Genomic DNA, 72,089 nt, shown 5'->3' with positions numbered 1-72,089 from the left:
AATAAAATTAAATGGCCCTGACCTAACTGTGAATCTGTTTGAATTGTGGAAGCTGAGGAGACTGATATTGTTGTTCTTTAATTAAACTTTGCAAAGGAACAAAAACAGGATGCGTTTAAACAATAAATACAAAAGGCAAAAGTGTACGCAAAAGACAAAAGTAAAGATACACATTTATGGGTGAGCGAATAAAAAAATGTCCAACTGAGCCCCTCGTTATGAGTTGACCAGTAATTTGTGCAAAATATATCACACATGAAAAAAATCAGACTCCACTGGGTTGGAATTTATTGACCCTGATAATTACCTCCCAACTATGGGCCTGGTTTTGAGTTTGGCGATACAGGAGCCGACTGCCATGCCGGCGGCCCACCCTCGCACCGCCAAAACCAGGGTCAGGCAACTCGCCAGATTAGGAGCTTCCTCCTGTCTGGCGGGCTGTTTTTTGCCGTTTCCACGGCAGACCCTTAAAATGGGCACCTCAATGAGACTGCCAAAACCATTTACTGCATGGCATGGACTGTAAAGTCCATGCTGTGCAGGAACTGGGGAGCATGCATAGAGGGGGCACATGTTGTGCCCCCCTGCAGGCATCCACATGGTGTGAGGCACAAAGGGGCCCTGTAGGGCCCGATGTGTTTCCGCTCCACCACGGTTTTCATGGGGTGGAACTGCCAACTGGAGAGAAAACTCGTAATATGCTTTGCAGGATAGCGGTAGTTCTCCCTAACATATTGCGGCCTTAAGACTGCCATGCCGCCACCAGGCAACTCATAATGGGGCAATTAGATGGCTGGTGCAGTGGTGGCTGGACCGCCACGCCACCACGAGTCTGGCAGTCCTCAGACCGCCAGACTTTAGGGCGTAATTAGGGCCTTTGAGTTTTTCCCAGACAGTAAGGAATAACATGCACATTTTGGTCCTTACTACGCCCAAATTCTCTTGTCCCAGTATTTACTGGGCCATATTCCCCTGATAAATATGGACAGTTTATCCTTTGGATGTGATGGTTATCACCCTAATTGTAATTACCAATACGTGTGGTCACAGGAGGTTCTGCAGATATTGCAATGTACCTCCAAATGAGGGCCTAAGACGAAAGGGTAATAGCTCCCTCAACCTCCCCATGAGAGTTTGAATCTGTTCCTTTAATCGTTCCATTGAAAGAGAAGTTATTACATTCTAAAAAGAACTCCTTAAACATTATGGGAGAAACTGTATCTCCCTACCCCATTGTGTCCACTCCACTAATGATATTCAAGTAGCTGAAACTCGGCAGCTCATCATTGGGGGTATGTTGTCACAAACTCTTGACGGTTGTTGGCCCATGCCTTAGGCCAAATAAATCTAGTGATAAAGATAAATGTCTGAAAGCAGAACCCTTCAGATCGTGATTCGATTGAAAGAATTATTTTTGGTCTGTATCGGGTTGAAATACTCTGGTGCAGCAAATCTGTGCTGCCCTGCTCCTAATTTCACCATTTCTGGCTGATTCTGCATGTTTTCCAGCACAAGAGACTTTGCCATAAGTCCCCCTAGCAAAAGATCAATATGATTTAGACCAATTGCTCACCAGTAGATCACTAGACTCCTCTGCTGGATATTGATCTCCACCACAAAGAAGACGTCCATTCAAAAGGGTGGCTACTATATCACGCCCTGGCCCTTAATGGACTGACGCTTGGTGGTAACTGCTTGATAGCCATATGATTTATAGTGTTTGTTTTACTTGTACCACAGGTTGGACCTACTGGTCCTCCTGGTAAATCCAGGCTGTCTGCCATTACTGTGCTTCCTCATTTCCCCTTGAGAATGTTAGAGGCATGTGTGTGACAGGCTTGTGAGCACATGAAGATTTTCCCCAGGCTGTGGGCCCCATATGTGTAAGTACATTTGTTGACTCTCGCATTAAACAGTTTTAAACTTTCAATAGCGGTCTCCATGTTTACCCTGCACATCGTTGTGCTCCTTTTTCCTCTACAATCTCTTTGCACAGGCTGTTGCTACCTAGGTTGTTCTGGAGCTGGTGAAGATAAAAACACAACTCAAATGGAGCAAGGGATATCGGCCTGTCCACCCCAATAAGTCTGTTCCGGTTTGCACATGTGTGTCTGTGGCATGCAAAATGCAACATCTTGACAAAGACTGTACTAAGAGTGTGGCTGCTCCTATCACCTGAACATAGGATGTGTTGCTTTCCCTTTCCACTAAGCCCTGTGATCTGCTCCAACAAAGGGATCTCACACCCAACAGCTGCTCTTCATTGACTGTTAGAAAGAAAAACAGATTACTGACTAAGGCATAGATGCATCAAGCGACATTTTTGCATTTGGGATGCATACAGGTGACAAGTATGTGGTCATTAAGCCCGAACGAGCAGACGCTGTGAGGATGAGGGAAAAGGGGACTGCCTCCAGAGGTTGCCCTTTCCACCCACACAGAAACAAGTGTGGCTACTGTTGGTGGAAAGACCACCCAATCAATGCTTGCCCCTCACAAGACCGAACATGCTCTCACTGCGGAATTCCTACTCCACCTCTGTCTGCCAAAAGAAAATCCAGAGAGAGGACCCCTGAGGTAACACGCCACTGAGGAAAACAGTATGCCAACTATCAATTACAAACCTCACACACCCAGGTGACTATTTTAAGATTAGTGATACCTCAGCACTCTAAGATTTAAAGTTATGCAGTTTGCCATTCAGTGAATTCACATATACGAGATGGTCAGTGTTAAGTAATTATGTGACAAAAATTAACTCATACATGAAAGAACGTCATGATTGTTATTTCAAGAAAAGAAAAGAGAACATCAAGAGATTGAGCGTTTATCTTGTTCCATTTAATCTTATTTCAGTTCAAAATTCTGTAATACCAGACATCCAGAAACTCTTGGAATTGTACTCCAAGAAATCCAAAAACAGTATATAGGATGTTAACACTGCAAGTGATACACCATTATATGTGGTATTGACATTGGATGTACAATTTACTCAATCTTTAGGCACTACAAAAAGACAGAAAGTGGCGGCCACGTTAGGGGTCCTAGTCGTAGTCCCTCCAGGTCGTGTTGGTCAAACAAAAGCTGAAGACAGCCGAAACGTGTTATTTTACTTTTTATGTAACCTTCTCAAGGCTGCAGACAAAAATACATGATAAAATGTAGTGCACATTGTACACTGATTGCATTAGATATAACACATTTTATTCTGTAATATTCTGTCTAGCAAATTATAGAACAAGAGAGGGATTTACATGCAGTGATGCTCTCTTGTGATATCCAGGAAAGGAAAAGATATCTTGCAAGACCTTAGTTTTCCCGAAAGTCTGACCAGTTGTGAAGTGTTATTAAAAGGAGGAGTGTCTAGAAAAATAAGAAGAGAGAAGGATAAGATATGCCATTTCTTTCATTCATATCGTGAGCAGACATGCAAAAGGGGTGCAGCAGGTGATATATATTAAAAAAGAAATATCTACCTGGCTCTTTATATATTGTTGGAAGTTGATGCAATAGTAGGCCAAAAGGATTTTTTCTAGCTATGTGCTACTTCAGAGAATTCCAATCTGAGAGGTAAGAATAAAAAAAAATCATAAATATATACTCGCACTTCATTAGTGTTGAAACTATATTTTTGTGACTTAAAAAACAAACATATCCAGGCTATTACCTGAAAGTCCGTGAGTGATGGGATCTACCCTGTCAGAATATATTGGGTACCATGGATTGTGTGGCGTGATTTAATAAAAGCCATCATGAAACCTGTAACATGATTTTAATGGAGAAAGTAATAATAGTAAGAAAAACTGGGTGGGTCCCTATTTATGACATCGTCACATTGTATCTCAAGAGTATAACTCCAGAGGGTGCAACAGTAGGGAAAGCGTTGGATAGCGTAGGGGTGAATATTACGATTCCCACTCCAGAGAGTGCAACAGTAGGGAAAGCGTTGGATAGCGTAGGGGTAAGAATTACTTTTCACACTCCAGAGAGTGCAACAGTAGGGAAGGCGTTGGATAGCGGGTGGGTAAAAATGACTATTCCCACTCTAGAGAGTGCAACAGTAGGGAAAGCGTTGGATAGCGTAGGGGTAAAAATTACTATTCCAACTCCAGAGGGTGGCACAGTAGGGAAAGCGTTGGATAGCGTAGGGGTAAAAGTTACTATCCCAACTCCAGTGAGTGCAGCAGTAGGGAAAACGTTGGATAGCTTAGGGGTAAAAATTACTATTTCAACTCCAGAGAGTACAACAGTAGGGAAAGCGTTGGATAGCATAGGGGTAAAAATTACTATTCCAACTCCAGAGGGCGCAACAGTAGGGAAAGCGTACGATGGCGTAGGGGTAAAAATTACTATTCCAACTCCATAGAGTGAAACAGTAGGGAAAACGTTGGAGAGCGTAGGGGTAAAAATGACTGTTTCGACTCCAGAGGGTGCAACAGTAGGGAAAGCATTGGATAGCGGGTGGGTAAAAATTACTATTCCAACTCCAGAGGTGCAACAGTAGGGAAAGCGTTGGATAGCGTAGGGGTAAAAATTACTATTTAAACTCCAGAGAGTGCAATAGTAGGGAAACGTTGGATAGCTTAGGGGTAAAAATTACTATTCCAACTCCAGAGAGTACAACAGTAGGGAAAGCGTTGAATAGCGTAGGGGTAAAAATTACTATTCAAACCCCAGAGAGTGCAACAGTAGGGAAAGCGTTGGATAGCGTAGGGGTAAAAATTACTATGCCCACTCCAGAGAGTGCAACAGTAGGGAAAGCGTTGGATAGCAGGTGGGTAAAAATTACTATTCCAACTCCGTAGAGTGAAACAGTATGGAAAACAATGTATAACGTAGAGGTAAAAATTACTTTTCCCACTCCAGAAAGTGCAACAGTAGGGAAAGCGTTGAATAGCATAGAATTTAAATATAACAAACTTATAAATAATTTGTATTTTTAAAATAATGTATAATTACATTTTAAAATAAATCTACATCACTGACAAACAATTATTAATTATTCAAAGCAATTACATTTGAATAATTAATGAACAATAAATTAACAACAAATACCAATAAATATTCATTAATAAATATTACTCACCAAATAATAAATATTAAACATTAAAATATTTTTCATTACAAAAAAATAATAATTACAATTAATTCACATTCAAAAATTATTAAACAATACAATTAATTTTTATACCAAATAATACTTTTCATAAAACATTGATTACCAATTAATTACAAATATTTTCCAATTAATAAAAATAATTACCGATTAAAAATATTAATTGCCAATTAACAAAATTATTAGCCAATTAAATAATTAATTACCAATTACAAAAATGATTTCCCAATTACAAACATGAATAATCAATTAAAAATATTAAATAACAATAAAAAACTTTAATTACCAATTAAAAAAATTAAATAACAATTAAAAACATTAAGTACCAAAATAAATTATCAACTTAAATAATTAATTTCCAATTAATAATTAATTATAAATAAAATAATTATCCATAACATAAAAATTTATAAATCATTAATTAATTACATTTAAATTACTTCCCACCCAATTCCCCTATAAACCCACAACCGGCTACAGAAATCAAAACAAAAATTTATTAAAATTCATTTATAATTCCTAAAAATTACTAATTAATTTACTATATTTAAATTACTTCCCACCCTATTTCCCCATAAACCCACAACCTGCTCCGGTACTAAAACATAAAATTTACTTAAAAATAACATTATTAATATATACAAATAATACGCATAATTTTAAAAATTCAAATACTTAACAAAACCATATTACACATACATAATTAAATACATAAAAATAATACAAATATCGATATTAGTAACATTGAAATTAGTTACATCGATATATATATGCTATCGATATTACTACCTTCGATATTACTTACATCGATATAAATACATTCGATATTACTTACCTTAGGGTCGATATTCTGTCCAACGATTTTCTTGACATCGAAATTCTGTACCTTTGATATTTCACACTCGATATTTGTGTTGGTCGACAATTAGGAATCGATATTTAGACTGTGTACCAAATTTGTCATTTCTTCAGCGGCCAAGGTATTCCAAAATGCCATACATGAAACCCTAACAGAATTACCGGGCGTCCTAAACATTAGTGATGACATTCCATACATTCGGCCACTCTGAAGCACTTCCAAAACAATTGGACTCTTTGGATTCATATTAAACCAAAATGGGATACAAGTTGACCCTCGGAAGTCCAAGGCAATCAAACAGGCACCACCACCCACAACCATGTCCGAGGCACAACGCTTCCTTGGGATGATCACATATTGTGGCTGATTCATCCCAGACTCTGCCACTATTGTGGAACCATTAGGGCTCTAACCAGGACAGACAACAAGTGGCACTGGGGTCACTATGGAGAAGCAGCATTCCAACAAGCCAAGGATGCACTCCTCAACAACACCACCCTGGTGTATGTTCCACAACAAATGTTATTGTTGACAGACACAAGAACCCTGGCGACACCAGGGTAATACATTGCTTGAGTACATTGGCAATGGTAAAGGTGTCAACTTTTACAATATACATTTGAAATAAAAAACATCAGTGCAAGGATATATATGTTAACCTACAAAATCTCTGATGGTAATATTTGGAACCAGGAATAATTACTATCTGTGTTGGTACCCAGCATTAACTCTTCATAACAGATCTTCATTGTGTGATGTAGAGGGAATAGGTTCATGATAAAGACCCAGATGATCCGCCTACCGCTTCCATATCTCCGGGTGTATCCAGGGGCATCCCCTGCTTAATAATTGGTATTAAATCATTTCTAGCCAGCCGTCGACAAACGATCTGGGCGCCACCTCACTCCGCAGCTATGGCAACCCTGGAAGTGGGGGTCCCTCAGGGGTCTATTCTTAGCCCCCTGCTTTTTAACATCTTTATGGCCCCCCTTGCAGAGGTTGCGGAGTCGTTTGGCGCTCAGATCGTGTCTTACGCTGACGACACCCAGCTCTTGTTTACTTATAACAAGAAAGAGGTGTTCGATGGGATCCGTATCAGAGGCTGCTTAGAGGCAGTCTTTGATTGGTTCAAAAGACACGGCTTGAAATGCAACTCCGATAAATCGGAGATGCTTTTTTTCGGATGTGTCTCTGAACCAAACTGGAAAAGTTGGTGGCCACAAGATCTGTTTCCTCCTGCCAATGCTAGTACCAAGGCTAAAAACCTAGGTATCATTGTTGACAATGAGTTAACCTTTGGGCCTCAAATTGTGTGTCTTTCGGGGAAATGCTTTGGAATCCTGCAGATGCTCAGGAAATTTCTCCCCTTGATTTCGGTGAACCATCGAAGGGTCATAGTCCAAGCACTTGTCGGGTCGCGTTTGGACTATGCAAATGCCCTCTATCTGGGACTCCCAAAATATCTGATAAGGAGACTGCAGGTAGTCCAAAATTCAGCCGCTAGGGCTATTTATGGACTCCCCAGAAGAGCTAGTGCCTCTAACTTGTTGAAGGAACTGCACTGGCTCCCTATAGCCAAGAGGGTTCTCTTCAAAAGCCTGACGCTAACCTATAAGGCTCTTCATGACTCAGGCCCTAGGTATATCAGAAAGCGCCTTGCTTTTTACAAGCCGAGCAGAGCTCTGCGATCCGCCTCCTTGTCTAAAATGGTCGTTCCATCCATCAAGCGAACCAGACAAGGAGGGCGTTCCTTCCACTACCTGGCTCCGCGCGCTTGGAATGAACTTCCTATTGTTCTTAGACAGGCCCCCAGTCTGTTGTCTTTTAGAAAGGCATTAAAAAACCTGGCTTTTTACTAGTTAATTTTGCTGTTCCTTTTTTGCAGTTATGTTCCTTTCCATTAAAGGACTTCTTCGCCAAAGCGCCGGGACACTCCGACTGGAGTAGCCGTTGCGCTATAGAAGAGCCCAATTAACATAACATAACATAACATAACATAACATAACATTTCTAGCCCCATTGAAAAGTCAAGATCCCGTTTCCAGGCTCTTAGCCAGCGTAGAACCAGATGTAGCAGATGATGTTTGTACCTATTGACGCCAATTTCCTCCATAATATGGAGCAAAACTAAGTGCGGCGACCGTGGGATGTCCCACCCCAGCACTTCAGAGAGACTGGTCAATACTCTACGCCAAAATCTCGACAAAGCAGTGCATTTTCACACCATATGAAGGAGAGTACCCTCGGCTGCCATCATCCCGGCTCGTCACAGCCTATAGGGGGTGAAGTAAGGCCGATGGAGGTATTTAAATTGTATAAGGCGAAGGCGCACAGCAATGGTTGCCCCGCGTGAGGACTCAAGAGCCTAAACCCAGTCATTCCCCTCAAGTGGACTTAAATCTTTCTGCCAGGTGTCTCTAGTTTTACTGGGTGTGGTGTGACTATTAGTAACCAATGTACGAAAAATTGCTGTAATTTTTTGCACCCCCATTTCTCCCTTTGACACCTTGGTCTCGATAGGATAAAAACTCTGGAACATCATCTTGCCGTGTTATATAGGGGGAGAAAGCATGGTTGAATTGTAGGTATTCGTAGAATTGCGACCGGGGCATGTGGTATTCAGCCTGTAACTCTTGGAAGGATTTCAGGATACAGTCATTGAGGACGACCCCAACAGTTGAAATACCTATGGCATCCCAGCTCCCAAAGCCCTGCAGTTTGGACAGCCATGGTAGGAGTCTGTTGCACCAGAGAGAAGTCTCCCTAGTCAGCCTTCCCCACCATCCCATCCTGCGCAACGCTGGTCTCCTTATCACAAAGACCATCCTGGTTGCAGGTGGCAGCGATTTGAGTGTTGTGCTAGAATATAGAATTGTGTGTAGTGATTTAGTATCCATTAATCAGTGCTCGAGGGCAAAGGCAGGGTCACGTCTATCCTCACCACCAGTTGTTTAGGATGAGAAGGTGTGAAGCGCATGGTATGCCTGGATGTCTTGTGTCGCAAGCCCACCGCAATAGGTGGATTGGAAGCACTTTCGTAGTGCAACCCGCGCAGAGCCCACACCCCAGAGGAAGTGACTAAGGACGGCATTCATTTTCCTAAACCATGTGTGTAGTATTGGGTAGGGGTAATCCTGGAGTTGTCTGAGGAGACGGGGCAACGAAAATTTTAAAATATGGCCGACATACCAAGGAGTGATAATGGCAAATGTGACCAGGACCGCACCTGCTCCTTGACAAGGCTCAACATAGAGGGCAGATTCTTGTCCCAGGAGATGTATGGGGACTCCAACAAGAACACCCCAATATACTTCAACCCGTCCTGAGCCACCGTAACCTTGCCCGCCCTATCCTTGAGCTGGTCCCCTCCCCATAGGGGCTACAGGAATGATTTGCGGGCATTCATATAGAGGACAGAGATTTTGCCAAAGATTTGCATTATCTGGAGCAGACGTGGGCCGGATCTACGGTGATGTGTTAAGAAAAATAATTCTTCATCTGCGTACAGCCCCTACGGTCTGAGACCTCCAGCGACCATTCACAGTCATAAACTTGGGCATCCATTCTCACCCAAGCCGCGAGTGGCTCCATAGCGAGTGATGAATATATAGTCAAGCGAGAAAACGAGTCATGAATGCTCAAGAAGTGTAGTCATTAACTTTTCCGGTGTATTTCTGCCATGTATCGACTCATCCCACCCCCATGGCCAATGTCTGGAGTTTCGAGTCACGCACATCAACCAGCTGACCTGTACTGCTCCACCTGTCTATCGAGGGGCACATTACATCATTCCAGTCTCCCCCGGCTATCATCAAGCCCTGTGGAATCTCCAGCCAGAGGGACTTTAAGCGTTCCACTAAGGTCCAAGATAGAGGTGGGGGAGCATATACACTAATGAGAGTAAGACGCTCCCCATATTGCGTTCCCGTCACCACTGTATATCTACCCTGGAGGTCTGGCCAAGTCCTGTCATGAACAAAGGGGTAACCTGTGGTGAATTAGTATTGCCACCCCGAGAGCCCCTGGTGAAACCAGAATGGAAGGTCTGGACAAAGCCAAAGCGCGCAAGACATGGCGTCTTATTGCCTAACATGTGAGTTTCCTGAAAAACTAGGATATCTGTTTTGTAGCGCTTGGCCTGATGGAGTACAGCCCCCCTTTTGATCTCGTTCAGCCAGATGTGGACATTCCAGCTAGTAATAATCAATCCCCGCATCTGGGTCTCTGTCATGTCGGGTGTCTGACGTGCATGAAGGCTAGCATGTGGGTAACATAATACGATTGAACTCTATATAGAAGATACATGATTGTGGCACTGAAAATCAACTTAAACTTCACATTAACCCCCCTCTCCCCCCCAATACCTAAACAGTTCTGAAGCATCTGTCGTGGCATGGTGAGCATCCCACCCCCAACGGGGGGTAGGATCCACCACCAGCCAATGGATCCCCAATGAACGTCCTGTGTGCATTGAAGCGTCTTCGGGACCACTAAAATTTACTTGTAGCTGTAGACCAGTTTCAGATCAGCCATCTAATTTGGTGTGTCAGATATACGATTCATCAAGCATGAGTTTGTTGACCCTCCAATACATGTCTCCGAGAGCTGCTGCAAGTCTTGGACCTCCTCTTAGAACTTTGTTGTTTTCTGCTGACCCTGGGATAGTCCAGGTCGGGACCTCCGAATGAAGTGTCAGAGTCTATACCGGGGGGGCCATGAGGCCTCAGTTTCACCGTTTCGTCTGTCCAGCTGAACACTTCTTCTGTTGACTTGAAGAAGTAAGTCTGTGATTGAAAGGAAACCCACAGTCAGGCTGGAAACAATAGGGAATATTGGATTTTTAGGCCCCCCCAGACGGGCCTTAGCTTTGCCAAATGATTGTCGGCGTTGCTGGACCACATTGGTGTAGTCTAGGAAGAGCCTGATGGATTGAGAGATGTAGGTAAGGGCCCCCTTTAGCCTTGCCTGTTGCACAATCACATCTCTGTTCTTATAATTAAGGAATTGGGCAATCATTGGTCGGGTGCGTGCTCTGGGTTGCGGTTTCTGTAGCAGAAGTCGATGTGCATGCTGAATTATAAAGCATGGAGACAGGAAATTAGCTGGAAGCCACACTATCAGCTATTTGGCAGGGAAATCAGCAGTATTATTGTTCTTGTAGCCCTCAGGGAACCCCAAAAATTGGAGATTATTCCTTTGAGCGCGGCCTTCCTTATCTTCGACCCTTGCTGCCTGGCTGCCCGTTAGTGACTCCAAGCTGGACATCCGCTTTAGAAGGGTGTTCACTGTGTCTTCACTGTGGAAATCCGCAATACTGTTACAGTAATCCTCTTCACAGCATTGCATAGGTCTTGCAGAAGGAGCATAATGTCCAAGCCGACTGCACCGATTTTGGCATCTAACGCGTCCCTGGACTGGGTAATAGTGGCCAGCAGCGCTGCATTGTCAGGTATGGTAGCTGCCACATTCTCGGCCCAACTATTTGTCCATCGTGGATTGTTTGGATGTAGCTCCGGGTGGTTTGTCTTTAGCCAATTTTGTCTGGGCTCGCAGGATTACTCCGTAAAGTGTATTTCTTGGCAGATCCACCATCGAGAGGTATCTGAAGCGAGGTTGGCTCCTCCAAGTCTTGCCAACATATGCCCAGGGGTGGCGGACGGGGGATGGTACCACACCTACAAGTCGCACTAGTGCCTAGCCTGGCCACCTCTGCGAATGGGAACCCCCCCCCCACCCCCGCTAATGGGTGTCTCCGGCCCCCGTACTCTTGGTCCCGGCCGGTGATTCGGTCTCAGATCGTGGTATGCTTTGGTGTTCCTCAGGGTCAGGTGGGTACAGGTTATTGGGCACTATGCCCCTGCACCACAGGGCCAGTGGGCCAACCAATTCTATGGATGTACAGCTGCCCAGGTAAGTCTTGGGGTTAAGGGAGGTGCTCTAGTCTCCGCACCTGGAAGCAACAGCAAGGGAAAAATCAGGGGCCCCACGCACTCACCAACTGCTCATGTGTTCTCCGGGTCTTAGTCGGGCCAGTCCGGTTTCACCGGCACCGTCCCCCGAGTCTGGCCTGTTCGTCGCAGGCCAGCCGCACGGCCACGCCTCACCACCTCTCAACAATCGGGCCCCAGTGGGAATCATGGTCCCATGTGGCTGCCAAGCTGCGGGCTGTCCGATGTCCACCAGGCACAAACACACAGCTCCAAGCGGTCTCAAACCCACCAAGTGTTTGCGGATCCTCCTGGGTAGCAGACTGAAGATGGCGGGCCCAGTCAGGGAGCACCAGCGAAGCCCAGGCCCGCCAGGCGGCCTCTATGCCGCGGCCTGAGTAGGGCACGAGATCCAGTACCGGCGTCGGGTACAGGGTTGCGTCTCTGGCCTCACATTTGGCGTGGCCCCCGAAGGCACCCTTTCGGCCATACATCGGGTGGCCCACTGTGTCCCAGGACCATGCGTGATCCCTGAAACCATCCACCGGTCTCTTGGGCAGATCAGTCACGGCCCGGCACCCTGGCCTGTCTCCACCGCTGCTCCAGAGGTCAGACCCCAAAGGGGCGCCGGGGTCCGATATGACCACCGAGTCCCCCAGGCATACGGGACTCCCCAAGTGGGAGCCCACGGATCCAAGTGTCTCTTAGGCCACCGGGTGACTGCGGCCCCACCCGGGCAGTATAATCAGCAGCGCCGTTGTGTGGCCAGGAGTGCCACCAAGGTCAGGGCCTGCTAGATTTCTTCTACGCCGCAGCCCGATTAGCCTGACGAGGCCAGGTCCAGGTATCGGTCACGGGGGGGGGATAAATTACGGCCATACCGCCAGGCATTGCCCCTGGGGATATCACATGCGGGCTGCTGTAGCAGACGGCAACTCACCCAGCCTGAAGGCTGCGCCACGATCCTCCAGCAGTGCGTCCGCTGCCTCAGCATGCCGGACTCATCCAGGCAGGTGCATCGGGCCCCAGTTCGTCCGTGGCTACGGCCACACAGGAGCGTCAATCGGAGCCCGAAAGAGGTTCCCCAGCTGCTTTGAGGTTTCTCCGTGTTCTGCTGAGGGTCAGATGGGCTGCAGATGCGTCAATGTGGCAGGATTAATGTAGGATTATGGTGGGCTACAGGAGCTACGCTAATGCGCATCCGCCATGTTGGACCACCAGGCCATGACCCCCACGCTGGGTAATTTTGACCCGGACAAATGCACTGAACTACTGGTATATGCTAGCCCAGTTGGTCTCGGGCAGTGCTTGCCCAGGAACAGGAGCTCGAGCATTGGGCAGCTCAAGCCTTTTCCAGTAAAGCGTTATTAACCACTGAGATGCAATACGCCCAGATTGATCGAGAAGCCCTAGTTATTAAAAGGCCGTGCAGACATTTTCCCCTTTATGTTAATGGTCAACCTTTCAAGGTCGTTACTTACCATCAACCACTAGTTCCGCTGATCTGAGGATCAGCCCCACATCCATCCCGAACAATCAAGGTGTGGGCCATCCAGCTGCAACAATACACGATGGAGGTTATCTATCCCGCCACCCAGTGCCTTCAGAACCTCAAGTCAACAGCCACAAGTCTGAGGCAGTGGAGGCTGACGTCAACTTGATTTTGTGCACTGCTTGGCCCTGAAACCTAACCTTGGATGGCATCAAGGATGCGGCTGAAACAGACCATGCCCTCACCAAGGTGCGCAATCCATCCAAAGCGACACATGGCAAAACTTTCTACAGGAAACTAATGACTGGTCATGGAAAGATGGAGAATGTCTCACGATAATGTGGAGAGTGAGAATTGAATTCAGCATGGCCCAGGACAGGATCATCCTGCGTGGGTCTCGAATTGTCATCCTGGCGGCCCTGCAGCATCACGTCATACAACTAGAGGACACAGAGGACATCAAGGGCTAACGAAGATGAAGTCTAGGATGAGGGAGAAAATATGGTTCCCTGGGGTTGAAGACCTGGCTGAAGGTGCCCCGCATGTCAACTGATGTTCCCGAAAGGCCAGCACTGATAATCACCGAGGAATCATGCAATACCCCATGGAATAAAGTAAGCATAGATTTTGGGAGCTCCCTGGAAGAGAGAGTCACGCTAGTCAGGATGGATACTTACTCCAAATACCCCATTGTGAAAGTCATCTGCTCAACTGAATCACACATGTGGCTCCATTTTTGGAGAAGTCATTCGCAATGTTTGGCTTCCCCGCCGAGTTCAAAAGTGACAATGGACCACCATATCGAGGTAGGGTATTCAAGTGATTTGCTAAACCATCACGGACTCTGTCATCGCAGCATCACCCCTCAATGGACAATAAGGAATTTAAAAAGATTCATGTAAACCCTAAATTAATCACTCTGGATTGCAGTGACAGAACGGAATGACCTGGAACACCACCTCAAGTCAATCCGTAGGGATTATCGTGGCACGGCCCAAAACACCACCCAATAGGGCTCCTGGACCTTAGTGTTTAATGGGGCTTGGCAGGACATGATCCCCGCATGCCCTGGGTGGACGCCACCCCTCATGATACCCAAGAGACTTGTGCACACAGTGAAAGGCGAAATGTGGCAACCTCAGGCCGGGGAACAAGACCCGGCTGGAAGTTCAGGACACTGTAGGAGCAGGGGGTGTGGACAGTGGTGAGGAGAGACAGAGACGGAACCATGGTCACAGCAGCGAAGGGACAAGAAACAGTGGCCTGGAATGTCATGGTTCAAGAATATAGAGTTGCTCTGCAAGACCTAACTCGAAAGAGAGGAGGAAGAGGCCTGGCCCCAGTATGCAAGAAACCAGCCAGCAGTCAATGACAACAGAAAAAAGTCTGCCACGCAGTGCATCACCTGGGCATCACACCAGGGGCCGCCTTGTTATTATCAGCATCCCCGGTACTGCCTTTCGGCCCCACCCTCAACCCAGCCTGCAGCTCAAAGACCCTGCATGTTGCCTGGAAGAACTTGTCTAATGCTCTACAAGGACTTAGTTGGAATGGGATGTAGAGGGTCAGCAGTCTTGTTGTTGCACTGCTGGGGTGCCCTGGTTTAAGTCACACCTCACCTTTGGGCTAGGCCTGGCTTTCGGTTATAAATAAATAGGAGGAGACCGCTCGAGGTTTTTCTTCCCGAACAGGTACTGTGTGTGTGAGAATGAGTCTTGTTGCCGGCGCAGGGAATGGTATGCATGCAGCACGAGGCGGCCTACCTTAGTAAAGGCAGGACGCAATACACTTGCCTCCCCTCTTTAATCTAGCTGGTCATGCTCCTGGGTGCCCTTTCTTTCCTCATGTCTACTTTCTACTCATAGGCAGACATCTTGTTGATGTTTTTTTCCAATAAATGCATATAAGATTTCACATTGACATTCAATGGACTGTTGATTGTTTTGTTGTTCAACCAGACCACTAGGGTTTCTTATTGTAACTTCCTGATTTTGTTTTGTACCCTCATGACTTTGTGTGCAGCGCTCTAAAACTTCGAGTGTGAAAACTGTACAAATAAATAAAATATAAAACTGGTGCAAAAAAAAGCTCCTCGCAGGTGAGGTCATCATAGCTCCTCCCGCATTTCCTTGTAAGCAAGAGAGATCCCCGTTATGTGATCAAGAGTTTGCTAATTGTAATGGAAATTTGTAAAGGAGTTTCCTGTGTAAATTGCATCAGTTTTGTGGATTGCCCGAGGTACATTCCTCCCTCATGACTACTCTCTCTTTTTCTCTTCAGTGAGATGTGCAACTGGCTTTCTCATGCTTTTCCACAGCCTGGGCCAACATGCTTGCCTGACATGAAATGATGCATGGGGAGTTTACCTCACTTTCAATGGACTTTAACTTTCTTTGTTGAGTGAGTGATTTACTCTTGCTTTCACTGTTTGTGCGTTATGTAATTTTCAAAAAAGACCAAGAAAAGTGTGAAGCTGGCATGTGTCAGCATTATAGATATCCTCAGTGGTAATAAATGTGGTTCTTGATCCAAATAAATGTTACCACTGAATCATGAAAGTAGATTTCAAGTAGTGTTTATATGTGACAAGAATATTTGTGAATATTTAAACAGTTGAGGTACAACAACAATATAAGAATACAGCAACACAACATAATTTTACAAAAAGGTGAATAACAATAGCCATAAAAATGACCAACAGCACACAGCCCACACAATAAAACAATAATAAAGCAGAAGAGCTACAGCATAAGTAAGAAAAACAGCACAACACAATCTTACACACCAACAAAATACAAGCACATGACAACACAATAAGACCAGAGAATAATACAACACAACATTAGAGCAATCAAAACACAGCAACACACTAAAATGTAACGAGACAACTGCACCAACAAACCAACAGCATATTAACACGGCAGAAAACTAAGCCATCTTAGAATACCAAATAAAGCCCATGCAATTGTGCTCCATTTTTGTTTTTTTCTACTGCTGCGTTATTAAGACTTTTTTGTGTTGTAGATGTGTTTTTATTGTGTTGTGGTATTCTGGTGTATCGATATTATAATGTGTTGTCATGTACTATATCACTATGCTGGTACTTTGCTGCTGTATTGTAATAGTACTAATGGTTTCTTTTTCTGAAATATTGTTGTTCTTGTGCTATGTTCTGGTGTGTCTTCTTTGTTAGAATATTAGGTTGCCTTCTTGTGTTATTTTGCTCTGCCTGCTGAGTAATGTTTTCTGTTTTGTTTTCTTTTCTTAGACTAGAGTTGTGTTTTTGTGGTGCGTTTTCTTTTTTTAGTTGTGTGTTGATGTTTTGTTTTTGCATTGTGACTTATATTTTGTTGTCTTGGTGGTGTGTTGTTTTTGCACAGTTGTGTTGTTTTTGCACAGTTGTGTTGTATTTGTGTTTCCTGTTTGAGTTTGTTGTTGTCATGTTTTATTATATTTGTATTGAGAGTGCCTTGCCAATGTGCTGTAGTTATGTTTTGCTCCATTTTGTAGTGGTAGTTCGATGTTGTGTTTTTGTTTTTCTGGTATTTTTCTGTGTTGTCTTCTTGTGATGTGCTATTGTGTTGTGATTAGTGCTGCAATTATTTGCACTCTTCAAATAAAGCTGCAATGCATTCAGACAACAGAGACAATTATCATTAATGTTACAGAGAAAAAACAACCATTTTATGGTGCCACAGAACATGGCAAACATTTAATTTGTTCAAGCCTTGTGTATCTTCTCTTAGATGTGACAAAAATAAGTGTCGGATGACTGGAATTCTTGAACACTTTATTGCCTAGTGTGCCACTCCTGACAGAGATCAACCATAAGCAAGTCAGACGTGATAATGCCCAAGTAGGGACACTGAGGTCCAAACTGCCAGGCCAGGTCTCCTCAAGACTGTAACACATGCAACCCCAGATTGGCCCCATTCGTGTTGGGCCCTTATAAGTGAGGTATAGACTCGGGAAGCTCACAGGAACCTTGAGCCAGGCAGCAATCTGTAGGCAGCGGACCACACAGGCGAAATAGAGAATCGCCGACCGGAGGCAGAGGTGAGGCGAGGTGGAGAGAGCTGAGTACGAGCGTCCGCAGACAGTAGGGGCTTGCTCTAGCTCGGTCCGGCAGTGATTCATGAGTCAACCCTACCCCCCCGCTCGGCTCCTTCCCGGTTCCTGATTCCAGCTTTACCACCCAGTCACCTCCGCCCCTTCAATTTGCTCCAGCTCCTGCCTGCTCAGCTTATTCCGGCTCCTGCATAGGAGTTGATGCAGAGGAGCAAAACGTAGCTCCAAACACTGCTGTGAATTGCGGTTCTCCTGACCTGTGCCCTGCGACCCACAACCACTTTAAAGGCCTACCTTGTGGGACCTACAACTCGAGTGGGCACAATACAAGCACCCCCACAGTTAGCAGGTGGCTGGCAAGTGTGTGACCCAGTGGTCAGCGGCCTGCAGGCACACCGTGGTATCCCCACTTGTCTGCTGGTGTGGTGGGCGGCGTGACAGGTTAGGTGTGCAAAGGGCAAGGAGATCTCTTCAGATACTTTCATTCATTTTTAAGTAATGTAAAGGGACCACCTTTCGTCACACAGAAGTGAGTAGAGAGTTTGACTCACCTGACTGTTCCCCGTTGGTGCGAGAGGCTGCAGGTGTGGGTTTCCCTGTTGCCGGCTCTCGCTTCCTCGCTGCCACGTGGAGCTGCCTGTGGCTGTGGGGTTTGCTGTGGTTGAGTGGACCGCCCTGCAGCAGCGGTGCTGCAGAGCCGTGGAAACCACTCGACAGGCAGAAGCCGTGAAAGTCACCTCACTGCGGCCGAAGCCGTGAAAGCTACCTCATAGCCGCCGAATCAGCAAAAGCCACCTCACAGCGGCCGAAGCCTCAAAATTCATCCTGCAGCAGCAGGTCCTGCGAAAGTCACGTCACAGCGGCCGAAGCAGAGAAAGTCATCCTGCAGGGGAGCACGTGATTTTCATCCAGCAATAGCCTTCTGGAGCCACCACTTACCTGCTGGGATGCCGTTGCTGGGGGCTAGAGCCTGCATCTTGCCTCGCCCCTCCTGTGGACTACAAATCCCGCCATCCTTTGCGGCGCTGCACGCCGCGCACTGCATAATCGCGCCAGGAGGCGCTGAAAAGGACGACCGTGCGACAGGGCCCCCACATAGCGGGACGCGCGCGGGCCTGTCTGAGACCGGAAGAGGCCGGGCTGGGCCCCCTCTCTAACCACAGCGGCCATCCAGGTTAGTTGCTCCCTCATCCCTGTTACATCTAAGTTACAAATTACCTAGGATCCTTGTACTTTGCACTTTTACTTTTTTTTGTCCCCTGCCAAAATGTCAACTCGTGAGGGAAAAGGCAGATTGGCATTGACTGGGGGAAGCGTTGTTGGGACTTTAGATCAATTCTTAATCAGAGCCAGCTCTATCTTAGCCCATGAGATTGCATTGACCAAGCGAAGACTCTCCTTAGATCCCTTACAGACCAAACGTTCATCGCTAGGTGGCTTGGTGGCTGCAGGCTCTCCTGAATGCCCCCTGGCCCTAACCACGGACTCCCCATTGATCTAGCAAGAGGTGCCAGCCAATCATCACAGGCACCTCTGGAAATTTCAACAATTATTGAGGTTTCGATCACCCCCCTACCTGCGGAGATGGCCCAAGAGGGTGCACCTTGTGGTATTCCTCCATGCATTGCCACAAGGATGGTGCTTAAACCCATTACTTCATCCATGGCCCCAACCCCGGAGCCGGCCGTAAAGAGGAAGAGGGGAGGGGGTCCTCAAAGGCAGAAAAATTTTAAACTGCAAAAAACCAACAGGAATGGTGGAATAGTATACCCTTTGTCTTCAGTGCCTGTGCCCGTAACCTCTACTTCTGTTGCTTCAAATGTGGATTTATTGGGTGCTCCTCTGTCTGATGTCTATGAAGTCTTGTTGGTTAAAGTCGGGGCTCTGTTCTTGTCATCTTTATACCCGATCCTCAACAGACTGGCTTTGATTGAGGAAAGACTAACCAACTATGAAACGCTTCTTGCATCTAAACTTTGTACCATTGAGGACACTTTGGGTAAAATTATTCGGCCATCTGAAATTCAAACAAACGTCTTATGTGACCCTGTTAACCCTAAATCCCTTCCCACCATTCCCCCTTTATCCAATTTACCACCTGTATCCTCTGCTAGGAATGGTGGGATGGGTACTGTCTCTAAGGATGACCTAGTTCCACTGGGTGGTCATGAGGGTGAGATAGGGAACACGTTGAGTAAATACGCCGAGCTCATTCCGAGTAGTCCAAGGGGGGCGGGTAGTAATCCCTGGGGCAGGTCTCCCAGTAATTCTATACAACACCTATCTAATGTTGGGACTGGAAATCAGGTCAACCCCGCTTATGGGCCCTCCAACTGTGACACATTAGCCGTGCAGAATTCTCTGGGCCGCAGCATAGGTGCAAATGGTTCTAGAGTATTACACCTCCCACCGGCCACCGCTCCGCTTGTGGTGGTCCTAAAGAATGTACCAATTCTACAGGAGGGGCAGATAGAATCCACTGAGCAGTTGATGGCTAAATGAATGCACTGGCTTAGTGCTCAACTGAAGGTAGATGGGGTTCAGGGATGGGATATCTGTAACCAAATGATTATGGATAGACGTGCATCTTGGGTTGGACACTCCTCAAAGGAAGGGTGGGGTGACTGTATAGTTGCCAACTTTAATAATACCCTTATTGGGTCACTTAGGGAGTAGAAATCAATGGCACGATTCTGGGAAAATCTTCCTCTTGCCTTTAGGTTTCTTCTATAGACCCCATTATTTTCCTCCATTAGAGAGCGGGAGCAGACACGCACCAGAAAAACCTATAGGAAGTCTCTTTGCTTTTAACCACACTAATAGATTTGCTCCCTTGTCTGCCTTAGATGCGTGTGACTGACTGAATCCTGTAGTTCTATCTGTGACAGAAGTCACATTTAACCTACCTGCTGCTTCTAATGTGATTGTTTCAACTCCTCCGCTGATTACAACTGGGGGTCAGAGTATCCTGAAGCCCTGACGCTGTTAGAGCGGGGTGTAGGTATCGCTCCCTGCACATTAAGCTTGCTATCATGGAACATTGCTGGTTTATCACCGAAGACAACCTCTTCTGATTGGTCTACTCTTATTGAGCTTTATGAAAAGGTTGCCTTCCAGGAGACCTGGTCCGTGAGTACTATTTTCCGACCAGGCTATTTGTCCTTCAGTAAACCGGCCATTGCGAACCCCAAGGGGAGCCCCTCGGGAGGTTTAACTGTTTGGGTAAGACAACAGGTGGGCTTCGAGGTAGCCGAACTGGGGATTCACAATCCAGATATACATGTTTTTAAAATAAATTTTGAACATGACCCTGATTTTATATTGATTAATGTCTACACAAGAGGTATGGCCGGTGGGAAAGCCTCACCGACCATCTCTAGCCTAGATTATTTTATCAAGTAACTGAAAGGGAAACATAACTGGGTCATTGCGGGGGATTTTAATTGCACTTTTAAGCCGCTTGGCCCAGAAGAGTTCAGTCTTACTAGCGATGAGGATGCGACCTGGGGCACTCCATCATTAACGCTCCCCCCAATTAATAAATGGACGGAGGCAATACAGCAATTAAAAAGTTTGACACTGGAGGGTGGGCTCAGGGCGGTTAATGGGAGATCCAAATCTGATGTCAAAGGCAACCCCGCTTTTGATAATGGGAGAAGAAGTAGTAGGATTGACTACTTCCTAATCAATTTAGAATTGTGGTCAAGGCTAAAGGACATGGAGGTATTAACCAGACCAGAGAGGGATTATGATCCACTGTCGTTGACATTAGAGGTAAAGGTTCGCTTACTGCTGAGGGGCGGCGCAGAGACCGTCACGGCAGACGTTATTATGTCTCACGACTGTCGAATATTAAAATGGTCACATGTCTTTGAAGATGAGGGCACCATGGCACAGATAAGGTCTACTCTTGAAGAGTCCCTTGTAGCCCTATCCTATCTTGATTCCAGCGAGCCTAGCCTTACAACTCTTATAGAGACCCACAAGTCCCTGTTTGCTTAGCTGAAAAGCTATTTTACTAAAAATATGAAAAGATCCAATGTAACCCCCAGTCATAAATCTGCAAAATGGTATGATGGGGAATGTAGGATAGGTTTCAGACACTTGTCCCAAGCCATTAGGGTGGGTTCAGCACAGAAGGTAAGGGAACTAAGGGCAGTCTACAAGGCTACACAACTCAGGGCAAAGAAGGCTTCCGATGAAAATATATGGAGGAACCTCCTAGAGGCATGCAATGGGAAAAACTAGTGTCGGTTCTGGCACTTAATTAAATGGGGCAGTGGTAGTGCTGGCCTGGCTCCAGTTAACAACATTCCATCAGAAGTTTGGGTCGCACATTCCAAGTCCCAATTTTCATTGCCCGAAGATAGTATTATGTACCAGCCCTGTGCTGTGATGGACTTAGTCCTTTCCTTTACACTAGCGGAAATCAAGAGAGCCCTCAATGGTGTGGCAGCAGGTAGGGCTCCTGGACCGGATTGTATCCGGTGGATTTATTTAAATCAGATCGGAAGAACTGGTTGAAATATATCCTGCTCCTTGCTAATGGTTTGGCAAGAGGTGCACCCATCCCCGGAATCCTGGTGTGTGTCAGAAATCATGGCCATTTATAAAAAGGGGGATTGCGCCAGTCCATCTAATTATAGGCCAATAAACTCATAGATTCCCTTAAGAAAATTGTGGCGAGATTAGTGCTAAGTAGGGTAAATAGTTGGATAGATGAGAACAAAATACTTTCAACCTATGAAGCAGGATTTCGTTCCCATGTTAGCACTATCGACCAAGTATTTAGATTCATGATGATATACTGAAACACAGTGGTCTTAGCAGGGGGGACACTTTATGCAGCATTCGTAGATCTTAAATCTGCATTGGATTTAGTCCCCAGCCACAAGATGTGGGAGGTTCCTAGGGAAGCAGGGATGCCTGCTGAGATCTTATCTTTTATTGTAAATCTACATGAGTCTACATCTGCCCAAGTACGATGGGGTCAGCAGGGTGAGCTAACAGACCGCTTTCCTGTGAACAAGGGAGTAAGGCAGGGGTTTGTTCCGGCCCCTACCCTCTTTTCATTGCTCATAAATAATGTTATCTTATAGTACTCCGAATATTCCACGGACGCACCTACTCTTGCTGGATCCAGGGTTCCCCTATTAATGTTTGCAGATGACACCTTAATTCTGTCGAAGACGCAATCAGGTCTGCAACGTGCCCTTGATCGATTCACTTTGTTCTGCAATGACCATGATTTTGTAGTTAACGTCGATAAGATTAAGCTCATGGTCTTGCATAAATAACACAAAGTAGTAAAAGCTAGAGTGGAAATGAACAATGTGCCCCTGGAACAAACCAACTCCTTTGCATACCTGGGTGTTACTTTGGGCTAATGCTTGAACTGGAAGCCACAGTTAGATCTTTTAGTCTTAAGGCATAATCAACTTGGAGGGGCCCTCCTACAAGAATTCCGGTTGTCCCAAACCAAACCAGTTGGACCGGCTCTATCTATTTACCAAGGGAAGGTTAGAGCCTCAATAATTTACGGGGCTGAACTTTATGGGTTCGAAAACTTAGTACCTTTAGTCTTAGTGCAGAACAAGTTCCTGAGGGCATGGACTGGCCTTCCTCAATCCTCTCCTCTGAGGCCCCTACTTTTAGATCTAGGATGTATTTCCTTTCAGGAGGCTGCAGGTTTTAGACCTCTTGCCTATTGGCGAAGACTTTGGAGTTAGCACGTTATGCAAAAGCTGTGAAGTCCATTAGGGAAGCAGATAAATCAAACAAAATCTCTTGGCTACAAAAGATTAAGGCATTGTTATCTGAAATGGGCCTCATTCACCTATGGGAGGACCCAGAGGGGAATTCCTTATCGGTCCAAAATAGATCTTAAAGCCTTTTATAGGGACAAGGTTTATGTAAAGTCGCTGTCCTCGGTTAGTAGTGGTTCCCTCACAGGCCTCTTTCTTGAATATAAGTGTGAGCATAAGCTGGAGGCCTATTGGGACATTATCACACATCCTGGTGATAGAAAACTCTTCCACCAATTTAGAGTGGGAACACTCCCCCTAAAACCGTTTACTAAAAAGTGGCGGGATGACCAGGATATAAAATGTGACACTTGCTTAACTGAGGACGAGACTATATCGCATGTCCTGTTTGTGTGCCCTGCATACAAGAGCCGTCAGCTTAAATGGCTCAAGCCGGTTCGTACAAAGTTTGGAACTAGATCTTGTCAAACGGTCCTGCGTACTTTAAAAACTGAACCTTCTGAAGTCATAGTTGTTGCTATGGCTAAGATTCTGAGCTGGACTTGGGTCCTTAGAAGGAAAAACCTGCAAGGCATTATGTAATCTATCTGCTTATGCATTGGTGTACTCACGTTTCCCCCACGCCATTGAGTCCAATATTGAAGACTGTAACCAAGCCCTGTGTAATTATGCATTAATAGCTTTTGACCCTGAATTCTCCCTTTTAAACCTAATCATTGTTTTAACAGTCTTAGGATTTTATATGGCTTGCTTTTTTTAACAAAATATTCTTGTATGAAATGTTATGTCTTTTTTATATTATATTGTATTTGTCTTAATGTGACTTTTATGATTGATTATGATGGAATAAAGACGGAAATTGAATTGAATTGAGGTATAGACTTGTTTCAGTATACATGGGATCCACTTCTGGAACACTAAATTAACATAGAAAAACAAAAAAGTTTTGTGGGAATGCCTGAATTACTCTCATCCCATTGTAATTACTCTGGATGCATTTCCAATATACTGTTCTTTCTCCCCCCTGCACCTGACTAGACATTGATAAGCCATTTGGACATCAGACTTAGTGCTGTTCCAACAGCAATGGTTCACCCTAGAACTCAAGGCCAGGTCCCTTCTAGATGGGAATGTAAACACCCCCAGACTGTTCTCGACCATGTTCTTCGTATGTAGGCAGCTATAAATGAGGAAACATATTCAACTAAACTAAAAAACAAGTTCATCTGCATATATTTTTTTAAATATAATAAGCACAGCAATTAAAGGGGTCGTACGTGTTATATTGCACATAAAGAGATGGCGATTGTAAACAGAAATGATTTATTTAAGTTTCTTCATTGTTTTAAGCATTCACATAAAAAACTATTCAATTCTAAAAGTCATTTTGCCATACTTAAAAAAACACTAGCATATCCAGCAATCCTCAGTATTTTCTCTTTTCACTATTTTATCCATTAACTTCTAAAAGGTACTTACCTTGAAAACCTCTTAACATTGGATTTTTTTAATAATATGCTTCGAATGCTAATGGTTTCTCCATTATTATTTATTGCTTCTCTTACATAGATGACTATTGTATACTAGCTCATCGCCTTCATCCATGCTGTGAAATATTCAAATAGGTCGAGCCTTGCTTCTTTCATTGCAACAATCCTCTCTTCATAAATTGATTTTGAATGTTCAGAGTGAAGTAGCAAATCAGCATAAAATGCATCAAATTCTATAAAGAAAATTGATTTGTGGCACTGCACATACAACCCACACCATCAGAAATTCAATTGTATTTGTAATGAAAAAGATATATCTATATAGTGGTAAAAAGCATACACGCTTTACCATCTTAGGCGCCTATTAGGATGGCGGAAGGACCTGCGTCCGTCTGCCACCCCCGAGGTGGAGGGACCGTCCGCAGGGGCAGCGGCAGTCCCTTTGGTGGAATTAGGATGTGACCGCCATCCTGGCAGTCACATCCCGTATATTTAACATTGCGGAGGGTGCTGCTTCAAGCAGCACCCGCTGCAAAGTTAAATATGCATGCTGTGGGCGCGGTGCCTGCCGCATTGTGCATGCAAATGCAGGGGGGTACCATAGGTACCCTCTATGTGCACCCCCCACCCCCTTTCACCCTGGGGGCCCACAATGGGCCCCCAAAGAAAAGACCGTATGCCTTTCTGTGGCGGCATTTCCGCCACGGAAAGGCATGTCCTGAAGCTCATCCTAATATGGCTGGCGGTGTCTGATAGACACCGCCACCATATTAGAGCTTTTCCGCCACAGTCGGAAGGCGACCGCCACGGAAAAGCGGCGGACGGTCTTCCCGTCCGCCGATGACCCCCCAGCCATCCTAATGTGGCGGAGGGTCTTTTCATTTACCGCAGCGGTGAATCCGCATCCTCCGGGCCAGCGGTGGCTTCCGCCGTGCGGATTCACTGCAATCCTAATCGACCCCCAAGTGTCTGATTTAGAGTTTGGTGAATGGGTACATCAGTAGAAACAGGACGCACATTCCAACCGCCTTATTATAGGTGCATTAGGATATAATTAATGCTCCTGGTTTCCCATCTTTATAGATCTATTCAGATAAATACATAGAAAAAACAATCGGTGTTCCTTGTCAAAATTTATTTGTATAAACCGAAAAATACTGAGCAAGTTTTATTTCTCAGTGGGGGTGTGTTGGAGCGGGGCAGGGCGGCTCCTCCGTGAGTAGCGCTGCTCCACTGCCAAAAATGCCCCCTGCTAAAGCCCCAGAGATTAAACATCAAATGGTAATAAACGTAATTTATTGCCATGTTATTTTTCATCTACTAGTCCTGAACTGAGTGCCAGGACAGGTCGAGCCGCTGCTGCACTGCTGCTGAGTGGCATTATTGAGCTGTGCACTTCAGTTTAAAGAGAGCATGTCTTTTTTGACCAGCCGTCTTGCAACGGCAAGCCTGACATGCACATTTTAAACTACTCAAACCTAGGTGTCGTAAGACAGCTGGGTTAGAGCAAGCCTCCAGTGCCCTTGGGAGCACAAAGAGAGGCCGCTCCCTCCCATCCAGGCACTGTTTTCAAGCCGGTGAGAGCAGCATCAGGATTGGTTAGGGGAATTTGCTGGAGAGAGAGCAGAACACAGATAGAGTGAGGAGGACGTCGGACTTTGTGCAGCAAGCAAGTTTTGTAGTTATTTCTTTCTATTCAAACTTACCACTGACCTTGCATGCATGCACACACTGATCACACATTTGACCACCCCTCTGACTACTTACCAGCCACTGCTGGAGCAAGGAAGGGTTTTGGGAGGTTTGTGCCAGTGGGAGGAAAGAGGACTTCTTGATAAGTAAACAGCATTCTTGAAGCCAGTAATATTTATACATGATTTGAAGTGTGTGTGTTAAAATAAAAGAGCTTGGGAAATGTGTCAGTGGAGTTGAATACATCCCACAGAAAGAGTCAACTTCAAGTAGTAGGCTTCATTCTCAAAGAAACTGCCCAGTTAACTGAGTTTCTGCCGCTATGATCTGGGTGTAACCTCAATGCATATGGTTGTTATTCCAGTTAACTCGCTTAGCTGGATAATGCCCCTGCTGTAAAAATGTGTTTGTATGTTTGTTATAAGATCAAAATTATTTATTTTTTATGTGAAATAGTTGGTGTAACATGAATGTCATTCCAGAAAACATGTAGTGACAATATATCTCTTCACTCCTTCAGGTCTCCAAATTTCACTTTAAAAAATAACCAGGTGAAAACGACGTCACTTGTGAATAAAATGCTGTGAAGTACTGTTCTGAATGTGAAAAGCTTCCCAGCAAGGGAGACATCTGCTCTTCAATAGTCTTAATTACTTACTAAAAACTTTGTATTTCACTTTCCTTTATAGACTATTGTGAACTCTGATATTTTATGTTTTCTGATATTTTCCTGACACATTGAGACCTGGTGGTTCTCGTGCATAAAAGGCTTTTACTTTTTTTAAATTAAGTTTCACATTATTCATAGCACCAGTGAAAATGTTACACTAAAAATGTAGAAAGTTTGTTTGCATAAAACTATCAAGCCTTCGTGCTTCTTGATTCAAACGAATACATGTTTGCTTTGGCCCTCATGTATTATGCCATTTAACCGTGCGTAAGGCTCCGATTCGTAAAATCAGAGCCTTTGTGATCACAGAATGGCATTTTTAAATTCACCAAAGCCAAATAGCGATTCTGTAAGATGTTATTGAATCTTACCGATTCGATAATTGGCTTTGGGAATAAATAACGATCTGGCATTTGGAAGGAACGTGTTAACAGCATCCCTTCTAAATACCAAATATATAAGGTCTATTTTAATGTTTTGCAACTGAAATCCTATCGCAAAACATTCATATTTTACCACCTCCTCAAAAGGAAGTGGTTAGGCATTCGCAAATGGGAGGGGATCCACATGGACCCCTTCCCCTTTGTGAATGTTCACAAAAATGCTTTTTGTGAGTAGGCAGTGGCCCATGAAACCACTGCCTACTCATATAAAGGTTTGTGTAATTTATTATTATATTTTTTATTAACGCAACCCTATTTTCTTTTTAGGAAAACAGGTGGCATTTAAAAAACAAAAATGCTTTATTTAAAAGCAATCACATTCATGGTTGTCTGCTGACCCCATCAGGCAACCATGCCTGTGAATGTAGCCAATAGTAGTGGTGATGGAGCAAGGTTCCATACGTAACGAAACTTGCTTGAATTCAATCCTCTCGAAATAACATGTAATAAAGTTAACCATCATGATTTGTGAGTACTAATAATGCACAACACAACATTTCTGTATCTAGGGGTAGCTTGTCTATGTGCTTTACTAACTAGCAACCAGAGTGATTTAATATGGCTGCCGAAAACGCGGTAACTCTTCTGCGCATGCGTCTACTGCATCTACGTAGTATGACGTACTTTGCTTTTGGTGGGAATTCTTTGCAGCTGCACAGTAGTGCCATAAATGGCTACTTTGAATCTCACATGCTAATGCATATGCTTCTGCCTAAACTAAACCTGGTGTGTTTTGCTTAACTACTAATGCAATAGATAAAATAAATTAATGGGATTAGAGTAGGAATAAGTAGTGTACAGTGCATTCATTTATTTTTGATTTCTAACTTGTCCTTCTTTGACTTTCGGCCTGAAGGGTGTCTGAATCTCCATCTTGAATTTTCTGTGCGTGCGCACTTGAACTTTGAAAACCTTGAAGTCATGGCATCGAAAGATTGCCAAATCCCATCTTACCAGCGATGTGCCTGAGAAACTCACCTTTTGACCCAAAAAGAGGAAGACGATTCGAAATAAATTGTTATACATTGTATATTAAATAAGGTGAATGTTGCTGGGAGGAATAAAAGCATGGGAAAATAAAATTATGAGTGGGAACATAAAACAATTAAGTCAATGAAGATGTTTTCATACTAGTATGATGTGATGACCTCTCCCCGTCCCACCATCCAATCAGATGAAGGGAATACACGAATATTGAAACAATGGGGGGGTACATACCCGGAAATTGGTATCGCTAAGGTAGGCTCAGCCAGTTAGATTGTCTGCCATGTCACAGACCTGTCACTGACCCAACGTATGCTGAAAGAGAATCGAGAGCAGAGGGCTGGTCGAGCACTCTGACAGAAGAATCAGGAATTTGCTGAAGGAGAAGAATCGATCTACCCAGTCGGAGTCCGAGAGTAGCATCAGAGAGGGGTGTAATGCTGGTGTTGCACTTAGAAGATGTTACCTGCCCTGTCCTGCACCTGTCCTGACCTGTTGGCTCCTGTCTAGTCGGGAACCCTTTCTTTTCAGCCCTTTGGCCATGGTTGGTCCTTGCACTATCTAGGTAAATATACATTTGTGTGGTATGTCCTTGTACTGTCTTCCCTTTCTCACCCTTCCCAGGTAAAAATGTCTAGAATTTTAACTAAGTCTCCAAAGATGTTGTCTTTGATCATTATTCCTATTATTGAGAAACTGTTTATTAGTATGTGCTGGTATTTGACTCACAAAATATTGCATAGATAAAGGTTTTAAAACTTTCGAGAGTCTGTGGTTATTCTATGAAAATAAATAGTATTATTCATATCTATTATTGTAACTTCCTGATCCAATCCCCTCGTTAATTGCAGTGACAATAAATTGGTAAGTTATGGTTTACAGGTATATGTAATTATGAGTAAATAATTCCTGATCGACAGCAGCAAGAAATAGATTACCGGCTTATAGTGTGTATATTTATGGGCCCAGGTGAGTATGTTGTGATATGAGTAAACTAAGCTGGTAATCCTGCACCATCAGTAGGTTGTTGGTAGCAGAGCTATGGTTAGGTTTTAGTTAAGAATGGTAGTTAATAGTAATTTGTATATATTATTGATTTTATGTAACTAACCAAACCCGTTTGTATTGTTATTTGTTGTCCAGAATTCCCCGGGGATATTGAATAGCGGGTAGTAAATTTAAGCAACACTGCAGTGCGGTTTCTTGCCTTGATGAAATAAGTGTGAAAAATTAGGTAAATCTTTTCTTTGTGTAAAAGTGAGAGTGATTAATAGCAAAGAAGTTCGCTGGTAAAAATGTGGTCTTATATCACCTAGAAAGGGTAAGTCTAAAAGCGTAGCAGGTCCTTCGATGCTTGAGTGAAGGGTAAGCGGAAGAGGTTTTACTCGTAGTGTGTGAAAGGGTAAACAGAAAAGTTTTACCCGCCGTGAAAGAAATTGACTTTTCTTTGAATTTAGTCAATCAGACACAGTAGCAAATGTTTTTATGTTGTTAATTAACGAAATGCGTAAGTAAAATTAAAAGAAATTGAGTTGTCGTATTACCTTGCAACGGAGGGGTCAGTCGGGGGTGCTGCACTGATGTCACTGAGAGCTGCGCTGGGAATGGTAAAAACAGCGGGCGTGTAGCCGAGGTAAAATTGTAAAGGAGGGGTGAATGTAGAGAGGAAAAGCTCACATCACAGAAAAGCAGCGCAAGCTTTGGTTAGAAGTATTCTGTAAATCAAATTTTGATTAGTCATTAGAATAAGAGACACACTGGTACTGGGGAAATGTTTTAAGTGAAAATAAACAATTGATTATTTGCCAAAATAGGATTTGCAGTATTATTAAATAGTAGAGATTATATGTGGAAACTGATCTAACCATAATAGGGTCTCAACCAGATAGCAGATTTATAGGTTTTGCCCACGAGCAGTACATTAGAGGAAAACCAAGAACCATGTACGGAGGCAAAAAGAAAAATGTTGTTTATGCAGAAAATTAAAATTTAAAAAAAAAAAGGATGAACCCATTAAAACTAGAGAAGAAATTATTATTCCTCCCCTGAATACCCCCGCATCATACACAATGATAGAAAGAGGCTACCACACTTGTGTATGGTTAGAAAATTGGATAGAATACACAAGAGATGACGGAATATTAGCATTTCCAGAGTACGGAACATTTAATGGGAGAATATTGCACAATTTACGAACTCACATGAATGAATTAGAACCAAGGCCTAGACTAACCCTAGTATGAAGCTTTGGAAGCGTGGTAAACTGAGGCTTTTGAACGAGATAGACCACGGTGTGACAGGAACTTGAGTAAATTCCATCCTAAATTCCCGGAGAAATTAGAGACAAGCAGATGAAGCAATGGAGACAGGCTATGGTAGTAGAAGGGTTATACCCTGTACTGACCACAGAAGAAACAACAGGAAGTAAATGTACAGGAAAGACAAATCATTTAATGACTGGTACTAGAGTTTCTGAGGGCGATTATCTTGAAGACTTTTTAATGAAAAATCTTCCACCTTACCAGGAGGAAACCAATAGAATTACCCCTAGGTCCCCGTTTTTGAAAACTCCTTTGGTTCTGCAGATTGTACATGAACATACTATAGAGAAGGTGTTACAAGAAAAAGAAAGAGAAGCAATAAATAAAAACAGAAGCGAAGTAATTCAGAAAATAACAATTAAATACAAGCTCTGAAGCATTAACGATCCCAGTGACTATAGGTCCTGTAGTTCCCTTATATGGGAATAAGCAAATTGGTTCTAAAACTCCTGTTCTGACTACTCCAATCACGCAAACCAGAAAAGAAAAAATAATAATGAATTACCAGGAAAGTGAGTGTGATTTACTGATTTAATTAATTGATTTACCAATAAGAGAGCCAATAAATAATTCCTTTAGAAAAGTTACCCCTGGGTGCTCAAGAGAGGTTCAGATTGAAACATCCACAGGAACGAGGAATGCTACTGTAGTAACCCCTGAAAAAATAGAAAGAGGGACACGGACATTGAAAAACCAAAAACACAGTCTAAGGTATTAGATCTCATTAAATTAAGGGAAGAATTGGAAGAAATGATAGCAGGGACTGTAGGGCTAGAAAGATTACATTCTTTCAGTGAAGAGGAATTGTTATTCATATGCAGAAGTATCACTCAAAATACAAACATATTTCATGAAAAAATAATGAATTTGCCATCAGAAATGGGAATTGACGTAGGAAAATCTAAAGTATTGCAAAAACCATATAGAGCAGAATTTTCTAACAAAGATTTAGAAAATATGAATGTGTCAGGAAGAAAATTACAAATAAAAGAATTATTGACATTGTTACAAAAATAGGGAGACTTAGATAGGTGGAAAGCCAAATGGACAAAGAAAAAGGAAGAGGCACAGGCAAATCGAACGACATCTGAGTACGTAATGAAAGAAACATAAAAGGTTGAAAGGTTGTGTCCCAACAGGATATTTTGTCATTTACAAATGATTTTCCAAAGCTTAGAGAAAAATCAGTAGAATGGTACAGGAAAGTCGAAAGGTTTGTGAAGGTTTCAAAAGTGCTACTAAAAGATTTAGATGGTTTGTTTGACATAGTTGTTCCTGCTGACTTGTGGACAGAATGTAAAATTTCAGTTGATTGGCCTAATGATGAGTACCCACGAGATGCAAAAACAGGAGCCCCAGCAAACGATGTAATGAAAATATATCACCAAGTAATAACTTATTTGAAAGGAAAGGTCCCCCAAAGTAAACTGATTGGATTAAAATAGATAGAACAACCCAAGAGAAGGATGAACCTGTACACGCATATTATGAACGCCTTTTACAGGTATTCAAACAGTACAGTGGGTTGGAAAACATTGATAATGAAGACATGACACATTTTGTATATCGTTTTGTGTCTGGGTTGAGGTCAGATATATCCCAAATGATTAAAGAGCATAAGTTATACCTGCAAGCAAAACAAATTGACGAGATCCTCAAGTATGCAAAATACTGTGGGGATGAAATTGATAACAGACGAAAGAAATTAGAAGAAAAGGTCATGTTTGCTCAAGTAAAATTAGCAGAACAACAAGAACTCCAACTTAGTAATCAGGCAAGTAATCAGGAAAAGGACAAGGACAAGCAAAGGTAATGGGGGCAAACCAAGAGGGCAAATGAGCAAAGAAGAGGCAAAGAAAAAGTTTCACTGTCACGGGAGCGGAAAATTGGGGCCCTGGAAAAACGAGTGTAAACTTGTACAGAATAATAATGTCCAAAATCAAACCTTACATCTGCAGATGCAGAATGAGGTGTTAATGAGGCCATTGCAACAGGTAATACAGAATCAATTGCCACCTGCTTCTATGCCAGACTTTGTGAGTCAAGCCAAGTACAGTGTGGACACAAGATTCCGGGAGGATAGTGGTAAGAAAAATTCTGTAACCCAACAGTTTCTTTTACAGAACAAATTTTTTGGAGACAAGGATTTATGACGGTGCCTGAGAGGGGGGAAAGAGGAATACGTACTTAGCGCATCCTTGCAAGTAGACCAGTCAGGGCCATATATCAAAGGTAGAGTTGAGGGAAATGATATTACCTTTTTATTGGACACTGGTGCTATCCGTTCTACTGTGAGAACAGCAGACATCCCAAACCTACCCCTCTCGGGAGAAGCGATCCAAGTAGTGGGCGTTTCTAATAAACAAATTAGAACCCCAATTACCGAACCAATGGAGGTATGTATTGGCAATTTTAAAGAAATGCATAATTTTGTGGTCTGAGAATCGAGTCCTGTAAATCTGCTAGTAAGGGATTTGTTGTGCAAAATGAATTGCACAATATTTTGCACACCGGATGGTGTTGCAATTCAAACTCTGGATGAAGACGGAATATATAAGATCATGTTAGCCAGACAGAGAACTGCAGTAAAAGACCCAGGTAAAAAGATGACCCCGACGAATTGCCAGAAGAGGCCCAAGATACCGTAAATCCTGATGTATGGGATTTTTCCGGAAAAGAAGTAGGATTAATGGCAAATGTAGATTGTAGACCCAGTGAAAGTAACTGTAACGGAGGGTGCAGTTTACCCAAATACCGACAGTACAAAATGAGTCCAGAACTAAAAGCAGGTGTTGCAGCGGAAATTGAACGTTTGGTCGAACAAGGCATATTAAAAGAAGTTATGAGTAGTCCCTGTAATTTACCTATAATTGGTATAAAGAAGCCTAATGGAAAATATAGGGTGGTCCAAAATTTGAGGAAGATAAACAAAATAGTTGTACCATGTTGCCCAATAGTACCAAATCCAGCAGTAATCTTATATCAGATACCATGGAGTGAAGGGGGTGGTTCACTGTAATTGATTTATGTCATGCCTTTTTCTCAATTCCAGTGCATACAGACAGTCAGTTTTTATTTTCGTTTAAATTTGACGAGCATGTTTATGTTTGGTATCATGTTCCACAAGGGTACACAGAAAGTCCATTGATCTTTAATCAGATTTTGAAAAAGTGTCTTGAATCTCTGGTGTTGCCCAGACAATCTGTCTTGGTGCAGTACATTGAGAACTTATTAGTCGCCTCTAAAACTCAGGATGATTGTATTATTGATTTGATTGCATTGTTGAATAACCTGGCTGAAGGTGGACATAAGGTGTCACCTGAGAAACTACAATTCTGTACCACTTCAGTTAAATATTTGGGACACCAAATAGAAAGAGGTGTCAGAAGAGTGACTTCAGAAAGAATCAAAATAATCAGAAATATAAAATTACCTCAGACTCAGAAAGAAGTCAGGATGTTTTTTGGAGTTGTAGGATATTGCAGGCAGTGAATTGTGGGATTCGCAGTACTTGCTGGACCACTGATACAAATGACAAAGAAAAAAGCAAGAGATCCAGTAGAATGGGATGATGAAAGCATGACAGCCTTTGTGAAATTGTGCAGCTGTTTGTGCGAAGCACCTGCATTAGGTATGCCAGACTATTCTAAAGAATTCGCATTATTCTGTGATGCAAAAGACAATTGTGCTCTCTCAGTCCTAACACAGAGACATGGCCTGATGCGACATCCTGTGGCGTACTTCTCTGCCACTTTGGACCCAGTGGCATCCGCATTGCCAGGGTGCCTAAAATCTGTAGCTGCAACTTGCATGAGTCTGGAACAAAGTGAATCTATTGTAATGGGGCACCCTGTAACAGTGTATGTCCCACATGCAGTTGTGATTTTGCTAACACAAATTGTTCTCAATACCTTACTCCTTGTCAGCTGATTAAGTATGAGCGAGTTATACTAGTTGCAGAAAATGTAACGATAGTCAGATGTACTGTCTTAAACCCAGCAACTCTGTTACCTGATTCACCATTCAAAGAAGTAAAAGATAAGGTTGAACATGATTGCCTTGACCTTACTGAGATGAGTACTAAACAACACCCAGATATACAGGAAGAACCTTTAAAAGACGCAGAACATGAGCTGTTTGTAGATGGCTCGGACATGCATCATGAGGAAGGAGGATTGAGTGCTGATTATGCTGTGTGCACATTGGCTGGAATAGTCGAAGCATCCTACTTGCCAGGAGTCAAGTCTGCACGAATAGCCGAATTGGTAGCTTTGATCAAAGCTTGCAAAATTGGAAGGTAACCATTTACACTGACAGTCAGTATGGTTTCGGGGTTGTGCCTGACTTTATCCAGCTCTGGATGCATAGGGAATTCATAACTTTTTCAGGAACCCCTATTAAAAATGGGCATTTTGTAAAAGAATTAATTGAAGCAATTCAATTGCCAAAAGAAGTGGCCGTGGTCAAGTGTGCTGCTTACCAATCTGGAACCGATAAAGGGACTGCTGGTAACCGTTATGCTGACCAAGTGGCGCAACATTGTGCTAAATACGAAATAGCAGTAAACAAGAAAATTGATGCATGTGGAGTCAGCTGCCAACTTATGCTACTTGGGGGCGTAAGAACATGGGAGGAAGTAAGAGATTTACAAAATGAAGCAGAACCAAAAGAAAAAGAAGAATGGGAGAAAACAGATTGTCAGAGAAGTAGTGAGAATGGCGTAATAATCTATTTAGATGGAAGAGCTGTGTTAACAGACTTTAATCTTGCACCCATGGCTAGAATGTACCACGGAGACACTCACATAGGCAGAGATGCAATGTTTCGACTTTTCAGACAAGATTGGTTTAATACAAGGTTCCGGAATATAGCAGAGAGTCTTTGCCAGAGATGCTTAATTTGTCAACAAATGAACCCAGGCAGAAAAACTGTAGTTTGCCCTGGGAAAATTGGGAAAGATGAAGGTCCATTCATAAAACTCTAGATTGATTTCATTCAGATACCTGCTTGTTGTGGGTTGAAATATGTACTTGTCATTGTTTGTTTATTTTCCAAGTGGGTGGAGGCATTCCCGATCCGGAGAAATGACAGTTTGACTGTGGCCAAGCTCCTCTTGAGAAAGCTCATTCCTAGATTTGGTTTTCCAGTAATGAGTGAATCAGACCAAGGGGCTCATTTTAATAATGAAATAATTTCATTAATTTGTGAAGCATTTAAAATTGAGCAAAAGCTAAACTATGCATATCGCCCAGAGGCTTCTGCAGTGGCAGAACAATTAAACGGCACAATCAAGTCACGGCTGGGAAAAGTGTGTGCATCCACCCCATTGGTGTGGCCTGATGCTTTACCTCTTGCCCTGATGGGACTCAGAAGCATTACAGAGAAGAGTACAGGCTTGAGTCCCCATGAGATACTCATGGGAAGGGCAATGAGGCAAGCATGTATACCAGGACACAAGCTGTTGAATATATCTGATGATTTGCTATTAGAATATTGCAAAGAGTTGGCTGACCAAGTGCATTCTATCTCTCACCAGGTCGAACCATGCACATGACCTGAATCCTGGTGATTGGCTAGTAGTGAAAGAGCACACTCGAGAATCTTGCCTACCACCAAGGTGGGGAAAACCACATCAGGTTATATGGATTACAACAGCTGTGCAATGTGTAGGATTGCCTAATTGTATACATGCCAGCCACACAAAGCAGATACCAGCTCCTGATGAAACTGAATCTCAACAAGCTGAAGTGATTGAAAGGGCAGATTTTTGTACAGCTGAGGAATCACAAGTAATAGATTCTGAAGTAGCTGACCAAGAACAACCTAACACTAGTCAGGATGATGATCCCAATAGTGGACATACCTGAAATACCTGTGAGAACAAGAAGCCAAACATATTTAGATAGACAGGGGGATAGAGAGGACGAGACAGGAATAGAAGAACACACTCAAATTATAGAAATCAAAGCTAAAATCGAATCTGAGGAGGACCAGATAAGGAAAGAGCAATGCACTCAGACAGATGAAATTAGAAGCAACACTCACGAGTCTGAGGAGGCACAGATAAGCACTAGAGAAAACACCCAGGCAGAAGACAATAAAGAATTTGCAAGACCTGAGCAGGACCAGTTAGGACAAGAAAACAAGTTCAGGAAGAAGAAGAACAAAGTCAAAGCAAGCAAACTTCTGAACAGGGTTAGAATAGAGTAGAAGACCACATCCAGGCAGAAACCTGGACAAGGTCAGATAGAGAGGAATTCTGAAGACAAGAATAAACAAGTTGTGCCACAAATCAATGAAAATAAAAGAGCATTTGAAGAAAGTGAAAGCTCAGTGCCAGCTAAGAGACCCAAAAAAGGTGATAATTGGCCTAGTGTTATTAAAAGACTGAGATATCACCTTAAAACTGTAACTGAAGAACCAGACCAAGTAGATGAAGTAACAAGTCAAGCTGGACCATCAACAGAAAAGCCTAAAAGGAGAATTCCACGTTTGAAAATACCAAATAATACATTCAAGGGTCGTGAATGGACATATGTGATTCTTGAGGACTTTGATAATCTAGAGATAAGTGGAGACAGTGATGAAGAATTAAGTGCTGATCAAATTGACGAAGAAGTGAGACCAACTTGAAATAATTAAGGGGCATATGTAGGAAGCCGTTTGCGATTCGCAAATGCCGGAATTCGCAGAATTCCAGAGTTTGCGAATCGCAAAAGGCGTTTTGGTATGTATGGGCCACATAGCAAAATAAGGAATCGCAAAAATTGCGATTCCTTATTTTGCTCAAGCATTTAAGGAATCGCAATTTTGTGATTCACTAAATGCTATGCAGGGGTGCCTTACAAATTCTGAATTTGGCTTAAGGAATCGCAAAATACCACCTACTCCAAGTGGATGGTGTTTTGCGATTTCCTGTCAAAATGCATTTATCTTAAAAATTCAAAGTGCCATGTGGCGCACAGACATGCCCTTAGGGCATGTATGTGCGCCACATGTACTTACATGCATATTTCAGGGATGCAACAGGTGTCCTTTGCTCACCCTGGCACCCTTGGAATTGCGATTCTCAAATTGCGATTTTCTCATAGAAAATCGCAATTTGAGAATGTATCCCCATTCATTCCTATGGGCCCATAGGAATGAATGGGACACTCATTCGCAATTAAGGAATTTTAGAGATTCGCAAAAAAATTGCGATTTATTACATACATTCGATTTTGCAATTCTCAAATAGCGATTCCTTAAAAATCACTATTTGAGAATCACAAAATGTGAATTACCTACATATGCCCCCATATTTTTAATTTTGTATTCTATACAAGTTATAAAGAGGGGAACACGTCTCCTTAGTCAGAAATGGCTGATAATAGAGCTGCTGGAAAACCCAAAAGAAATTGCATAAAGACATGTTCTTGAATATGCATATGTAGTATATTCATCGTGCTCATAGCATGGTTAGGACTGACAATAGCCATACCTTATCTAATGACTGCAAGGAAGCAGAACGACACAAATACACATGGAAAGGTAGCTAACCTAAAGCAGAACAGAATAGAGTTAGAAGCACCAGATGAGTCAGAATTACACCATAGTATAAATAGAAATGAGACAGATTTAAATGTTTTCGCTAATCTGTTAGTACATTATGTAGAAACAATGGAAGTTAGTGATTGTTATGTTTGTATGAAATTACCAACATCAGTAGCAGAAGGGGTGACATATAATCATTTACCACTGACCTATTGTATTTCATGTAGTATTCTAGCTAATTTATTCTATAGAACTGGAAAACTGCAATATTATTATTCTAACCTAGATGTGATTTTTTCTGAAATACCCCTGTGTAGAAACATGAACCCTGTCCTTAGCAGTAGAGATTCACAATTCATGGGTGAATATTTTCTAACAATGAAAACTATAGATATAGCTGAAGCACATAAAGACAATTTAACATGCAAGTTACATGAAAAAGAAAAGATATTTTTGAATTTAGTAGAGGAAAGGAGACAGGATTTTCATGGAAGGGCTACTGAACTGAAACCTCAAATACCCAGATGGGCTGAGAGGGAGGATTTTATTGCAACTGGTAAGACTCATGCTGCTATGTCCCTGGATCTTGAAAAGAAGGGGAAAATCTGTCTCCATAGGTTAAAAACAGAGTATAAAAATGTATTAATTGGTTCCAGTGAATGTGAACACAATTTCCTAATAATTGGGGGATGATGACTAAAAGGGAGAACTGTTCCAGTATTTCCTGGAGTTTATTACATTTGTGGAAATAAAGATTACTTTAAGCTGCCTGATCATTGGTATCGGAGTTGCTATTTTGGAATAGTATTCCCAAATGTATACCATGTAAAAAGAATCACTGGAAGCAATGACGAAAATGATGGACTGACACGAAAGAAAAGGGCTAGTTTTTCAGAAATTGTAAGAGATATAATCAGTGCATTGATACCTTCAGTGGGAGTAATTCTGAATACACAAAGAATTTGTAAATTGTCTACAGTGGTTGATCCCTTATTGACTGACACTGCTGGTTGATTTTTATTGATCAATACCGAACTAGTTGCGGTAAGATCTATGGTTTTACAAAATTGACCTGCTCTTGACATATTATTGGCAAAAGAGGGCGGAGTCTGTAAAATGTTGAAGGCGCAACATTGTTGCACCTGCATACCTGACAAAAGTATTGAAATCGGGAGATATGTCATAAATATTACAAATTTGGAAGTAGAATTGAAACTACTGGAGGTTGATAGTGCCTGGAAGAGGCTAACTGATGGTCTCTGTTGCGTAGTTAATTGGTTTTCTAATGTTGGGAGAAATATTGCAGGTAGAGATGCCAATAATGGGAATAACACTATTAGTAGTAATGATAGTGATTTGGTGCAAGTGCTGCAGACACAGAAAGTGTTATGCAGTAAATTAAAAGGGAAGGAAAAGAAAATTTGATCAAATACAACTAGAAGAACTGAAAGGAGATATTTACAAGAGAATGAAAGGCTTCCAAAAGAAAATGGAAAAGGGAAATACAAAAATGATAGAAGAAATTGAAATGGGAAACTGCTAAAGGTGGCATCTGGTTCAGTAATTAGTGATGGCATATAATGCCATCAAAGAGGAGATTGATGGACCAAGGTTTAATAGATAATGAAACTTGCTTGGATTCAACCCTCTCGAAATAACATGTAATAAAGTTAACCAACATGTTTTGTGAATACTAATAATGCACAACACAACATTTCTGTATCTAGGGGAAGCTTGTCTATGTGCTGTACTAACTAGTTTCCCGAGTGCCTTAAAATGGCTGCCGAAAATGCAGGAACTCTTCTGTGCATGCGTCTACTGCTTCTACGCAGTATGACGTACTTTGCTATTGGTGGGAATTCTGTGCAGATGCGCAGTAGTGCCAGAAATGGCCACTTTGAATCTCACATGCTAATGCATATGCTTCTGCCTAAACTAAACCTCGTGTGTTTTGCTTATCTACTAATGCAATAGATAAAATAAATGAATGGGATTAGAGTAGGAATTGGTGGTATACAGTGCATTCATTTATTTTCATATTCTAACGTGTCCTTCTTTGACTTTATTATCAGCTTGAATGTGGGCCTGAAGAGTGTCTGAAAGGCCATCTTGAATTTTCTGCACGTGAGCACTTGAACTTTGAAAACCTTGACGTCATGGCATTGAAAGATTGCCAAGTCCCATCTTACCTGCGATGCGCCTGAGAAACTCACCTTTTGACCCAAAAGAGGAAGACGATTCGAATAAAATTGTTATACATTGTATATTAAATAATGTGAATGTTGCTGGGAGGAATAAAAGCATGGGAAAATAAAATTATGGGTGGGAACATAGAACAATTATAAGTATGGTGTGATGACCTCTCCCCATCCCACTGTCCAATCAAATGAAAGGAATACACAAATATTGAAACATTGGGGGTGGTACATACCCTGGAAATTGGTATAACTAAGGTAGGCTCGGATTATCCGATTTGTCACAGACCTGTCACTGACCCAACGTATGCTGAAGGAGAATCGAGAGCAGAGGGCTGTTAGAGCACTCTGACAGAAGAATCGGGAATTTGCTGATGGAGAAGAATCGATCTACCCAGTCGGGGTCCCAGGGTAGCATCAGAGAGGAGTGTAACACTGGTGTTGCACTTAGAAAAGGTTACCTGTCCTGTCCTGCACCTGTCCTGACCTGTTGGCTCCTGTCTAGTCAGGAACCCTTTCTTTTCCGCCCTTTGGCCGGGGTTGGTCCTTGCACCATTCTAGGTAAATATAAATTTGTGTGGTATGTCCTTGTACTGTCTTCCATTTCTCACCCTTCCCAGGTACCAATGTCTAGAATTTCAACTATGTCTCCAAAGTCTTTTGCTTTGATCATTATTCTTATTATTGCGAAACTGTTGATTAGTATGTGCTGGTATTTGACTCAGAAAATATTGCATAGATAAAGGTTTTAAAACTTTCTAGAGTCTTTGGTTATTATATGAAAATAAATAGTTTTAGTCATACCTATTATTCTAACTTCCTGATCCAATCCCCTCGTTAATTGTAGTGACAAGAAATTGGTAAGTTTTGGTTTACAGGTATATGTAATTATGAGTAAATAATTCCTGATCGACAGCAGCAAGTAATAGATAACCAGCTTATGGTGTGTATGTTTATGGGCCCAGGTGAGTATGTTGTGAAATGAGTAAACTAAGCTGGTAATCAATCTTGCGCCATCAGTGGGGCAAAATGTACGACCTCTCTCATGTATATTGAGGCAGAAGGTCGAATTGCGACCCACTGCTATTCTGTATTTTGAGAACCCTCCTATTAGTATATAGCTCGGTTTGCAAATACAATTGCCTTCAATAAAAGCTGGTGTGCTTTTATTGAATCTAGTTTTCTACATTCCTGTTATGGAATTGAAAAGTCAGAAATTTTAAACGTCGCAATTTATGAATCCTTAACAGGAATCTTTGTATATGAGTCCCTTTATCTTTAAAAAAATGGGTAAAATAACAACTCCCGGTTTTTTTCCAGCATGAAAAAAATAAATGCAGACAAATATTGATGAATAAAACATATGGACATACACATGCAGAAATGTTAAAAAACAACTTCCATAAAAACCCGGAGCACCAGCTTATAACATACTGGAGCCTGCAACCCATGTATAAAAGTCCATCTCTGATTTCCTTATTACAGGTGACATGATTTATCTAGTCCCATGTAATAAAGAAATGACAGCTGCTCAACTTTAAAAAGTTATTGCAGTTGACTTATGATGTCACAATGCCTTATGCCAGAGCAATCAGTATGGATGAATCACTGGGCATAAACAAGAAAAGTTAGAACTGCCTTTTCCTTCTCCTGGTTTCTTTTCCTGAAAAGATAAACCGCCATATTCATGAACATCGGCATTTGCGATTCTGAAATAGCGAAAAATAGCGAGTCGCTATTCAGAAATCGCAAATCCGAATTCATGAAGAATTGCGATAAAAAAAAGCGATTCGCACGCGATCGCAAAATCCGATAGCGATCCGATCGAAATTGCGATTAATCGCAGATTAATCGCTATTTCGGCCTACCCGCGGCTGGACTGCGATCTCGCAAATAGCGATATCGCTATTAGCGATATCGCTATTTGCGAGATCGCAAACTCGCGAGATCGGGAAAACGGGAAGTCGCATTTCGAGCCCAGTGATGACATCACAACCAGGAAGCTGCTGGTTCCGAGCACCATTCTCCACAGTGAGGCAGAGAGACAGGGAGCAGATCGAAGAGCAGCTGCACAGTTTGGATTGTAGAGTGCACCACTGAGCCACAAACCAGAACATGGCAGAGGAAGCTGCACCAGGGACCAGCAGCTCGGCTGGGAGGAAGCGAAAGCTGAAATTCAGCGAGCAGGAGCTGGAGCACCTCATTGAGGGAGTCGTGGCTAACCACGACCAACTGTTCGGTGCAAATTCCAGGAGGGTCCCGGAGATGGAGAAGAGACGCATTTGGCAGGGGATAGCCTCTGCAGTTAACTCTGTGGGAGTGGCGTCAAGGTCCCTTGAAGAACTGAAGAAGAGGTGGTACGACCTCCGAGGCCGTGCCAAGGAGAAGGTGGCGGCGCGCCTCGGGGAGTCCTCGGGCACAGGCGGAGGAGGTCCGACGGTACCACCGAACACCCCCCTGGAGGACCAGGTGGAAAACACCCTCGAGATGGAGGCCGTTGTGGGTTTCACTGCACTGGACTCATCCGCCCCCACACAAGACACCCAAGGTAAGTGGCATGCGACTGCGACCCTGCCCCCTATGGATGTCCATGACCAAATAGGCCCCCCCAATGTCCCATAGGCATGTAATTGTTGCACATCAAGTATTGCCCTGAAGCATTGTGGGAGATGTAGTCTGACCACAATGTAGTAGTACCACAATGCAGCCATTGTGGGAGATGTAGTCAGGTCCCAATGCACACAAAGCCACTGCCATTCAGGGAATGTCACCCAGCATGCATGTTGCAACTGCACGTCTGCCAGATGCATACAACTAATGGTCCTCCACTTACCCCCACAGGAGGAGATACCAGTGACAGCGACAGGCTGGTGATAGACGACAGCGTCCTGGAGGAGCCAACACATACCCAGGCAGCAGCCCCTAACGCTGCAACTGTACCACCATCAACTTTCACCGGCAGCGTCCCACCCGCAACTGCTGCAGCGCCCTCATCTGCTGCCATCGCAGCACCCATTGTGCTCCCTGCCACCGCTGCTCCTCCCAGAGCTAAAGCCAGGTCAGTCACTCCTGTGGCCCCCGCAGCGACTGCCACAGCCACACCAGCAGGCACACCCCCAGCGACGAGCACACCTGCAACACCGGTGGCCTCATCCCCATCAGCTGGCGCCTCAACATCCGGGGCTGCGCCACTGTCCAGTCAGCCCCCAGCCTCACAATCCGGCCAGCAGGGCAGGCGTGGCAGGTCACGCCAGCGATCCGCAGCTGCCACCAGGCGGGCCAATGGAGAAGGACAGGCGCGGCTCAGCATCGAGCGACGGATGCTGCACATACATCAGCGCCAGGCACAGCAGCAGGGGGCAATTCACCTGCAACTATGCAACATTGGCCGCAACGTGGCCTGTGTAGCTACACAGATTGAAGGAATGAGGGCCGACCTGGCCGGGGTGGGCAATGGAATGGCCCGCATAGCTGCAGCCGTGGAGGCTAACACCCGCGCCATGAATCGAATGTACGGTGGCCAACGCCGGCACCACCGCCAACTGCTGACACAGCTTGGCACCTACAGCAGGGCGAGCTACGTGTCAGCAAATGCCACTTCCCTACTGGCGAGGCGCTGTCTGACACAGCAGCACACGGTCATACAGTGCAGTGTTGACATGTCGAGGATGCTGGAGACCCTCACCACAGCTGTCGTGGCTCTGCACCCTCCACCCATTCCATCTGTGGTGGGGGGTGATGATGCGAGTGAGGTGGCGTCCAGCCTGAGCTCGCAATCAGCCTCACAGGCCCCACTACCCACCCGCAGCACCAGGACCCCCCCATTGCCTGACGCCCCGGAGGAGGAAGGCCCTCAGAGGCGTTGTGGAAGGGCACGCTCTAGGCACACCTAGAGGACTGGAATAACCATTGGCACAGGCTGAGGTGAAGCCTGGCAAGCACAGCAGTATGACGGAATACTGTGTGTGGGACTAATTTGGCACGGACCATTACTTTTACTTCTGTGAAGTGAACAGATACTTTTATTTTGACATTTGGCACGGACCATTACTTTTACTTTTGTGAAGTGAACAGATACTTTTATTTTGACATTTGGCACGGACCATTACTTTTACTTTTGTGAAGTGAACAGATACTTTTATTTTGACATTTGGCACGGACCATTACTTTTACTTTTGTGAAGTGAACAAATACATTTCTTTTCCTACACACATTAGCGTTGTGTCTTCTTTACATTTTGCATGCATTGTCGATTCGTGGGGTGATGGCAGTGGTTGTACTAGAATCTGTTCACTGTGATGTGGTTGCGACGTCTGTGCCCTTCTGCTGGGGTCTCCCCTTGTGCATGGCGCGCATGTGCAGGTGGCTGGTTGTCCCCCTCAGATTCACTGCCAGAGATGTCAACAGGTATCCGGCGCTTGGTTGCCATGTTATGTAGTATTGCGCAGACAGCCACTATGCGGCAGCACTTTGCAGGACTGTAATACATGGCCCCACCTGTCTTGTGCAGTATGCGGAACCTGCTCTTGAGCAGGCCAAATGTCCTTTCTATGCAATTTCTTGTCCGTATGTGAGCAATATTGTAGCGCCGTTGCTGGGGTGTAGCAGGGTTGAGGTATGGGGTCAGGAGGTATTCACGGAGGGCGTAGCCACTGTCACCTGAATGGGAGGAGCAGATGGTGATTGCCTGTGCTGCGCTGTAACATCTTTGCAATGTGACTTTTCAATCAAAGTGTACTTACCAAGTAGGTGTCCTTCCCCAAACTCTCCCCTGACCAGCCGTGTGTGGAGTGCGCTGTGCCGGAAGATGAAGGAGTCATGGGTACTCCCTGGGTACCGTGAGACAATGTCAGTGATGTATGTCTTGGCATTGCAGACCATCTGGATGTTGAGGGAGTGGTAGCACTTTCTGTTGCGGAACATATACTCCATGCCAGCTGGTGGGCAGACGGCGACGTGGGTACAGTCTATGCATCCGAGCACATGTGGAAAATGGGCTACATTGTAGAATTGTAGCTTTGTCATGTCCAATTCCTGTTGGCTGGCGGGGAATTTGATGTGACGGTGTAGCTGGGTGAGCATGGCGTCTACAAAACTGTTGAGGCAGCGTGACATGGTGGGCTGGGATATTCCCCCAGCGGCCGCTACTACCCCCTGGAAGCTTCCAGAGGCCAGGAGGTGCAGGCTACTCAATACCTGCACATGTGTGGGCACAGAATTGTTTCGCCTTGTTGGGTGCTGCATGATGGGGTCGAGTTCTTGTATCAGCCAGGTGATCATTTCCCCATTCAGCCTGTATTTAGCATAAATCTGTTCTCTGGTTTGGCCCAGCAAGGTGACCCGCAGCCGGTAAATCCTCGCCTGCCTCATGCGTCTCCTCCGTGCTGCTCGCTGTAGCCTTCGCCGCCTCACCACCATGTACATCCCAGGCATTGTGGAAAGCCTAATGCTGCTACTGAATGTCCTTATGTGTGATTGGTCAGGCCTGGCCCTGTTGGTGATAGGACAACAGTTTTTTGAAATTTTTTTTATATGCCTTTCATGGTTACCACCTGCTTTGAGCTGTCCTTATTTTGCGCCGTGCAAATAGCGATTTTTGGGTTTTTCGCTAATTGCGATTTTTCTTGAATGCCGATTGCGATTTCCTATTGCGAATTCGCTATTATTTTCGCAGATTCCGTGGTGTGTCGCTATTACCGATTCGCTAATGCTCAGCGGCAGGGATTCTGCGATTATATTAGCGAATTCGCTAATATGTGTTAGCGAATTCGCTATTTTGTTGTTGAATGCCGAATACGGAAATTGCGCCCGCATTTGCGTTTTCGCAGCGGTTGCGGGCGCAATTCAGCTACATGAATCAGGCTGAAAGTCATCAGCAGAAAGGAGATGTTTATGGCAACACATTATGGGGCATATTTACAAGTGCATTGAGCCACAACAGAGTCACATTGTTTTATGCTCCAATGGCGCAATGGTTCTGCTCCGCATTTACAAGGCGACGATAGGACACTTCATCGTACCCTTCAACAAATTTTTTTGCACCAAAGGGGAGTGCAATGGGTGTTGCTGTGGGCATTCCTATGCAACACACATTGCTTTTTGACACTGCCCCAGATTTACAAGAAATGGTAAATCTGAGGCAGAACCACAAACTAACGACTTGAAATGGTAGCATTAGAATGGCGCAATGAGGAGAAATACTTTTATTTCTCCTCATGTTTTGCTCTTTCAGCACATATAGAAGGAGCAAATCGCCATTAAAGGTTGTTTATATGCAGGAAGGTGTCCCTTCCTGCGTATAAACAATAATCCCGGCAACGCTGGCACCCCTACACCGTGGTGCAAGGGTGCCTGTTCTGGCTCCAGGCAGCTTTTTCAGCACCAGAGCAAGGGAAAGCACAGGGGTGTGCCGTATTTTTTTTAAATATGGCACATCTTTGCGTTTTTTAAATAACGCAGCGTGGCGCAGCTAAATTAATTGCAGTGCCGCCCTGCATCATTTCTTTGTAAAAATGCCTCTATGTTTTTCCACACTGTAGGTCATTGCAGGAAAGATAGAATATTTACATTTTTCTACACACGTTCAGCCTCAGCATTTACAACCTGATCTCAGAACCATTTAGAAAAATGTATCTGCAGATAATCGTTCACCGAATAGGACTTTCTTAATTATACGCATGTCTTTAAGGAAATCAGCAAGGGAGACATCTAATTTGACAATATAATTATCAATTTCATTTTCTCTGTGTTATAGTCAGCCTTCCAATGCTTTAGTTTCAGGGAGGTTTGTTTGCCTGTCACATGATTTGAGCCTGAATGTTATCAGGGGTGGCTCTAGGCTCATGGGGGCCCTGGGCAGGGAGCGTAGGTAGGGGGCCCCGGAAGAGGGGGTCCGAGAGGGGCGGAGTGCAGAGGCCAGTGAAGAGGGCAGGGTGTTTGGAAGTAGAACAGAGCCGGAGGCCGCCAAATCCCTGCCAGGGGCCGCCACGCAAATATGTATCCATCCTCAGAAGATTGTAATATTAAGGTTATATATTGGCGTGGTGGCCCCTGGGGTTTGGTGGCCCTGTGCAGGTGCACAGCTTGCACATGCCTAAGGCCACCACTGATGTTATGTTCAATGCAACACGAATGTTGCATTGACAACGCGCGCCTGACCTGCATCGTAATCGGCCCCCTAATGTTAATTTATATTATGTGCCTATACTCAGAGTAGGCCCAGGCCCGCGAATATGCTTATTACCAAGATATAAATGTTTAATATTTTGAAGGAACAATGAAGGTTTCATGCAACCTACTTTTAAGCAAGCATTGCCAAAGCCAGTAGGTCTGACATTGACTGCCAATATATTGGGTTTGCCAATCCTTGTTCATTTTAAATATTTTTAGTAAAGTATAGCAAGTGAAGAAGCAGTGTGAAGTGGAGTGATGGCAGAGAGGCCAAACTATCTAAATGTTGCAGGCAAGTGCATTAGTTTTGAAACCTCTCAGTACTGGGCTTTCTTGACAAATGTGACATACCCCACTAAAATGTACAGAAGCAGCCACACCTTTAAATCCATTAGATTACTGCTCTGAAGCATTTACACTGGCTCAAAATGGAGTGACCAGTGACACATTCAAAATTATATCTCTAGCTCTCATGGCCTACGTGTCCCAAATTGCCAGAGTAAATTAGCAAAGCGTCATGAATCTTACCAAAACCTCAGACCTACAGCATGCAATAAAATCACACCAACTATACTTACCCAAAATGCATGCCAAAGGTGAAATCTTTTGGAACACTAGACCTACGTGAGTGGAACAAGCTTAACCTAACCCAGATCAAATGGGTCCTGGTGTGCAGGCTTAACAAGAATAAACACTGTTTATTGATCATTTCACCGCTAGTAAATGGATTACATCCCAATTTCTACTCATGAAAATCTGTGTAAATATATGAAATGGGTTTGGTGAAGTTATCCTGCTGCTTATAAGTATGCGAGGCTTAGTTGGCTTAAGCATGAACCCATGTACAAACATATCACTGGACCAGCTTAGCACATGTTGAAAATGTAATTGGTTCTGCTTTCACTGAGAAACTAATACTGTAGCTGCGTGCTTGCGCCTTTTCTACCCCTTCTTCTCTATCGCTCGGTTTTCAATGTATACATATGACCATAGTTAGATTGCCTTGGCACTGCAAAAATGGGGGAAATGTGCATAATAACATAGATGGGGAGGTGGCAGGTAACTTCATCAGTTCCCAAAGTGTGTTGTCTACTACTCTGTAGTGTCACCAACACTTAACTCATGGAGAACCCAGATTTAAACAAGCATTTACAATGCAATAGGTCTCGCCTTTGCGAGAGTTAGAGCTATTGGCATTGTATATGGTAAAGTCTTTTGTGGATATAAGTGGTGTGGAGTAGAGTGGAATTATGTGTGTTGGATTGAAATTCTTACTTGTGGAATTGTGTGGGGTGATATTCTGTGGTGATAGTGTTTTTGTGTAGTGGAATTTGGTGAATCTGTGGAATGGTGAATAGTTAGGGGTGCGAGAATAGATAGAAAAGGAGATAGAGAGGGATAGGTAGTTTGTGTGTGAAGGGGTTAATGAACTCCAGACAGAAGAGCAGAAAGAGTGTGTGAGAAAGAGAGAAAAAAGTGTACAGCAGGCCATAGATGCATAAAGAGGGAGCATCTGTGAACGCAGAAGACTCCTGAAAGAGAGGAGGAGAGCGTATGTTTGACGGACTGAAACCTTGAAAAGGCTCGGGAAAGGGAAAGACCTCAAATGATCCACATGATAGAGGTGGGAAGAGTGCGTGTGAGAGCAAGGGAGAGGAGTGAGTGATAGTAAGTGGGGGAGGGACAAGTGGGAGGAGCAGCCAGGGTTTTGGCGGGGAAAATTGTGGACTAGTGCACAGCGCAATGTGGTACTGGAAGGCAGCATATGTGAGCAGGTATTATGGAGAAGGGAGTGTGAGAGAGGGATGAAAGGGGAAAGGGGTTGTGGGATGAAAGGGGTAGTGGGAGTGTGAGGGGGAGATGAGAGGGGCAGTTAACATGTGGTAGAGAAATGACAGGGTTGGTGAAAGCGGGACAGAGAGTTGAGTTGTTTTGGAATAGTTTTTTGTGGAAATGTGTGGTGTGGAATTGTATGATGTGGAGTTGTATACTGGAAATATGTGGCATGGTGTGCTGTAGAATTATGTGGATAGTAATTACATTGTATTAAGTGTAACAGAATGTTGTAGTGCAGTGGTGCTGTACTGGTGCTGAGTGATACTGAGGTGGTGGTGTGCTTGTGAGGATGTGGTACTAAGTGATACCTAGGTGGTGCTGAGTGATGCTGTGGTAGTGCTGTGCCCATGTTCAGGTGGTGGTGAGTGAAGCTGGGTGTAAGGTGGTGAAGGGCCTGTGCTGCAGTGGTGCTGAGGTCTTGGTGCTTTGGTGGTGCTGCGCTGGGGCTGAGTGATGCAGAGGTGGGTACTGCAGCTGCTGAGGTGGTGCTGTGGTAGTGTTGTGATAGTGCTCAGGTGCTGCTGATTAATGCTTAGGTGGTGCTGCTGAAGTGGTGCTGATTGATGCTGACTGGTGCTGAAGTGGTTCTCTCCTGATGGTGAGATGATGATGCAGTGGTGCCGAGTTGGTGCTGAGCAGGTGTTGAACTAATGCACTGGTGCTGAGGTGGTGCTGTGGTAGTGCTGGGGTGCTGCTGAGTGATGCTAAGATGGTGGTGTAGTGGTGCTGAAGTAGTGCTGAGTGACGATGACTGGTGTTGAAGAGGTGCTGAGCAGATGCTGAGGTGGTTCTGCGGTGAGTGCTAAGGTGGTGTTGCAATGACACACTGGTGCTGAGGTGGTGCTGCGCTGATGCTTCAGTGATGCTCAGGTGGTGCTAAAGGGGTGCCACACTGGTGCTGAGGTGGTGCTCAGGTGGAGCTGCACTGGTGCTTAGTGATACTGAGGTGGTGCTCATAAAGTATACGCTTAATATTCTACTGTAAAAGTGATCATTTGACATCCACTGCAAATGTCCACAAAAAGTGGCCTTGAAAGTTACAATTATTGCAACACAGGGACTTAGTAAGAATGGCCATGTGCAGAGTTTATATTCAGAGAAACAAATAATTTAGTTGGTACAAGTCTCAATTGAGAGATGGATAGAGCAAAGAAGCAGAACAGTCATTTTTATAAAGCTTTTAACAGTGGTTACTTTGATACTTAAACAGCAGTAGTCCCTTGAATAACCACCCTCAGTGCATGCAACCACTGAAAACATCTTTCACCCTGTCATCACCACCTTACCACTCAAAGACAAACGGGGCCTTTGATGCCCACATTCTAGTGATGAAAAGTGTCATGAGCAAAAAGCATCATACTGACACATTTAATTTGTTTCCAGCTCTTGTTTACAAGCACTGCGTGTTCAACATGTATTTATATACAATAAATGTAAATGAAAACCATTTACATAGTGGTTGTTCAGAAATTCTGCGGTTAATTCAGCTCTTTTGGACCTGTGTTTGGATAAGTTTCTTATTATGCTACACTAAATAGATAATGAAAACAGCTACACATAAAAAGTGCAATATTACACTACTGGAACGTACACTTAAACATGTTTTGTAGACTGTATTCAAAAGAAACATTTAGGCAGGATATTTGGAAGTCCAACATTGTTCAGTACTTTATGTAATACCAAAAAAACTTCAGAAAAACTGAACTGCAGTTATGTATTTGCAAAGCAAGTAGTGTGCGAGGTCTTCAAGCCAAAATAGCTGTGACGATCCTATACAGGTAACTATAATGAAATATTGCTCTATCCTTTGGAACCTTCAAACAGACTCTGAAGATGACAGTACACCCTTGAAATCTATCTAGATAAATAACGCTACCCACGAATAGCAAGAACTTACAAAAAAAACAGCACAGCAAAGTTACCTTGATCTTGTACTTTCATAGGAGCCTAAAGTGCTGTTTTTAAAACTAAGAGCCCCATTATGATGGAGGGCGGATCGCCGCCGCCGGTGCTCCCCACCAGCCTGGCGGTGGCGATCCACCCTCCATAAGTCCCTGGTGCCTGGCGGGGGCACCGCGGCAGACGGAAAGAGTGTCCGCTGCTTTTCCGCCAGTCGACATCTCGACCGGGCGGAAAAGGGACACAATATGGTGGCTGTGTCTTCAAGATACCGCCATCCATAATATGATGTGGCATTATTCATACTTTTCCATGGGGGAAACTCCACCATGTAAAGGCATACAGTATTTGCTACGAGGGTCCATTGCGAGCCCCCAGGGGGGTGGAGGGGTGCACTTGGGGGGTACCTACGGTGCCCCCCATCATTGGCATGGGCCAGTGGGCTGGCACCGCGCGGTGCCTGTCATGTTGTGCATACCAATGCACAACAGCCATTCACAGTATTGTGGCGGGAGGTGCTGTGAGCACCGCCCACCACAATGTTGTGAATGCAGGTTGCCACCGCCACTGTGGCATCTTAATTAACAGGGCCTGGACCGCCACACCACTGGCGGCTGGTCCCGGCACCGCTAGGGTGGCGGGCGGACAGGAGTCCACCCACCATCCTAATGGGGCCCTAAGTTTTGAACTTTTTGATACCAGAAAGGGAACATTGAAATGTAAAAGTGTAAAAACAGTCTTTCACTTTTGTTCCTAGAGTAGAAATGCATTTTATTCTCTGCTTTTGCCCGGGATTTATTACTAAAATAAACCGTTGTTTTGACAGAAGAAAAATAGAAAGGCGGCATGCCGATTTGCAAGAGTACTCTAAACAGGTAATGCCAACCTTGTTGTAGGCAAACAGAGACTACACTTCCAAGGTCTGCTCTGCATTCCAAGCAATCCTACCTGATCATGGAAAAAAAGGGGTCAGAAAGGAAGGGAGATAAAGTGACTTAATAGATCAGATGTGGGCAAGGCACGGGATTCAGATGGGGAAAGGGATGTGGAGGAGGACAAGGCTGGTACAGGAAAGGGAGAGAAGGCAAAAAGACAAATGGAGGGATGCAAGCATGTACGCAAACCTAGAAGACTAGGCACCATCATAGCAAACACCAGCTAGCACAGGGTCTCGAGAAAAGGTCTGTCAATGAGAAGCAAAGGAGTTGCTTTTGAAAACACATTGTGAATCTTTATACAGAATTTCTAATGCATCACACAATCTCATTGGGCTTGTGGCAGCTGAAACCCGAGCATGGTAAATATGGAAGGCAATGTGCAAGTAAATATATCTTGCCTGTATAATGAGCAGCTGTTGTCTGAACTACCCTAACTCCACCCACGAGACAGCATACAAATAAGAGTCCTAGTGTTACTCACTGCAGCATGTGTCAGCATTGTCCTCCTGGATATACACTTTACTTTGACCTCTTGTTAACCTTCTTTGACCACTTTCCTGCGCCACTAATTCTGCCACGGCGCGGGAGCTAGGGGGTGGGCGTGGTGCTTCGGCGCTCATAACGGCTCCACGCCATCATGCCTCTCGGGCGGCGTGTGCTCATGATGGCGTGGTGCCTTCACAACCCCGCCCACTCATTAATTCTCCCGCACGGCCGGGGAATTAGTGCCACACAGGAGTAGCAGCAGCGGCATGATGACTCTACACCATCATGAGCACACGCCTACCGTGACTCATGACGGCATGGAGCCATCATGAGCGCCGAAGGGGTTAAGAAGCTGGCAGCATGCAGGTCCTGGAATGACATGCGAAAACCGAGCCCTCTCTCTCACTAGCAACATATAAGAAATGGTGCTAATGGGTACATTAACCAGTTAACCCACTGCCCCTGGGAGGAACTCCAAAACAGAGAAGGAAGTTACAAGTTTATGCTTCTGGAGAAGCATGTGTCATGTGCAACATTGTGTCCTTTTCTAGAAGAGCAGAACCAAATACACATGCAGAAAGCAGAACTGCCTCTGTAAGCTTCACATGACAAAAATAAACGTGCTTTCATATGAAAAAGTATTCTTTGAAATGACGAGCTAAGTAAACCAACCCTTGACTCAGCAAGCTGCTTAGGCCAAAGATGCATTGGACTGCCCCCTTCCCCCTTGCACATAAAAAACAAACACGCTCAGTGTAAGTATTTATTGAAAAAGACTCACTGAATAAATCAATATATGGCTTAGCAAGACCTCCGCCCAATATTAGGACCTTGTTCACCTCCTAAGCTATAACCAACACCACAGAGGTAAAGGCTAAGCATCCACAGGAGAAAATAAACTGCCCAATTAAGTCCACAGTTTACCAGCAAACTGTAAACAAGCCAGCCTGGGAGCTGCCTTCGGAGAGAATACAAAAGAATGTCAGCCCCAGGGCAGGAACTGGGAGGGACGAAGGCTGCAATAAAATGTAAGCAGCTACAGGCCTGAAGCACCCACAGTGTAATACGAGTGGAAAAAAAGAATAAAATAGTCCCCCCACAAACAGATGAAGACAACAAAGCGTACTGATATTGTACTAAGTCCCTGCTCCTTGGAGGAAAAAGGAGGGACAAAGAGGCAGAACTGGCCACTAGTTAGCGAGGATTTTCAAAAGACATTGAAACAAACAAATGAGCAAAGAATGGTATTTGGCCCACAGAGGTGTATACTAAAGTATTCAAGAGGTTGTACCCTTGCGCTCGACCTAAAAAAGAAGGATCTGCAAAACTTGCTTTTACTCTAAACCTTTGTGAGCTAATTTAAATTCGAAGTGGTGTTCAGTACACATTATGCTGCAGAATCTCTGTATGTGGGAAACGTGCCCTCGTAATTAAAATGCTCTACTATCAGGTTTACACCATTTCTCTGAAGACGTCTTTAACACCAGGACTTATATACAATAAACAAGGGGTGCCTCAGTTACAGTGCATAGATACCTTAACAATGCTATGGGCCTCATTCTAAATGTGTCCATAATTTTACCCAGGGTCATAAATTGCAAGTATGATTGTTACCCAGGGGCTGAACTTGTTGCCACACCGTAGGCAGCCTGGCTGAAGAGCTCCTCGGTTGGCTTGTACCTCCCCTGCCCGTCACAGCCCCCAAGAGTGCCTGATATTGCAGTTCCCTTGGGCCACAGCCTGCTGCAATATTGAGGGTAACTTTGGATGCTGCGGCCAGAACAGAGCTATCTGTTTGGAGCCTTAACACATGAGTGCAAGCATAGCTGAAGGAGGGCATAAGATGGCGGCTGTGATAGCGGCACACAGACGAAGGTGTTCATCACACCGCTGCTGCATTTTCCAGGCCTGGTGTGGAGTTGGCGGGCAAGGTGCACATCAGGGCAGCAGTGATTTCTTCCCTCTCACCGACTAACTTATATGGCGGACCAATAACCTCATAGACGGTGGCACTTGTGGTCAAGTCTGATTGACGGGGGCTGCAGCAGTGCACCAGAGAGGACTGCTACCCCATCATGAGGCATCATGTTTTGTGCAGGGGGCAGCTATGTGGACAGGTTGTTTCCCCAGCGCTTGCAGCAGAGAACTCCTGGTGCCCTGTGATTGGGAATGCTGTATAGTATTATTGTGCTTGGCGCCCCTGCAATTGGGATGACTAGTAGTAAGTGGGAGGGGGGATTTAGGACTTTTCCACTCCCCCTTTCTTGTTTCGTACAATTGGCCTGCCTTTTGTATGCCCTTTGCTGTTCCTGGTGGGCTGGCGACACTGTGTGGGAGATCTTACTGGAGGAGAGGGGAAATACCCCATTGAAAGGTAGCTGTTTTCTGGTGCATTACCTAGGGGAGCCTCCTGTGGACCTCTTTCTGACCTCACTGCCCTCGTGGGTTAACAAATGAGCCCTGGACTGTGGATGATTGGTGGAGAACACTGAAGTTGCCACTGTAGAGTGCATAGTATGTGGGACATCCCTGTCAGTGAACACCAGTGGTAAGCCCCAGTGATTACACTCGCCCCTGCTGGCACCCCACTTCCTGCCAATCACTCTGCAAAAGTGCCTGCTCCCATTGTGCCCCAGTCACTGGACCATGCTGTAATCGGACTTACCTTATAATGCTGCTTTTTGCGTAGTCAGTGGAGGGGGCAGCCTCGTTCGAATGAGGAGAAGTATCGCCAACTCCTGGGTTGCAGTCACATAGGGGATTTTCAGAAACAGGGTCTATAGTTGGCAATGGTTTGCACCTTTAAAGGGCATGGACGGGGAATCTTCATTGACTATGTGTTACTCACATTGCCAATGCAGTCCTTTGTGGACTCCTTCTCTATTGAAAATAGTGAATTTAGTGATCATAACCCGCTCACCGTTCAGTTGAAGGGTCCCTGGGTAGTTAAGGAAACCCAGAATTGTGTTTCTCGTTGGCTTAGCACGACTGATGGAAGACGCTGCCTTAGATGGCCTATGATTGCTGCTGATTTGCTGTACAAAAAAATAACAGATACTTGTACAGATGAAATCTTGAGTTGTACCACAGTTGGGACTGAACCAATTAGGGTCCTGGGTGCTTTTCAAAATTTGTCGGATAAAGTATCTCAGCTGATGTTGGCCCCTGCAAAAAACATAGAAGTCGGGGGACCAAGATGGTTTAACCAGGATTGCTCTAAAGCAGCATGCAATTTAAGGATGGCTCTGGCAGCCAACCCCAGAGTAAAATTGACTGTTCAAGCGTGTAGGAAAGAATATAAATCAGTTATTGCCACACGCAAGGACTTTTTAAGAGAGGAGGCATGGAATGAGATTCTTGATCCAGATACTTTGAAGTGCAGCTCTAGATTCTGGGCATTGGTAAAGAAACCTTTCCTGGTGCAGGATTCGGGTGATGGTCTGGAATGTTGCATAACTAAGGATGAGTGGGTAAATCACTTAAAAAAATTATACTGTTGCACGTCGATGGAAATCCCCAATTTTCCCCCTTGCGATAGTGATAGCTTTATTAGGTTTGAAAGAGGCGAGATTATGGAGAGCATAGTGGGATTGACAGCTGGGAAAGCTCCGGGCCCTGATGGGATCCCCCCACACTTGTATCGGTCTGACCCTAGCTTTTGGGCACCCATACTGGAGGCGGTCTTCAATGTGGCTGCAACAGTTGGTTGTCCACAATCATGGGGGGTCTCTACAATTGTTCCTGTCTTCAAGAAGGGGGACAGGGGTAGCCCACTCTGTTATAGGCCAATTTCATTATTAGATTCTATGGTCAAAATAGTAGGTAGAATTCTACTGCAAAGATTATCGGACTGGGCGATGGCAAGTAACATCATGTCCATCGCTCAGTATGGCTTCTGCGGTGGACGTTTGACTATAACACAGTGCCTTAATCTCTTCTTAATTCTAAGCAAGTACACTGTAGCGAAGAGGGGTACAATCCACCTTGCCTTCATGGACTTGTCATCTGCTTTCGACTGTGTTAACAGGGGAAAGCTCTGGCAGTCCATGAGGGAAAAGGGTGTTGATAATGGGATTGTTAATTTACTTGCTGACCTACACAGTAATACTAGTGCCAATGTAAGGTATTCTCAGGATCTGGGCGTAACTAGTAATTTTGACATCAGAAAGGTGGTGCGTCAAGGTTGTATCCTAGCCCCCTTTCTTTTTAACTTTTATATCAATGACCTAGATAGCGACCTGCAGAATATTCATGCCGACTGTCCTAGAGTCGGTAGGCGGGTATTCCTGTTCTTTTATATGCAGAGGATGCGGTTTTAATCTCTAGAACTGATAGGGGACTCCAAGCTCTACTTAACGCTTTTAAACTGTTTATGTCAGACAGAGACTTACTGGTCAACAATTCCAAATCATTCATAATGCAAGTTGGCCAACAGCCAAGTAGAAACTTCTTGTTTAAGCTAGATGATGTAGTGATCGCTGTATCGAAATCATTCTCGTATCTTGGGGTTATTTTCGATAATAAACTTAGTTAGGGTTCACCTCTTGTTAGAAGAAAGGGAACTGGCCAGGGTGAACGCCTCCATTTTTAACTTTGCGGCAAAACTGGGGAAAAAACCTACTAGTGCCATGATGAAACTTTATAATGCGAAATCAGTGGCTACTGCTGTTTATGGCAGTGAACTGTGGGGATATGTCGTGGGGGAGCAGTTACAGACTGCTGAAAATTCTTTCATGAAGCGCCTCTTGTAAGTCCCAGTTGGAATCTCTAATTTTGCAGTACATGAAGATTTGGGGGCACAATACTTAAGCAACATTTTTTCTTTACGCCCGCTGACTTGTTGGCTAAACTTGTGGCTAAATGTGGACATTCCACTGACTCATTTGATCATGAAAGACTTTTTTGTCCCAGGATAGGGCAATGGGCAACCCATGGTTAAATTACTTGAAATCTAGTTTTTCCAGGCTCGGGCGTTTGGATTTGTTTGAACATCCAAGCAGGATTGTAAAAGGGGATATGGAGGTAATTAAACGGGCTTTCCTCATGGATAGGAGTATGCAAAGGGAAGGTGTGGAGCTTCAAAAACCAACTGTAAGAACATCTGTTATGCTAAAATCTTGTGAATCAATGGAGCCATATTTGACTGGCTCATTGACCTCACAGGAGAAGTTCTTGCTAACAAGGTTTAGGTTAAATCTTTACCACCATCTGCTGATTATACCAAAAAGTGAAATTTTTAATAAATTTGCAGCACCCTGTGGCTGCGACGGAAAGTCTCCACAGAACATGCTGCATTTTATATTTTTATGTAGATTTTATTGATTACCCACGCACACGCTATCTGGTTGCTCTTTTAAAAAAACTTAATTTTAATCAGATCAGACCAGCCCTTATGTACCTACAACTTTTGCATAAGGACAGCATTCTCCAAGTTACTGAATTTTTAAAGCTATGTATAAGGTTGAGAAACTGTTTGGATCAGTGATGGTCCTCTTTGTTGATTTTTTCCTCTCATGAATTTACTTATTGTATGTAAATAACTGACCCTTGTATTTCCTGCACTTTACCGTTTATTTTTATATTTATTGAATTTTTAAACTGCTTTGTTGCATATGTGCTTTTATGGTTTGAATCAAAACCAAAATAAAGTCTCTATTGAATTGAATTGAATAGTAGTAAGTGGGAGGGAGGATTTAGGACTTTTCCACTCCCCCTTTCTTGTTTCGTACAATTGGCCTGCTTTTTGTATGCCCTTTGCTTTTCCTGGTGGGCTGGCGACACTGTGTGGGAGATCTTACTGGAGGAGAGGGGAAATACCCCATTGAAGGGTAGCTGTTTTCTGGTGCATTACCTAGGGGAGCCTCCTTTGGACCCCTTTCTGACCTCACTGCCCTCGTGGGTTGACAAATGAGCCCTGGACTGTGGATGATTGGTGGAGAACACTGAAGTTGCCCCTGTAGAGTGCATAGTGTGTGGGACATCCCTGCCAGTGAACACCAGTGGTTAAGCCCCAGTGATTACACTCGCCCCTGCTGGCCCCCCACTTCCTGACAATCACTCTGCGAAAGTGCCTGCTCCCATTGTGCCCCAGTCACTGGACCATGCTGTAATCTGATTTACCTTATAATGCTGCTTTTTGCGTAGGCAGTGGAGGGGGCAGCCTCATTGGAATGAGGAGAAGTATCGCCAACTCCTGGGTAGCAGTCACATAGGGGATTTTCAGAAACAGGGCAATGGTTTGCACCTTTGTCTAAGTAGGGACCCTTGGTTTTAGTCAGGGTAAGGGAATTACGCCCTTAAACAATCCCTGCTCACCTCCTTGGTAGCTTGGCACGGGCTGACACGCTTAGCTCAGAGGCAGTATGTAAAGCATTTGTGCAGTGAAAACACTACAAATGGACACCACACCAACTTAGAAAAATAGAGAATCTTTGAACAAAACAAGACCAAAACGACAAAAAAATTCACAATACATATATCAATATATCATGAAAAATAGATTATTTTCAAATGTTATGCTTGTAGCAACAATTAGCTCCACCTGGGGCTATTACGATGTTGTGACCAGTGAAAATCCCAAAGAATGTCGTCAACCGCGATGTCCGCTGCGTCAGGCCCGGAGTCACGCAGACCAAAAAGAACAGTAGCTTGACAAATGATGAAAGCAAAGACGGTGCACAGTGTCGGGAGGTGATGCTTTGTTGGAGCCGGTGGCATCAGTTCCTTATGACCACAGGTGAGGTGAGGTGTCTGTTCCTTAAGACCACTGGAGAGGTGAGGCGTCCATTGCTTACTGCGATGCATGGGAGATGTGGTGTCGGTTCATTACTGTTGCTGGGGAGGTAAGGCATCAGTTCCTTACTGTTGCCAGGGAGGTAATATTGCATTGGCGGCGAGGCATCAGTTCACTACCACAGTGCAGGGTCAATGTATTTGGGATGTCACCTGCATCAGGTGTCGGCTCTGCGATGATGAGGCACCGGCATCGTTGAGGCCGTAGCTGAGGTGCGAGTTGGGGCGGTGCGTATTGAACATCATAACCTGTCCCCTTGGCTCTGTTGCAGGCAGCGGCCTCAGTGACAGGGTCAGGGTTGATCTGGTGCAGCATCAGCAGGCGTCAGGCTGTGGTGCAAGTCGGGATGGTGCGTCATGCACATCACGAGCGGTGCCCACAGCTTCATTACAGGTGGCCCACAGACGTTGGTGTTGCTATTTACCTTTGTGGCAGTTTAAACAGCAGTTCCAGGTGCAGGAGGACAGCCAGACCTCACATAATAATGCGGCATGGATTAACAAATTTAGCGGCACAAATATGTAAATTTAGTGGTACAAATATGGAAATGTAGCAGCATTTTTGCGGCACTTTACTTTACTCATATTCATCCATTTTCAGCTTTAAAACAATGAAAACTGTTTTAGCAGAGTATTCCACTTTGAAATAGGGAACCTGGAATATGGAACAGAGGAAGCAGCCCACAGGTGAAGGCTGCTATCCCTTGGAAATGCAATTCTCCATTTGCTTAGCCCATTCTTGTAATTGGCACACCGAGTGAGACAGGTTACCCATCGAGCTATATGCTATTTATGCTGCAGCCCTAGCCTATTAATTAATGGACTACGAGACACAATGATTGTGGCTTTGCCTAAGAAAGACAAGGACCGTGGACTTGTAGAATCCTATCACCCCCTCTCTATGCTCAACATGTTTTACAAGATACTGCTCAAGATTCTGGTACACTAGATCTTACCTCATGTTGGTAAACTAATACATCTGGAATAGACCGAGGTTTTCCCCACTCGAAGAACCTTGCCCAATATACGCCAATTTATCCATATTTTGGACATGCAAGAGCACTTCCCGCTGGATTCTTCAGTGCTGTAATATCAAGAAGGCATTTGATTCTCTCATCTGGGACTTCCTCTATGCCACCCTGCTCGGAATGGGCTTTGAGATACAATTTAATAAATGAACCCAGCTGTTATATACCAAGCCATCAGTGAGGGTTAGAACGAGGTCAGTGATATTGGATTCTTCCCCGGTTGAATGGGGCACCAGGCATGGTTGCCCGCTTACCTCACTGTTGTTCGCCTTGGCAATGGAACCCTTTGCACTGACTGTAGGTCTTGTATCCCTGTCAACGTTTTGTGAGCTGTAAGGCCTCGCAATCAACTGGCATAAATCCAGTGCCTATCCACTATATCCCAACACAGAGGAGCTGCAGGTCCATCAGGCAGTACCGGTGCCGTGGTGGGAATAGACTGCCACCTGATACTTGGGGGTGGAAATATATAGATCAATGGACCAGAGCTTTGAGGGTAATTAAGGAAGGACCCTCTCTGTTTTGCAATCCTTGGTCACCTTTTGGAGCACCCTCCATCATTCGGAGAGCAGCCGGATGCCTTCAAGATAGTGATACAGCCACTCTTTCTCTACCTGTTGGCTTCTCTGCTGGTGGAAAATTAGGGGGGTGGTTTAGGAATTGGATAGAGTACTCCTGACCCTGTATTGGGGCTCCTCTAGATTTTGAGCGGCCCTGCAGAAGCTGTGACTTCCCGTACATGAGAGGGGAATGGCTGCCCCAGACCTTATACTTTATTATTTGGCTGCACAACTACAGTGGGTGGCCCAGTGGAGCTCTTATCTATGGGACACCTTTGGTCACCAAGAGCATGGCCTGCCCTCTCTGGATATTTTGACCAAGATTTTGTTTAAACCAACCCCACGTTGATAGCACATGGTTAGAATATATTGATTCGGACAGCGACACTCATCTGGGCTAGGGCGCTGCAGAGGGTCCCCTTATACTTCTGAACTCCCCTTGATTACTGAGCAGTATTGGCCAACCCCACGGAACTGGGGAGGCCTACACACATTGGTCGAGGCAGGTTTTACTATATTAGGTGACCTGTTTACAGGGGTGGACTCAACTCCTTCTTGGATTTTGAAGAGCCCTATGATCTTTCGGCTGGCAATTTCCTTTTATACAAGTCCCTGATGGGCAGGGTGCGTAATTTGGTGGGGTTCAAGGTCTTCAGAACCTCTGGAGCACAACTGCCTTTGTTACCTCTTCATTGTAACAGGGCTGTTACACTTCTTTACAGGGCACTTCTGAAGGGAACCCAGACAGGCCTGGCTCCGCTACATCAGCGATGGGTGGCAGACCTAGGTTTCAGTTGATTGCTCAATTTTTTGCACAGTGCGTACCTCAGCCTGTGGTTTATCCATGCAATGTTTCCTGGAGCCCCTGCTGTAGAGCAGAGGATGCTGGCTTTTATCACATGGTCTGGAGCTGTTCAGTGCTGACCTCTTCCTGCGACATGGTGTTACAGTCTATCCGTAGAGGTACGGATAGGCCTTTTGACAGCACCCTGCAATTGTGCCTGCTGGGCCTCCACTGATGCATTGTTGCTTGCAAGGTGACTGATAGATTCACAGATTTGCCACTCATCCTTTCCCGTAAACTGCCGAAGATGAGTTGGAAGTTGGCTGGGGGTCCTGATTTGTACAGGTGGTGGAAGGAAGCGATTAAGTGGGTGGTCTGCAAGAGAGAGAGGCGATCCGGAGGGATGAGAATAGGGGGGTGTACAGGATCACTATCTTGCCGGCATGAGATGTGGTGCTGTTAGTCTACTCTAGACTGGACCCTCAAGGCAGGACACATCCCCAGGGCATAAAGCGATAGTACAGTTACCTGAAATGGGGTGAGTCTGGGTCGAGGGACACTGGTGGGCTTGATTGCAGAGTAAGTGATGATTTGGGCAGATGGTGGTGTGACTGGCTTTGTCCTAGTGCCCCAGAACAATTATGTCTGCAAAGTGCTTATGGTGGGTATCGCCCTACCAGTCTCACTCTGCAGATATTTTATTGTGATTGCCAATGTCTCTTTTTATCTTAATGATTCCCCTGTCTGCCATCCAAGTACACCTTTTTATGACTTGTTTTATTGGGGAAGAGTGTTTGAGAAGTAATTTAAAAAAAATAAAGTTTGAGTGTGCCCATGAGGGTCCCATTAGAAATGAGGAATTACCAGAAGAATTGGTGGTTCATAGCCTATTTGTTTATTTCTCATTTCTCCCCAGTATTTCACCTGGATCCTCCACCTGCTTAGCAGAGTTACTGTAGATCACATCATTTTGATAAGTCCTGTAACTCCTGCTACCACCCTGCGGAAAGTACAGGCCATGTATTTCACCCTAGATTGCCAATTGGGTTGGATGAAGAAGACTCACCCACTAGTCGAGGCATGCATTATCATTAGCAACTTCATCCAACCCTGGTAAGATAGTACTACCAGGGCTGACTCAACCTTGATGTGAGTGAGTTCTTCATAAAGATATACTAGATGGAAAGGGATCCAAATCAAATAAAAATACCTTTCTGGAAAACCCAGGATATCCTTTTATTAGTGGGTACCTTAGGTACATTTATAACAGGAGGGGATGGTAAATCAGTGCAATAACGGACCAATCCTCTCTACGTCAACATGCTTCTGCCCACTCTCATTCTGTTACTGGTCAGAGGCTTTTGTCAGGGAATAAGGGATCCCTAACTATGTTTCCTACTCTAGATGAGCAATGGTGAGATAAATAATTGTAATCAAAGGATGTTCCTACCTTAACAACTGAGGCATTAGTGGTCCGATAAACAATTTGTAGAACACCAATTTAGTAAAAATCACTTAATAATAAATAAAATGCACTCATGTGAATGTACACATGCAAAGTGATGTTTTTTTGTGTCCTCATTTGCCACCTAGGTTCTAAATGTGCAATCAATAGGTTAACAAGCAACATGCAGCCTCAGTTTTCTTTAAACTGGTAGGGACAAAAACGGAACGTAGACCTCATCCCTCAGCAATAATGTTTCAACCAACAATGATCGCTAAAATAGAACCTTACGGAGGTTGCCAAAATACAGCCAGAATACTGATAAAAGCATCAGAGCACAGCTATGCCCAAACGGGGATTGATGGCTTAATCATTGGACCTGGGGGAAAAAAACAAAAAAAAACACCCAGTTTCTCAATGATCCCACTTCAGGAGATGCCAGAAAGATCTTTTAGCTGGGTTCCCAGCTCTAACCAGGTCTAACCTTGAGACCTGCAGGGCCGAAGCGTACCAGTCATGGATAGAGGGAGGTAGGGAGTCCTTCCATTTCCTACATATCTCCCTCCTAGCAAGAAGAATGGAATAAAAGACTAACTTCCTCACAGACGTGGGAGCCCCTTCTAAAAGACCAAAAATTACCAAGGGGAGGTCCAAAACAATATTGGAGCCTACTGATGACGAAAGAATCTTACTTATGGCTTCCCAAAATGAGAACAAGCAAGGGCACTCGAAGAACATGTGTATGTCAGATGCGGCCACCAGACCGCATTTCGGACAGGCCACCTTGTTCCCCTGTGTAAATTTGGAAAGTGGAAGAGGAGAATAATAAGCCCTGTGAAGGGTGAAAAGATGTTTCCTGCGTAACCAGGCCGGTTTAACAGTGTCCCACATCATTCTACATGATGCACTCCAAAGTATTTGAAGATTCGAATTGTTCACATGTGGCGACCAAAGCTCATCTGGTAACACAAAAACACCATCCATTTCCTCCAAGATCAGATTATACCAAGATGAAATCTCTTTCTTAGCAGGAAGTTTGTCAACTAAAAGGGTTATAAGGTAGCTGTAACCACCTAGGGGAAATGTGCTTCCTCAAGAGGGCAGTGCAGTGTAGGAACGGGACCAGCTGGATATTTGCAGGAATTTAAGCCTGGCAAAGTTTGGGCCGATCCTATTGCTCAGACACTCCCAATAGAGCAAGACCCCATCAACAAATAAGTCTCCCCAGACCTCCCCCCTGCTTCCTTAATAGGCACTGCAAATATATCCCTCAACCAAGCGGGACTGTCAGGAAGATCCCATAAAGGTGTCATGCTACCATAGTACCCTATTTTAATAGACTTCGATAACTGAGCCCAAATTCTTGCCATTCCTAACAAAGTGATGTTTAAATCAACTGTTGTGCAACACTACTCATGTAACACTGCACTCAAACATAGGAAAAACACGTGTACAAGGTTGACACACTGAAGCAGTAATAACTATCAGATTACCCTAACTTCAGGGAACTGAACCTTAATGATGGGGTGGAGATGTTACCCTCTACAGACACATGCTGGATGTGAATATAATGATGCGAATAGAAAAATCTGATTAATCTGTTCAAGGGCTGGGTCATCATGGCACACTAGTAAAATGACCCTGCCTTAGATATAAAAGTAAAAATGGAGTCTCAAATGGTTAAAGGGTTGTTGTTGCCTTAATAGTATTGGTAAAACTTTCTACTTCAAACTAATAGTCCCAGCCCCCTGATATATGAATTTTTTTAAATTTCGTTATTATGGACCAATACAGTTTCATCAATGTTGACCATTATTTCTCTGATCTCACTGAGTGTGAATCCATAGCCAGCACTCAAGAGTGGCTTTAAAACTTAATTAGCTTTTTCAAATAGTGCAAACTTAACTGAAGGCTGTCAGTTACATTAATGCTAGGAGCTCATTGTACATTCATATTTTCGAATGTATGCACGTATGCAGTTCGGGTGGGCATACCAATCTGCTGCAAATACATTCACTTCGCTGTTTGGATCAACTACTCAGCTGAAAACTTCATTTTGGAAGAAACTAGCTGCAGATAAAAACATGTTTGCCATTGAAGACTCACATGCTGTATACTTTTTTCTTTCGTTAATCCCTTTGTCCCTTGTTCTGGCTAATCCACAGGTACCACATTGAAGATCCTCTGCTCTCTGTTCAGTTGTTGGAGATGGACGAGGGGTAGCCATTGATCTTCTAAGTGGATGGGCATTGGGTTTGGTTGTCGTTGCTTTCTCAGATGACTTGGATTCTTGCTATGATTCACTGGTTTCTGACATTTTATGACACATTTTTTCCAGGCTTTTCTCAATTGTATACGACTTGTAGCACTTATTACAATGTTAAAATATTTGATCGTCTTCACCCATCAGTTTCAATCTTTTGTGAACTTTTTCTTGCCATACTGCAGCATCTCAAATTCATTTCTGTCCAGCCGCAGTTGATGTTAGATTTTCTTTCGTATTAGTTTGGCATATGACACATATTTCATTGTTGAAGGAGTCCTCAGACTTGTAGTTAGCAACACTCTATTGTGAGGTTAAGATCCTCTGCTACCCCCTGCTTCACTCATGTTTAGGAATTTGAATCAACGGAAAACCTGAAACAAAAACAATATTAAAATGGATTACCAATATAATGGCTAAAACACATAATTAAAGAGCCACCATTTTGAAAAATGGCAAAAGGTCTGCTCTGAGGAGTTATTTTCTGTCCTTGTAAGACTACCTGTAGGGTTGCCGAAATAAAAATGCCTGCCTGTTTTGTTTAAAGAGACTGCAAAGACCTCCTCTTGACACTAAATAGACTTTTAAATACAAATGTATGTATGCTTTAGTAATGTGACTTTTTTCTGTCTTTTTTCTGTTTGCCAGTCATGGGTCATTGAGGCAGCCCTAGAACACAATTAAAAGTGCTTTCTATTTATATTTGCTGTTCGAAGTATTCACATAAGTGCTGAAAATACAGCTTTAGGTGACTGCTTATTTATTTACCGACTGGGCAATCAAAATAATCTGCTGGCCAACCTAACCATAGGACTGTAAATTTGTTGTAGGATTAGCACATTATTTATTTCCTCCACCCTCGGTCCCCGATTATGCTGCAGTAGTTTAACTTAGATCTTAAACCCTACGCCGCTGTCAATAACATGCTGATTTACTTCAGGTGTCTAGGAATGCACCCTGCATTCAGACAACTCACTCCTCATTCTCGCCCTTCACTTTCACGCTTACCCTGCACTCACACTGATCACCATGCACTCACACCATTCACCCTGCACTCACAGTGATCACAATGCACTCACACTGACCACCATGCACTCACACCATTCACCCGCTCACCCTGCACTCACAGTGATCACTCTGCACTCACAATGCACCTGCGCTGTTCACCCTATACCTCACCCTGCAGTCACATGAGTACACTACTCATCCTGAACTCATGTGACACTGCACTCAACTGACTCACTTACTGCTCAATATGCAACTCACTCAATGAAGCCCATCAGTAATCATACACTCATTCGTCCCATTCTGAACTTGTATCCACACCCAAATTCATACGCCACCTCACTCACCCTGCAGTCACTCCTCTTACCCTACTCTCGCACTGTTGCATCGCTCACCGTGCACTCACATGGGCACTCTTGTCACCCACACAGTATGCAGAGGGTTCATGTACCTGCTACAAAGAACGTGTACTATGCAGATCACAGAACTGAGTGTGAGTAAACTGTGAGTAGCGCTATAAAAAATGAAATGTTTGTCAGAAAGGTGCATTGTTGGTGAGTGGTAGCAAATTCATGGAGAAGGAGGAAACGGGGGTGGGGCCCCAAAAAAGACTGTTGCACCGTGTGCGACCAGTGTTAGGGCCAGCCCTGGCTGGGAATGTTAGTCCCCTCCAAATTTCTGGTCTAGTGACTCCCCTGCTTCTGACTATTAATATTATTTACATTTGGAGTGCGCTACTGTTACCAAAAGGTGTCCTGGGGCTAATAATCATCTGCTGTCTGTAGGCAAATGATAAGCACACAGAAGGAGAAGGAGAAACAGCCAAATTGGGTAACCTACAGAGCATAGAGAAAGGTTTTTATATCTTCCTAAAGGATAATAGATTCTTGGTGGAGCGAAGCAAAGGAGGGTGCAAGTTCCATAACTGCGCGGCCTGCACCAAAACAGCGAGACAGACAACTCATGTGTTCTTGAATTAGGGAACAATAAGCGGAGTCCGACCTATATGCTTGGTGAGGAGAGATGAGAGGATGACAGAGGACAGCAAGGGAGTGTGAGAATTCGATTGAAGAGAACAGGGATGAGGATAAATGTGAATTGCCAAAGAGAAGCGTGGACACGCAAGAAGTGAGTGTGAGCCAAAGGTGAGGGCTTCTGTTAGAACAAAGGGGAGATGTGAAAGTTGAATGGGGGACTGGATAGGTATAAGATACAAATAGACAAAAATTTGAATGGAGAGACAAGGTGAATGAGAAGTGCTGAGGGGCACGGAAGGTGACGGGACCAGAGAGGCCATGAGATAAATGTGAGAGACTGTTTGAGATGAGGGCAGTGAAAAGACAAAATGGCAAGAGGTGATTAAAGGTGAAGTGAGAGGTTGAACGGGGAGAGTTCAGATGTTCAAAAAAGGGGTGAAAGAAAATGGCCTGCAAAGTGAGAGAGGGATCCAGGGTTAGGAGAGGAGAGAGGGATGGAAGGGAGTGGGTGAGAGGAAAGCTGCATGGGTAAATTGCTTAACTCTGCACAAAACCGCCAGGTTTTTAGGGGCCCCTGCTTCTCCTGGCCAGGGCCAAGTGAGCTTCTAATCTGGCAGCAGGTATTCCTGCGGAGTGGAAGGCCCTTCTCAAAGGTTGACTAGAAATCTTTCTGATGTTAATTGCTGTATTTTGGTTATAAACGGGTACTGATGTGGTGAAATCTTTCCTCAATGTTACTGTGTGTAAGCAATGTCAAAATAATAAAGCAATGCTATCCCAAAATACGCGGCATCACATAACATCACTTACATTTTCTTCCCACACAATTTAATCAAGCCTGTCGCATAATTTTGTCCTCACCTGCCTCATAATTCTAGTAGCCCTGCCTACAGGTTTAGAATTTTTTGTCAGGAGGGGGTCCTTACGCCTCAAAATGTTGACAGGGGGTCTCGGCATCCAAAAGTTTGAAGACCTCTGATCTAAGGGGATGAAAACACAAAAAGTAGATTTTAGAATATTGAGCTAAATGGGTGTGCGGACACAATTTCGGGAATAAATATTGTGTCAGGAATATCAGGATGGTAAAAATATCATTGACAATACTATTGAAGGTAAAAATATAGTGTTAAGTATTGTTTTAATATTGTTCTAAAAACATATCGATTTAGAAAGTATCATGATGTGTTATATTGTTTATTAGTGTTACTTTGTCATTTATTGTAGTGTCTTTGTTTCTATTTGTTTATGAATTTTTTAAATTTGTGTTTTTACTTACATAATGTATTAATTATGACATTATTGAAATGTATGATTTTAATTTAATTATTGAATCAAAGTAATGTATTTATCATTTATTTTGGCAGCAGGATTTTGGATTTTAAGGAGATAAGGGTGGGGACAATATTAAAAAGTAGTTATTTTAAAGTAAATTTAATACTAATTAACATAGTGATATGCAAATTAATATTGAAAAATGTATAGATGTATTTTGCTACAATACGACTTTTTATAAATCATTTATAATTAATTCAAACATATTTTAAATACAATACAATTAAAACTTTATTTTGTTATTGTAAATATTACAATGAAAATGTAAATTAAAAATAATTAAAATATATATATAAAAATTAAATCTAATAAAATGTTTCTTTTTATAAGTTTGTTAATAAAGACTAAAATGTTATATTTTTTAATACAATTATAATTAAAATATTTAGTATTTTCTGTATAAAAGTAAGTTATTGTAATTTGTCTATATTTTTCAAAATAGTGTTTCATTTTTAAATTGTTATGGTTGTTCATTTTAGAGTATGATATTAATTTCTTTATGGTCTAAGTTTAGTAGTGTTTGTAAATAGCTTAGAGAATATATAATAATATTTATCAATATTGTTAGAATATTATTCTGTAATTCAATTTTTAAATGTGCATATATTGGTTTGTACTTTTGATTAGTGTGTTTTTTAAGTGAATTTTACTTTATTTTACATAATCTAAATTTTGTGTATGAAGTAATGATTGTGTAAATAATATTTGTTGTTCATAAAAGTTTGCTCAAAATGTTTTAGATTGCACTGGAAATAGTAAATTGCACCCCTTTAGTGCCCAACAGCTTCCTCAAATTGGCTTACATTGGAGTGGGAATAGTAAATGCCACCCCTTTAGTGTCCAGCACCTTCCTCAAACTGGTATAGACTGGTGTGGGAATAGTAAATGGCACCCCCTTAGTGTCCAACACCTTCCTCAAATTGGTATAGATTGGAGTGATAATACGAATGTCACCTCTATAGTGTCCAACTCCTTCCTCAAATTGATATAGGTTTGAGTTTGAATAGTAAATGCCACCTCTTTAGTGTCCAACACCTTCCATAAATTGGCATACATTGTTGTAGGAAGAGTAAATGTCACCCTTTCAGTGTCCAGCAATTTCATCAAATTGGTATACATTGCAGTGGGAAAAGTAAATGTCACCCCTTTTGTGTTAAACACCTTCCTCAAATTCGTTTAGAATGGAGTGGGAATAGTAAATGTTACCCCTTTAGTGCCCAGCATCTTCCTCAAATTGGCTTACTTTGGAGTAGGAATTGTAAATGCCACCCCTTTAGTATCCAACACCTTCCTCAAATTGGTATAGATTGGAGTGAGAAAACGAATGTCACCTCTATAGTGTCCACTGCCTTCCTCAAATTGATATAGATTGGAGTTTGAATAGTAAATGCCACCTCTTTAGTGTCCAACACCTTCCGCAAATTGTTGTACATTGTTGTAGGAAGTGTAAATGTCACCCTTTCAGTGTCAATCAATTTAGGCAAATTGGTATACATTGCAGTGGGAAAAGTAAATGTCACCCCTTTTGTGTCAAACACCTTCCTCAAATTGGTTTAGAATTGAGTGGGAATAGTAAAAGTCACCCCTTTATTGTCCAACACCTTCCTCAAATTGGTACAGATTGGTGTGGGAATAGCAAATGTCACCCCTTTAGTGTCCAGCACCTTCCTGAAATTGGTTTAGATTGGCATGGGACTAGAAAATGTCACCACCTTAAAATCCAACATCTTCCCCAAGTTGCTATAGATTTTAGTGGAAATAGTAACTGTCACCCATTATGGGCCTTATTACAAGTCGGGCAGATGCCGTTTCGGTGTTGGAACCGACCGACATTAGGCCGTCAGTTCCAACCACCTAATTACAATGCAACCAAATATGGTGCGGTTGCAAACTTCCGTTTCTCTACGGGATCTTGTGCTGTGGGTGGTTTTCACCCACAGCACAAGCCCCCATAGAGAAATAGGAGTTTGTGTAAATCCCTTCACTGTGTGGCCGGCACCATACACAGTGCAGCAGGCACCAACATGGTGCAGGGATTTACAGCCCCCCCAACCGGAGGCCCCAGTGCCATGGGGCATTGCTAGGGGCCCCCAAAGTCACATTCTGACATGCTTTTCATGTCGGAAAGCCTGACATGAAAAGCATGTGGGAAACCAACATTGCATTCCAGACGGCGGAAACACTGTCCTTAAGGGATTACCTACTGGTTCCGACTGGCCGATGGGCTATTTGAGGCCATTAGAAGCCGGCCGGAATGAACAGCTGGTTTGACCTTCAACCGCCTACATTGTTATTAGGTGGTCGGAAGTCAAACCTTGGAGGTCGGTTGGAGAGCCTCCGACATTCTGCCTGACATCCAAATGTGACCTTTAGTGTTCAACACCTTCCGAAAATTGGTTTCAGTTGGAGTGGAATTATCAAATTTCACCCCATTAATGACCAACACCTTTTCCAAATTGGTATAGACTGGAATGGGAATGGGAAATGTTACCCCATTTGTGTTTAATATTTTCTTAAATATTATTTATGTTAGAGTGTGAATATTTCATTATATAAATATAGTGTGAAATAATTTGTTTAAATTGTTTTTGTATGTAGTAAACATAGTTTGTGTTAGTTAATTAGTAATAGTGGCACTAAAAATATAGTATTAAAAATAGTGGCATGTTTGTAATAAATAATATTAATGTCATATTTTTATGTAATAAAGAAAAGTAACACATTTTTCTAAATGTATGTTTTCAAAGTTTCTTTTAGTAATATGTTTAAATATGTATACAATATGTATACATATATATTTATATAAATATTTATTTAGAGATAAAAAATAAAACCTTTTAATATGTTTTCATTATTTCATAAACATATGACATAAGTGTATATATTTTACACTATTTATGTTATACTTGACAATTTGCTTTAAATTTTATTGACATGTATGGCATGTTTTACATGTTTAATTTTTTTTAGCACTTCTGAATACATTTGTTCAACATTTTTACCTATTCATTTCTAAGGGG

The sequence above is a fragment of the Lissotriton vulgaris genome, chromosome 5 (assembly GCF_964263255.1).
Source record: "Lissotriton vulgaris chromosome 5, aLisVul1.2, whole genome shotgun sequence".
NCBI classification, from domain to species: Eukaryota; Metazoa; Chordata; class Amphibia; order Caudata; family Salamandridae; genus Lissotriton; species Lissotriton vulgaris.
Note: the sequence above shows the minus strand (reverse complement) of the source record.